A 72,089-nucleotide genomic window follows, 5' to 3' on the forward strand; every position below is an offset into this window, starting at 1 on the left:
TTAAAAGTAGCCATGCTGGAGATCGACATACAACCTTGCCATAAATCTAAAACAGCCATTTCCACTTTGATCACTGATTTCTGAGTTAAGAACTACAGGAGACAGATCGGTTACATTTAAGGACAAGTGACAGAAAACTCACCTGTTTTTAAACCCCAGAATCCCACAAGAGAGGGAACAGGTTCTCACCATGAGAAGTATAAAGGAACTGAGGTGTTTGGAAGGAACAGCAGATTCACTCCTAGTGTGTGTTCATTCCAAGAGGAGAGAGATGCTGTTAGTATTATTTCTTTATTTTTTTTGTTTTATGTTTTTATTTCTCTAGGGTATATACTAGGTGTAGAGTTGCTAGTCACTTGGTAATTCTATATTTAACCTTTCGAAGAACCATTAGACTTTTCCAAAACATTGCACAATTTTACATTTCCACCAACATGGCAGGAGGGTTCCAATTTCTCCACATTCTTGCCAACATTTGTTATTATCTATCCTTTATTATTATAACCACCCTGGTGGTTGTGAAGTGTTTTTTTAAATTAGTTTATTTATTTTAATTGAAGGACAATTACTTTACAATATTGTGGTGGTTTTTGCCACACATCAGCATAAAGCAGGCATGGGTGCACATGTGTCCCTCCATCCTGAAACCCCCTCCCACCTCCCACCCCACCCCATCCCTCTGGGTTGTTCCAGAGCACTGGCTTTGAGTGCCCTGCTTCATGCCTCAAACTTGCACTGGTCGCTCAAATAGTTGAATTTGTATAGGTTTAGATGTAGGATGCAGTTTCACTACATAGTCACAGGCTACAGAACTCACTCCATCTTAACTCCCTGTTGAATACTATTCAGGGTTTTGTTGTGAATAGCAGAGAATAAGACAGAGGGAGTAGATTTGATCTGAAAATGTTCTAAAGCTGTGTTAAGAACCCTCTTCATGGTAATCCTGATTATTGAAAGACATGGTTAAATTTCTAGGCTTCCTGCCTTCTCCCCTAACACCAAATACAAGATTGATGTTCCTCCTTACCCAGGGTTCTTAAAGGCTGTGAGTAGCTTGCATCTCTTATTGGTGTCACATGGATGCCCTCTTACCACTGCCATGGGTCCCAGCTCCCTATGGGAACATGACCTTCCATGCCTAGGGCACAGGGGTGGAGCCTCTTGCGTAAGCACTGCTGGGACCTGTCAGGTGACCACTGCACTATGCCCTTCGTCCTTTACTTATTCACCTGTGGCTACAAGTCACTAAAATCTATAGCTAGTCCCCTACTCTTTCTTCTGTAATTGGATTTATAATGAATCCAATCTTCCTGGGTTTGGGTTTCTTTAAAACACAGGCAAAACAACTGTATAGAATCCCTTTAAACAGTGCTCACCCTGGATATGTTTGTGAGGACAATGTTGTTATTACCACAGTACACTCAAGAACTTTAGAATAGGGATGGTATCTTTTCTATCTAGATCTAGAACTCTACATGATTCTTAGCACAGAACAGGTCACCAAGAAATACTTGTCGAATTTGCATTGTCTGTATCATAGGCTTGGTGCTTGAACTTTTTACATGGGTTCCATGAAGTCTTGAAACTGTATGAAAAGTACATACACATACATTCTTTTCCCTTTAGGAGAATATTCCATCCTAATCTGGGAACCCTTCCCTCATATACTGATCCAGGTGAGGAAGGCAGCAGTGTTGGAGAGAATGGAAGGAGAACCTGAGACAGATGATTAAACAGAAGTTGTTGGAGAGTCAAGCTGAGAGATGTAGGGAGAAAGGGGGCACATTCAGGAATGTGGGGGAAATTCTTGCCAAATATGTCAAAACGTTATCCTGCCACAGCACTAGAGATGGGGTCAACTTTCAGAAGCACTGTAAAGGGTGCTCTCTCACTTCCTTTGAAAGAGTAGAATTGGTGTGTGCTCCTTGCCACTTCAACATACATCTCTTCTCTCCACTGTAAATCAGAATGACTTACACCATTATTGTTTTTCATACTCAAAATGCCTTTATTAAGACCCAATTATAAAACCGCTCAAGGCTTCTGGTTTCTGTTAATAGCAAGCTGGTATACTCAGATAAAAACTCTTGATGAGAAAAGAACAAATACCATATATTAATGCATACATATGGAATCTAGAAAAATGGTACTGATGAACCTATTTGCAGGGCAGGAATAGAGATACAGATGTAGAGAACAGATGTGTGTGCACAGTGGGGGGAAGATAGGATGGGACAAATAGAGAGTAACATTGACGTGTATATAGTACCACAACCATGTGTAAAATAGACAGCTAGTGGGAAGTTAAACACAGGGAAGTCAGCTTGGTGCTCTGTGATGACCTACAGGGGTGGGATGGGGGTGGGCGGTGGGAGGCAGGACCAAGAGAGAGGGGATATATGTATACTTATGGCTGATTCACGTTGTTACATGGCAGAAACCAACGTATCATTGTTAAGCAATTAAAAACAACCTTGGGTCAATATCTGAATGAAAACCTCTATTGGTAGGAAGGAAGACTATGGGATGATCAGAACTCCTAAGATATCTGCCATTACTGCTGTGACCAGTAGGAGCTAGATGGGCACATAGATGGGCTAGATGGCCTGAGACCCATCGAAACTGAAGTCTTATAGGACACTTTCCCCAAATCAATACACACACAGATTGAGGATAAACCAGATGTAAATCTGCCTCCTCCTACCCATCAACCTCAGGGGACTGCAGGAAACCCAACCATGGCTATAAGCAAGGCAAAAGAATTAAAAAGAAAAGGAACAAAATGTCTTCAAGAAGGGGCAGCCACAGAATACCCTGTTGTGGATTTGTACTGTGGGTACACTTGACCTGGGTGGGACAGAGGCATTTAAGTCATGAATTTGGTGTGACTAGATCTCAGTTGCTATCAGGTGTGTGGCAAAACCAAATAAAGCCTTTCTGAAGGGCATGCATGTAAATTAGGCTTCAGATATCCCCCTAAATAATTTAACGATGGGCTTGCCTGGTGGCTCACGAGTTAAGAACCTACCTGCCAATACTGGAGATGAGGTTTCAATCCGTGGGTTGAAAAGATCCTCTAGAGAAGGAAACGGCAACCTGCTCCAACTATTCTGGCCTGGAAAATCACATGGACAGAGGAGCTTGGTGGGCTAGAGTCCATGGGATTGCAAAAGAGTTGAATACAACTTAGCGACTAAACAACAACAATTTAAAGGCAGTGACTAGTTCTCCAATCAAAAGCATTAAGGAAACAAGAACCAGCAAAACAACAGAGAGAAGAAATAAATCCACACATACTTCTTCTATTAAAGCCAGATTTTAAAACCCAGGCTTCCATGTTCATGGAAATAAATAATAACCATGAGAATAACTATTCAGAGACTATGAAAAATTCATACTATATCTGAAAAAAAGAACCAAACTAAAAATAAAGATAATAATTGAAATTTTAAACTCAACGATCACATTTACAACATAGTGACACTATGAGGGAGAAATGAAGAACTGGAAGGTGGGGTCAGAGGACCTTATACAGAACGCAGGACTGAGAGAAGAAAATGGAAAAATACACACTGGCAAAAGAAGTGTGTAGAAGCCATGGAAAATGTGGTACAAGGTTGGTAAAAACATTGGCGTGCTAGGAAGATATAAAAGAGCAAAAAGCAGATGGAGTTGAGAATTTTTCAGGACTGATGAAAGATACCTATTCTCAGATTTAAGAGACTCAATAGATTCCAGAAAAATAAAACCCATTCCTAAACAGCTCATATTAAAACTTCATAAAGTCAAAACATAGAGAAAACCTTAAAACAACCAGAGGGAAAAAAGATTAACTTCAAAGAAGGAACTGACAATGGACTTTTAAGAGCAAGTCAGAAAAGGGAAGACTGCTTTAATGTGCTCAAAGAAAATTAGTGCTAAACCTATAATTCTATACAAAATCACAAATGAATGAATTTGGGAAGAAAAGAAAAAAAATGAATTTGGTCCCTTTCCCTAGAATGTGGACCCCTATAAAATTGTTGACACTCTGAGAGGGACCTGAAAAACCCGTGTTGATTGATTGCACTTTATTATGATGGGCTAGATGATGAGTTTTGTTTGAGAAAGTCATAGAACAAGGCCCTGTAATGGCACACAGAGTTGGTAGGAAAGGGAGGAGAGGATACCTGAGAGGCTGAAGTGGCTGCCAAAGACCAACTAGGCTTACCTTATAATTTAAAGTACCTGCTTTCTCCTTTCATTGATCCCTCAAATAGATGCAGCAAGGACCAGCTCATTATCCTTACCTTATAGGCAGAGTTGATACTCAAAATACTAAGGCATCAGCACTCATCAATCAGAAGAGATGCCTAATACCAGACTAGCTGCTGGCTGTTGCATAAGTTCAGGGGTGCATGTTGTTACTCCTTTAGTGGCTACGATAGGGAAAAACCCAGGGGAGACACTTGATCAGCTTCAGCTAAGATGATGGAGACATTCAAGGTAGCAGCTATCTAATAATTGGTATATTAATACATTTGTTGGCATCCTAATACATACCTGCTAAATATAACCCTTCTAGCCCTTCCACCAGGCTCCCTAGTGGGTCTCATTCTTCCTCTCCTCCCTGATCACTGCCTCACCTTGCCTCACCCCCAACCACAACTTCAAACGTTTCAACAAAGCTGCTTTCCTGTATTCTATGAGGAACACACCTTAGCAAAAAACCTTTCTCAAAACCCTCAGGCAGGTATTGCATATTCTACCTTGGCAACTGCCTGGATATGACTATACCATTTTGTTGCAACTCAAATGGACTTTATAAAATGAAAAGCGAGATTTATGCAGAAAATAAGAGGTATTTATTTGCTTTATAGTCAGATTCAAACTAACCTTCCTTCATATGACAAGCTCCTTTGTTACATTTTATATTTGCATAAAGTAACTTATTTTCTTTATTATACAGTTTACATTCATAAAGGTTAGAAAATATGAATAACCAAAAAGATCTGTAATTTTTTTCTATCTCCCTCAGATATTGACTTTACCTCTATATGTACATACATCTGTATATATAATGGATATATATATATGTGATTCAATTAACATTCACTTTATATGTAAATCTTTTCAGGATATAGTTATATATGTATTCATTGCCAATGTCAGAGGCACCAAAGTATGGCCATATTTAGCAAAGAAAACACTTTCTTCTTCTGTTTGGATTTTAGTGAACGGATCAAGCGCTATCCATGTGAAGTTGCTTTGACATCAACTGCAAAGTCCTGTAACAGTGCAGCTCAATATGATTTGGATTATCATCTTCAGGTACAAAAACATATCATGAGTTCAGAGCCCAAGGACTTCATTTTTAAACCTTGGGGCTTGAACTACATTTGAATTCAAATTAAGTAATGCCCTTAGATCAACTTGAGCTGACAAATTCTTTAGAAGTAAGTGGAATAAGGCAATTTGATGGAAATTATACTGTGCAGTGCCTTGTCACTCCAGATATTTCACCTTTACATTAAATTTTTTTCAATTAACTTAAAGGTAACTGCTATATGCCTGATATTCAGGCTATCTGTCATTATCATTCATTTATTTATAAGCAGAACTATCATTTACAAGGACCTAATTCTTAAGGAAACATAATTGTTCTAAACTGATCAATTTGCTTATATAAAACTTTGTAAAATCTTTCCTCTGGAAAGAAAGTTAAACACTGGTTGTTAAAGCATGTTCTCTGGGGATCCTCAAGTTTATACAGCATTGTTCCAAGCATAATAAAGCTTCAACAAAAATTTGCTGACTTAAGGTGACTTCCTGAAAAAAAAAAAAAAGAGCAATGCATGCTAAAAAATATGTAGAAAGATCTACTTCACTGACACCCGAACGAAGTAAAAAAAAAAGTCTATTAATATATCCTGCACCCACTCCCTTCACCCATTTCATTTGAAAAGAATATAGAATCACAGACTTAAAATTCTAGGGAAACTAAATAGAAAGGGAGTTTAGAGTTCATTTTTCCAAAATAAATGTATTTTGTAGGTAACGAAATTGAGACCCAGAGAGTTCATTACACAAGACCACCCTGAGCCTAAAAGAGTCTCCAGAACCTGCTGGTCATGACTTAACCATGGGTAGTCTTAGCACCCCACATATGAAGAACTGATAGAAAGTCTAATGTGTGGACAGCTGTACAGGTCACTAAATGACAAACTCCCAAAACTCTGCTGCCATATTTTCAATGTCTAGCAATTCCCACCTACGAAATCACCCCCTTTATTCATTCAAAGCTCACTTTAACCTCTGCCTCCTCTAAATATGTTTATTAAAAAGATATGAAAGTGAAAATGGAAAGTGAACTCACTTAGTCATGTCCGACTCTTTGCGACCCTATGGACTGTAGCCTACCAGGCTCCTCCGTCCATGGGATTTTCTAGACAAGAGTACTGTAGTGGATTGCCATTTCCTTCTCCAGGGGATCTTCCCAACCCAAGGATCAAACCCAGGTCTTCCACATTGCAGGCAGACACTTTACCAACTGAGCCACCAGGGAAATCGGAAAGATATGAGGTTAATGCAATTTTTAAGAAGGTAAAGCTATACTTGTATCAAAACATGACTAACGATCTGGATATTTATGCTTTCAGGTAAACAAAAGAAAGCACTCCATCTACCCCAAATCCCACAACAAGCTCGCATGGAGTAAATTTAATAAGTTTTAAAATTTTGGAAGGTAATCATACTAAGTATACAGCACGCTGTAGTCAAACAATGCTTTTGCAATCAGTCAAAACTTTGCCTCTAGTGTCAGGCAACCATAAGTTTCATTCTTAGACGACAACTCAGTGGTTCTCCAACTCAATTTAGTCTCCTGCTGGTTAGTATGTGATTATGTGGTCAAGACTCTCATTCACTTCATGAAGAAATCCACCTGAGAACCTTAACATTTCCTTTAATAGGGAAAGTAACTGACATGCAATGATGAATCAGTAATAGAGCATGAAGATTACCCTACTTGACATTCTTCAATGGTTCCCTAGAGCCTTCAAGGTAAAGTCCTGACTTCTTACACTGGCAGTCAGGGACTTTCAGGATCTGAGCTTCATCTATCTTCCTAGTCCCATTTCTCAATCCTCTCCCTTCTTACTCTTTGGTCTAAGCATGCTTAACTACTTTTAGTTCTCTGGAAAAATCGAACTCTCAAGTCCTTCCACTTAAAATGCCCTACATATACCTTCTTGACATTTGTCTTGCTAGCTCCTACTCGATACCGTAAAGGTTTACTCCATCCGTGCGGAGTTATCACAAGGTAATTAATGTCAACTACACCCCAAATACAGGAACAATCAATCCACTTTCAGTGAGACATCAACATTTGTCTTTTCATGACTAAACTTTTGGTAAAATATTTTATACTCACCACTTTCACTGCTTTATCATCCAATCATTTCTTAATCCTTTGCAAACCTATTCCCCCTAGCATTACTTGACTGAAAAAAAAATTTTAAGGCTACTAGTGTCCTCATAATCATTTAGTTCACTGACAATAGTTTTTCCCCCCAAAACCAAGTTTCCTTAAATTCTCTAAAGCCATCTAGACTATTGTCAATGAACTAAATGATTCTGCTGCTGCTAAGTCACTTCAGTCACGTCCGACTCTGTGCGACCCCATAGACGACAGCCCACCAGGCTCCCCCATCCCTGGGATTCTCCAGGCGAGAATACTGGAGTGGGTTGCCATGTCCTTCTCCAATGCATGAAAGTGAAAAGCGAAAGTGAAGTCATTCAGTCATGTCCGACTCTTAGCGACCCCATGGACTGCAGCCTACCAGGCTCCTCCATGAGTCACCCTATTATATTATATCTCCCTTTCCTTCTGTAGCATACAGTTTTTCTTGCTGTCTTATTCTAATTGTGCCTTTTCTGTGTCATTTTCTGGCTACACTTCTTCCTCTAATTAAAGATATTCCTCTTGGTTCAGTAGATTCAAAATATTAGCATTAGAATATCTCCCAATCCCTTAACTTCAAAACAAAGTCAAATCATTTGTGTATCTTGTTGATTCTAACTTCTTAGTGAAAAAGGAAAAACTCATAGTCCAGTAGAAAGAGCAGTCATTTGGGAAACAAACTTGGGTTCAGATCTCAAGTATGTCACCAGCTCTTGAGCAGTGTGGCACAGAGCTTATTATTGAACCCATTTGGGCTTCATCGTCTCATGTATTGGGGGCTACCCAGGTAGCATTAGTGGTAAAGAACTGCCTGCCAGACATAAGAGAATGGGTTCAATCCCTGGGCCGGGAAGATCCCCTGGAGGGCATGCTAACCCACTTCAATCTCATCTATTGGGGTTCCCTGATGGCTCAGACAGTAAAGAATCTGCCTGTGAAGCTATAAGTTGAAGAAAATAATGACTATATGTTAGTATTACTATATAAATTGTAGCATGCAAAGTGCATATTTCAATTACAAAAGTAAGCACTCAATGAAATCTATTCAATATTACTATTATTTCCATACCCACTTCCTCCAAACTTGTCTCACTGTTCCAATCCATTTCTTCATACACAGCAATGAAAGATAAATCCTACAGAGTGCATACATAAACATGTTTCTTTTCTGGCTTGTTACCAACTGCTTACTGAATCAAAGTCCAATTCCTATTTCAGTAAATTTTCAGATTTTAGCACCATCCTTTCTTTCTAGCCATCTGCTTCATGCAGATGCTATGACCAACCTAGACAGCACATTAAAAAGCAGAGACATTACTTTGCCAACAAAGCTCCATATAGTCAAAGCTATGGTTTTTCTAGTAGTCATGTATGGATGTGAGGGTGGACCATAAAGAAAACTGAGCACCAAAGAACTGATGCTTTTGAACTGTGCTGTTGGAGAAGACTCTTGAGAGTCCCTTGGACTCTAAGATCAAACCAGTCAATCCTAAAAGAAATCAGTCCTGAATATTCATTGGAAGGACTGATGCTGAAGCTGAAACTCCAATACTTTGGCCAACTGATGTGAAGAGTTGACTCATTGGAAAAGACCCTGATGCTGGAAAAGATAGAAGGCAGGAGAAGGGGACGACAGAGGATGAGATGGTTGGACGGCATCACCAACTTGATGCACATGAGTTTGAGCAAGCTCCAGGAGTAGGTGATGGACAGGGAAGCCTGGTGTGCAGCAGTCCATGGGATCACAGAGTCGGAAAGGACAGGGCAACTGAACAGACTGAACTGACTTCCTCATCAGTAACATGGAGATAATTCAGATTTGACGTGAAGAATTAGAGAGGAAAGTATTCTGGCACATAGCCGAAGATTGATATATAATTATAAATGAACGAACAATGCAGTCGATGCTCAACAAAAGGAGATCCTGCAGGCCCTGATGATACTCCTATCTCCTGGGGAGCTCCAAAGCTGAAGACTCTTCGCTGCCCTCCGATCTCAGAAGAATGAAGCTCAGCCCTGAAAGCCGCCCACATCTTTCCAACAGAAATCGGTGCCCCAAGCAGGGCCGGGAAAGGACTACATGGGCCTCATTCTCAGGCCGACCAAGGTACAAGTGGGCTGAGAGCCTCACTTCATCTTCCCTTCTCTCTGCCCTCTCCCGCTGACAGCACTTCTCAGCTCCCGTGACACAACTCCACTGTGGGGGAGTTTCTCCGGCCGTTAGCACTCGAAAGTAGCATTTCGCTTTTTCTTATCGTTTTAAACTCTCGGTTTGTTTCTACTCCACTCTCAGCTGCACCAGGGCACTACAAACGATTCTAGAGGCCACACCTCGCCTTCTCCGGAGGCGCCAGGTCGGCTTGGGGCAGTCTGGAGGCCCTGTTGCCTAGGAAATTGGGGCGGGGCTTAGAAAACCAGCCCAGCGCCGACTTTGCGCAGGCGCTCGCTCTGGTCTTTACTATCGCGAGAACTCCTCCCGGAAGTTCCACGTCAGTCAGTCGCCTGGTCAGCGGATCGGTGGGTTTCTCCAGGACTTCTTGGTCTGTAGCGAGTGAGGGCGCCCGGGCTCGGACCAACGGAGCCATGGTAAGTCCACGCCTTGCAGGAGGCAGTGGGGCCCCATGTGGCCAAGGCCAGTTCTTGGGGCTCCTGGCCTGGGACCCGCAGTTGTCCGCGGCCTGGGTTCCGGCTGCAGCCACCGCCTCGGGCCTTGAGGGGTCCTGGTCCAGTTTGAATTCTGGAAGGGAAGAGGCGGCAGGTCGTTTGGGGAGACAGTGCCTGGAGGGTCCCTAATTTCGGTGCTTACGGCGTTTGCTAGAGTTTTTGCCGTCTGCATTGGGGTCCTTAGTGTAGGGAAACATAGGAAGCCGAAAATGTTGAATTCTGTAGAAGGTTTTGATGAAACTACCTCATTGTGCTTTTAAAACGGTGCCAGCTGATTTTGCACTCTTCTGCTTGTTTTGGTATAGTATGCCGCAAACTACGAACTTAAACAGGCAGGCGCCCCCATCCCCCCGCTTTTCGAAATGTGAATGGATCCTGTAGAGTCAAAAGAGGAATTTCAGATGCTTTGGAATCCCAGCTTAAGTGTCAAGCGAGAAGCGAAGAGTTGGGACGTATTTTATAAAACTGTTTGGCGTGCTTGTCTGCATTTGCAAATATAGTGACTGAAGAATGACCCTGAAAAGATCCTGATGCTGGGAAAGATTGAAGGCAGGAGAAGAGAGCAACAGAGGATGAGATGGTTGGATGGCATCACCGACTCAATGGACATGAGTTTGAGTAAACGGAAGTTGGTGATGAACAGTCCATGGGGTTGCGAAGAGTCGGAGATGACTGAGCGACTGCACTGAAGAATGACAGTCACACAGCATTTTTGACAAATGACAAATCATCACACCATTTTTTTATTATCACCCCCAAATATGCGCTAAAATATTTTTGCACTTAAGTTTTAATAGTAAGAAAAACAGTGCGATAGTGTGAGAATTTCTTCCCAAAAGCATGTAAGAGATTGTGTATTTTGTATTTAAACATTTTCTTGCCTTTTTTTTTTTTAAACTTGTTAAGCAGCACATGTTCAGAGATTTTGGAGCTTGAAGACCTTAGGGATTAATAAGTCCAGGTCCCTCATTTTGCAGTTAAAAGTGGGGTGGGGGGGGGAGTTTAAGGCTAATTGCTACAGTTTTAACTGCAACAGAAGTTGATTCCCTGGGGAAACTTGTGAATGTTATGAATATTTCCATAAAAGTGCATAGAGAAACACAACATTGCATAAAAATTTAATGGGCTCACTCACAGATACTCTCACCCACCAATACTCATTCATGAGCTTTCTTGGGTCCCCAGGTTAAGAACCCCAGAACAAAACTTAAGTCCTACTACCTTGTATTACCAAGGACCTGCTCTGGAGTGTGCTTTGGTTTTCAAAATGGACATTTTTGGAAACAGCCCCTTGCATCTGCCTAATTTAGTTTTCTTTTGAGATTTTTAAGAGTATTTTTATAATTAAATATTTCGTTCTTTAACACATTTAAAATCTTAAAATCTTTTACACAAGATTTTAAATGTAAATTTGTTCACTCATTTACCATAGAGTGTTTACTGTGTGCCGTGGATTTGGCTAAACATTTGCTTCCTAATTCTCATAGCAGGTGGGAGAGTGAGTTATAAATGTTCATGGAGTGGTTAAAATAGGCAAGGCACTGTTCTTACTGCTTAATACTGAATTTAATTCTCATTACACTAAGGGATAGATAATAGTCAATAGTTTTATGTACAGCAAACCTGAGGGAAGTTAAGTAAGCTTGCCCACTGTCATGCATTTGAGATGAGTGATGGAACTGAAGCTTGAGTCCATCATGATTCTTTAGATCTTGATTATCCTCTCTGTTCTTAAACCTCTTTTGTTGTTCTTTAGTCACTCAGTCACGTGACCCCACGGACACACCGAGGCTCCTCTCCATGGGATTTTCCAGGCAAGAATTCTGGAATTAATTGCCATTTCCTTCTCCAGGGGATCTTCTCAGTTCAGGGATTGAACCCATGTCTCCTGTATTGGCAGGCAAATTCTTAAGTGCTGAGCCACCACGGAAGCCTCCCATACCCAGATATATAAAGTGCTGAATATTGTACATGAATGAGCTCTTAAGGAGCATCTACTCTAGAAACCAAAAAGAGACGTGTGCACAAATATTAAACGTTAAATTCTGTAGGATCCTGTAGGAAAGGATACTTCTGGTAGGGTAATCCAAAAGATTATATGATGGCAGTAACATTTAAGCTAAGTGGGGAGATACAAGGAGATGTTTAGAGTTAAGGCTGCAGTATGAGTATCTTCCCTGATAGCTCAGTTGGTAAAGAATCGGCCTGCAATGCAGGAGACCCCAGTTCGATTCCTCGGTTGGGAAGATCCCCTGGAGTAAGGGAAAGGCTACCCACTCCAGTGGAAAACTCCATGGATGGAGAAGCCTGGTGGGCTACAGTCCTTGGGGTTGCAAAGAGTTGGACACAACCGAGTAACTTCACTTTGATTTTCACCCACTCCAGTATTCTTGGGCTTGCCTTGTGGTTCAGCTGGTAAAAAAGCCGCCTGCAATGCTGGAGACCTGGGTTTGATCCCTGGGTTGGAAAAATTCTCTGGAGAAGGGAAAGGCTACCCACTCCAGTATTCTGGCCTGGAGAGTTCCATGGACTGAATAGTCCATGGGGTTGCAAAGAGTCAGACACGACTGAGCCACTCTCACTCACTTTTATGAGTACCTTATTCATCTTGGTATTCCACAGTCCCTAATACGATGTCTCATTCAAAGTAGGCACTAAAATATTGGGAGAAATACAGCAAGAGCCCTTGGCTGTGCTTTTAAAAACTGAGATTGTGCATTAGGGGCATGTTGTTATACTGGTGTTGCTTTGTACCTTGGGCCACCTTCCCTTTTACTCAGTAATCAATCATTTAAGACATTTTTTGATGGTAAAATATGAGTTTAAAAGTGTACAATTTCCTCATTTGCTGGAGAAAAAGTATGAGATATGCTGGCTTATGTTAAACTCCCACCATGATTCCTGGCATATAATAGACACATCATGTCTGCTAACTATGGAGAGACCAGAAAAAAAGTTAATATTTGTGAAGGTAATTAATGGGGCAAGATTCAGAAATAGATGAAGTGAAAAGTCCTGCTTCAGGAAGGAATGTGAAGATAATGGTTTGAAAGTAGAAAGTTTGAGATGGAGAAGATATTTTTGCGGCGATTGTGACGAGCCAGAGAACTTAGATCTTTTAAAGGCAAGTAAGAGGTGGAGGTTGTTGCCAGAAGGGGAGGCATTTATAGAAGTGAGAACCAGGTTCGAAGTAGTCAGTGACCCAGATTTGATAGATGTCCAGAACAATAAATAAGAGCCTTGTGAGGTCTTTTGCTTTGTCTCAGGAAATTACCTCTGCTGAAATCATTGAGCAGGCCTCATTTGTGTAGAAAAGTAATGTTAAATTTCTCTCCCATTCATGAACATCATGGAAGACAGCAAAAATAAAAATTTGATGGTGACTCAAGTTGCCAAGTAAACTCTTAGGTTGTGTTTAAAACCTGCTGAAGGAGAAACATGTTTTAAATCAGTCTTCCTCGTATCTGCTTCTAGGAGAGAACTGAGACTACTGCCATAAGCCATCAGTGTGTATAATGAATTAACTTTTCTCCTAAAAAGCCATCCTTGGAAGAACTGAGAAAATAGTTATTCAGATCATTTTTTTCCCTGTGGTTTGGATGACAAATCCAGGTTGAAAAATGCTGTTTTAAACTATTAGTATTTATGACAAGAGAGAGTATTTTAGCTTTGGTTCAAAATTCTCCTAATTTCCATTTGGTTATTATAACTTAAATCCATTAAAATATTATAAACATTCCCATTTGACTCCAGAGCCCTTCATGAACATGGCCTTTAATGATCCCACATTACTTTGTCTAGCATTTACTATTAATAACACTATTGCCAAAATAAATCTACTGTTCTCTGAAGAACTCAATTTTAAAAAATAGTAAAAGTATAATTGACATTATATTAGTTTTAGGTGTCTAATATAATGATTTGATATTTATATATAATAAAACAATCACCACAGTAAGTCCAGTTAACATTTGTCACCATACATAGTTACAAAATTGTGTGTTTTTGTGTTTTTTTTCTTGTAATGAGAACATTTGAGATCTACTCTCTTAGCAACTGTCAAATATGCAGCACTGTATTAACTGCTTTGCTGTACATTACATCTCCATGATTTACTTTATAACTGGAAGTTTGTACCTTTTGACCCCCCTCTACCTATTTCTCCCTCTTCTACACTCCACCTCTGGAGCTTCCAATCTGTTGTTCTCTGTATCTATGAGCCAGGTTTGTTTCTTTTTTTTTCTCATATGTCAACCAAAACAACATATCAGAACATATTGAGGGCCAAAGTAGATACAAGAAATGAACTGTCTTCTGTTAAGTCAGAATTTAAAGAGTTCTGCAAAACTGTAAACATTGCTACTCTTATCACTAAATTTCTTTCAAAGCTGTAGTTATTTTATTGAAGTTAACGTGAATAGGTTTAGTTTGTTTTTGAAAATGAATTAATACATGAATAAAGTAGTCTCAGTTATAATTTTTAACATGATAAATATTAATAAATATAATCTACATAAATAAGGTGGCTCAAATGGTAAAGAATCTGCCTGCAATACAGGAGACTCGGGTTCGATCCCTGAATTGGGAAGATCTTCTGGAGAAGGGAATGGTAATCGACTCCAGTATTCTTGCCTGGAGAATTCCATGGACAGAGGAGCCTGGCGGGCTACAGTACATGGGGTCGTAAAAGAGTTGGACACAACTGAGCAACTAACCCTTTCACCTTTCACCCTTCACATAAACAGAAGCTTTTTAAGTCCTCAAAAATTAATGCTATAAAAGTGTCTGTAAACCAAAAAGACTGACAAGTGCTGCTGTAAGTTGAAGTTTTTTAAATACTCATATTTTTTATATGTATGAGTGAATAAGTAGGTGCTTTAGACTTTAAACTGTGGCTGCAGTTTCGCAAAGTAAAAACTGAATTGTTTTGTAGGCATGTTAATGCACTGTTTTTACTTAAGATCGCAAACATGTTTCATTTGACGTAGCAATATAACATTTTGTTTGCTTGTTTTTCATGTTGTTTGTCCTTAGCCTCTGCGACTTGATATCAAGAGAAAACTTACTGCTCGATCTGATCGAGTTAAGAGTGTGGATTTGCATCCTACAGAGCCATGGATGCTGGCCAGTCTTTATAATGGTAGCGTGTGCGTTTGGAATCATGAAACACAGGTAGAAATTTTTAAGGACTTTATTAGAAATACTGTCTTAGACTGTTTATAATGAAAGAGGATAAATGGTAGTGTGTGTATGTGTGTGTGTGTGTGTGTGTATATATATATATATATATACATACATACATACATACTGCTTTTCCAAATGGTACGAAGTATTTTTAATAAAGCTAACATTTATGAAGATAGAGCTTGTGGGAGAAACTGTTCTGGGCTCATTGTATCCAATATTGAAGTATTAAGTTCTCATGTAGGTAGTATTAGCTCTTCTTTGAAGAAACTGACCAATATAAGATCACTTGCTCTAGGTAATAGTATTTAATGGTACTTAATTTTCCATTCAGTGAGTATTCTAAAAATCTTCAAAATGAGATTTTTACTTTTACTGATTTTCCCCCACATGCTGGTGCAGATGTGCATGGTGCAGATAACTTTCAGGCAGCCATACAGATTATAGACAATAACAGAGAGATGTTTGCAGTCAGCTTTTCATTACATGTAGAAATATGTCTTTTACAGATTATCTGTCTTAAATGCTTTCTTCTGAGTAAGTAATATATATTTCAACTTAGTTTACCTTTTCCAGTCTTTTTTGGCCATCCTTAATCTTTTTCTTTCAACGTCTAGAACATATAGTCAGCACTATGCTGTACACTTTTGTGTCTATTTATACAGTAATTATCCCCAACATCCAAGGTTAAGTTTTTAAAATCCAGATAAAATTCACATTTGAGGGGTTAAAGATGGCAAAAATAGGCCTTAGGAGGAACCAAGTTCAAAAGTATACTTAAACCACCCTTTCAGTTTATATCATTCTAATGAAACAGTAAGGACTGCACATTCAACCAGGACCCCACCAGTGATATTTTATTCACATTAACATTTTGTTTTCTGCTCTATCCCAGTGCCTGTGACGGTACCTGACACACAATATGTGCTCAGTAACTATGTGTTGAACTACTGAATAATAAACTTTCCATTTATCAGTATATCACTAATTCAGAATTTCTGTCCTCTGCAATTTCAAATCTTATGAATTCCTTTTGGCTTGATGTAGAAAGGATGTTTGCCTACTGCTTTTGGTGGGGTAGAGGATCTATTCTATCCAAATGTTTAAAATCTTTCTGATTTTGTGCTTAACAGATATATTGGTGCCTCCCCCACCCCCACCATGCTTCCTAGAGGTTCCCTCTGTCAGCTCCATTTCACCATCTCTCACTCTCCTTCCTCTCACTATGTGGTGAGAGGTGTGCTCTAAAGCCCAGGTGTACTTCCCTTATTTTTACTGTAATGTAACTGCTTGATTCAGGTCGTCTACTTTGCTTCATCTTTGTTTTTGTACCCTTCTGTGCCCTTCTGCAGGGCCATCTGCTTCCCCCTTCATAATTCATCTCATTGGTAATTTTTAAAATTTCCTTCTTTCCTTCAAGAAAAGAAGGTTCTGAAGGAAACCCTGCAGGTTTCTGAAGAAAATCCCTAGTGATTTTCCTAGTGTTTTTCCTACTGTTACTTCCCATTGTTATTTCAAGTGGGCACCTGACAGTCAGGCTCATAGTAGACATTCAGTAAGTCTTGTTGAATGGTTGATTTGTTTTGGATCTCCCTGCTTTTCTTCCTTTATCACCAACAGAAGTTACTTGGCACTTGTGTATATGGAGAGCAAGATGCTTGAGAGAGCCGAAAAGGTTTTAGGGAGTAATTCAAATGTTCTTGAATTTCAAATGAGGAATTATATACTCTTTGCGGTGATGGGTGCAGCAGTTAAAAAATCAGTATGTTAGAATTTGAAGCCATTCTGCTAATTAAATGATGTGGGCAAGACTTAACCATGTTGAGGCTTGATTTACTTACCTAAATGAAAATGATATGTTGCCTTTCTACTTCACAGGATTGTCAGAATGATTAAATCAAATTAGATAAAATTGTGTATGTAACCTGTCAGGCATGATACAAGTATTTCTTTCTTTACTTACTTCTCTTTGGTGATTTATATGTTGAGTGTGTAGTATTTCATCCTCTTTATCTTGTTTAGCTTCTGGAGTAGGAAGACCATCAGCACTCAATGTAGGCCTGAACCATGACTGTTAGTGCTGTGGCTGCTTCATTTTTTACTGCTCAGCAGATCCCTGAGTTTGTTGCCTCCTTAAGAGGCCTTACAAATAGCTGTGAAAAGAAGAGAAGTGACAGGCAAAAGAGAAAAGGAAAGATATACCAATTTGAATGCAGAGTTCCAAAGAATAGCAAGGAGAGATAAGAAAGCCATCCTCAGCAATCAATGCAAAGAAATAAAGGAAAACAATAGAATGGGAAAGGCTAGTGATCTCTTCAAAAAAATTAGAGATACCAAGGGAACATTTCATGCAAAGTTGGGCTCAGTAAAGCACAGACATTGTATGGACCTAACAGAAGCAGAAGATATTAAGAAGAGGTGGCAAGAATACACAGAAGAACTATACAAAAAAGAACTTCATGACCCAGATAATCACAATGGTGTGATCACTCACCTAGAGCCAGACATCCTGGTATGTGTCAAGTGGGCCTTAGGAAGCATCAATATAACAAAGCTAGTGGAGGTGATGGAATTCCAGTTGAGCTGTTTCAAATCCTGAAAGATGATGCTGTGAAAGTGCTGCACTCAATATGCCAGCAAATTTGGAAAACTCAGCAGTGGCCACAGGACTGGAAAAGGGCAGTTTTTATTCCAATCCCAAAGAAAGGCAATGCCAAAGAATGCTCAAACTACCACACAATTGCACTCATCTCACAGGTTAGTAAAGTAGTGCTTAAAATTCTCCAAGCCAGGTTTCAGCAGTATGTGAACCGTGAACTTCCAGATGTTCAACCTGGTTTTAGAAAAGGCAGAGGAACAGAGAACAAATTGTCGACATCTTCTGGGTCATCGAAAAAGCAAGAGAGTTCCAGAAAAACATCTATTTCTGCTTTATTGACTATGCCAACGCCTTTGACTGTGTGGATCACAATAAACTGTGGAAAATTCTGAAAGAGATGGGAATACCAGACCACCTAACCTGCCTCTTGAGAAACCTGTATGCAGGTCAGAAAGCAACAGTTAGAACTGGACATGAACAACAGACTGGTTCCAAATAGGAAAAGGAGTACGTCAAGGCTGTAGATTGTCACCCTTCTTATTTAACTTATATGCAGAGTACATCATGAGAAATGCTGGGCTGGATGAAGCACAAGACGAAATCAGGATTGCCAGGAGAAATATCAATAACCTCAGATATGCAGATGACACCACCCTTATGGCAGAAAGTGAAGAACTAAAGAGCCTCTTGATGAAAGTGAAAGAGGAGAGTGAAAAAGTTGGCTTAAAGCTCAACATTCAGAAAACGAAGATCATGGCATCTGGTCCCATCACTTCATGGCAAATAGATGGGGAAACAGTGGCTGACTTTATTTTTGGGGGCTCCAAAATCACTGCAGATGGTGACTGCAGCCATGAAATTAAAAGACGCTTACTCCTTGGAAGGGAAGTTATGACCAACCTAGACAGCATATTAGAAAGTAGAGACATTACTTTGTCAACAAAGGTCCATCTAGTCAAGGCTATAGTTTTTCCAGTGGTCATGTATGGATGTGAGGGTGGACCATAAAGAAAACTGAGCACCAAAGAACTGATGCTTTTGAACTGTGCTATTGGAAAAGACTCTTGAGAGTCCCTTGGACTCTAAGATCAAACCAGTCAATCCTAAAAGAAATCAGTCCTGAATATTCATTGGAAGGACTGATGCTGAAGCTGAAACTCCAATACTTTGGCCACCTGATGTGAAGAGTTGGCTCATTTGAAAAGACCCTGATGCTGGGAAGGATTGAGGGCAGGAGGAGAAGGGGACAACAGAGGATGAGATGGTTGGATGGCATCACCAACTCAATGGACATGAGTTTGGGTAAACTCCAGGAATTGGTGATGGACGGAGAGGCCTGGTGTGCTCTGGTTCATGGGGTCACAAAGTGTTGGACACAACTGAGTGACTGAACTGAAGTAAGAGCTTTTGTGCATTACCATGTCATCTTGTAGGTTGCGTGTTCTGCCTGCTCACGTGTGTCTGTATCACAGTCAGCTGGTAATGATTGTGCAGGTTGGAGCTCATGCCCCCACTTATTCAGTCTTTTCTGAAGAATCTTTAAGGTCTTGCTCAGGAAGCCAGATTGGGCTCAACAGTTCTTACGAGCCAATTCCTATTTTTAAATTTGGTACACATGGTTAATCAATCAAAATATGCTCTTTTCACTATTCTCTAGTACAGAAACAGATATAGAAAAGTGATAGTTTGGGGCTTCCCTGGTGGCTCAGTGGTAAAGAATCGACCTGTCAATGCAGGAGACACGGATTCAATCCCCGATCCAGAAGGATCCCACATACCGCAGAGCAGCTAAGCCCGTGCACCACAGCTATTGACTCTGTGCTCCAGAGCCTAGAAGCCGCAACAACTGAGCCCACGTGCCACAACTGCTGAAGCATGTGCACCCTTGAGCCTTTGCTCTGCTTTAAGAAAGGCCACTACAATGAGAGCCCATGCACAACAACTAGAGAAGAGCCCCCACTCTCCACAACTAGAGAAAAACCTGTGCAGCAGTGAAGACCCAGAACAGCCAAAAAATAAATTATATATAAAAAGAATGAAATAATTTTTTTAAAGGGATAGTTTGACTTTCAGAATTTTAAAGAACAAGGTATCAAAGTGGGAGGACAACAAAATGTATTCATTGCTGTTCTTTCTGGCACGGTCTTCTAGTTTTCCACCTTTATCCTGTGTGTATAATTCTTTTCTGAGCAGCTTTCTATCCTGTGTATATAACTATTCTGAGCAGCTTTAAAGGACATCTTAATCACTGAAGAATTAGGAATCACTTAGTTCATCACTAAAAAGAAACAGTTTCTGTATGGAAGTATCTTGCTGAAGTATACAAAAGAATTGTATATTGTTTATAAGTTTATTTTATGAGTTTATGGGTTTAATTTTTAAAAGAAGAAAACTAAGAGCTAATTCATTCAATAAATACTTATTACATGTGGGTGGTTTTTCATCCACTGTTCTTAGGCTCTAGGTATACAGTGGTGAATAAGATTCCCACCCTCGGGGGCTTAGCAGGAAAGACTGACAGTAAGCATATAATTACGAAAGTGCTATGTTGTGAAAGTGGAGTATAAGGTTCTTTGGGTGGGTTTTCAGGTGGAGGGAATGGGAGCAAAGGTAAGGCTGAGAGTAGCTGAGGATGGGGCTAGAGAAGTAGGGAAGGACTGGAGCACAGAGGATGGGGAACTTCATCTTGTGGATATTTGCTTTCCTTTTTTCTTTTATAAGTATTTTAGGTTTGAATCTGTTAAAGAAAAGATGATTGGTCAATGTTTCCCATTCAACTGCTTTTATATTTTAGCTAGAGAATATTTTTAAGATTAGAAGTGATCTAAATAATTGGATGTTTTAAATATAACAGAATAGATTTTTCAGTTGTTTTTTCATAACTCAAAGTGGTATGTTCTTGTTACATTTTTAAGACACTGGTGAAAACATTTGAAGTATGTGATCTTCCTGTCCGAGCTGCAAAGTTTGTTGCAAGGAAGAATTGGGTTGTAACAGGAGCGGTAAGTAAGCATGTGAATTTCTAATCCCATTTATGAATTGGTCAGTGATTACCTAAATGAGTTGCAGAATTTTGATTCTTGCTTTCTTTTGTTAATGAGTGCAGTGTTTTGAACCCTGGACTTTATACCTTGAGCCTGTAGTATATTTTTTTGTGCAATTTACTTCATAAGAGTAATGATGGTTTTTAAATTTTCATTTCTAGGATGACATGCAGATTAGAGTATTCAATTACAACACTCTGGAGAGAGTTCATATGTTTGAGGCACATTCAGACTACATTCGCTGTATTGCTGTTCATCCAACCCAGCCTTTCATTCTAACCAGCAGTGGTAAGAGATGACCCCTTTTGGTCATGTCGGTCTCTTTGAGTAATTCATTTTCATTTAGTGAGACATGCAATTCATTTACTGTTGTTACAAGTAGAGTTCTGATTCCAAGCAGCCTTTAAACTATTTAAATCCATTAACGTGCTATCAGTGCTGCTTGCTTTTGTATTTTAATGACTATCAGCTCTACTTAGGATTTGTGTAGCAGTTGCTCCAATTCCTGTCAGGGAAGACCTGAAGGTCTAGATGCTGGAACATCTGCTGAACAGAAAGCTAATTTATGTGCTGAGTGAGTGAGTTTTTGGCAGATTGCCATATACTCTAGTCAGTTTTATCTTTATATTCAGACTAGTTTGCACCTTGGTATTATGTGTAAAGCAGTGGAGCTTTTTGGAAGGCAGTTAAAACAGGTTGTACTGAATTGGTAATAGCTCTTTGAAACATTTTTAAGTTAGAAATTGAGAAGTAATTCAGAACTTTTTTTAACCAATTGAAGCCTGGCGTGCTGCAGTCCATGGGGTCGAAAAGAGTCAGACATGACTAAGCAACTGAACTGATTAAAAGAGAAATGCTTGTTTCTGAAATAGTCATTGTCATCATTATTCAGTCATACTTAGACTCTAATTAAACTTGTGTTATTCTTTTATCATTCTGTAAAACCCATCGAGTCTGTTTTAAATTTCTTCCATGAAATTTGTATATTTGCTATTAGTAATGTCTTTTATCTCCATTCTTCAGAAAGTTAAAATTATTCTTAGAATGAGCATTTTGAAAAATCTGTTCAATTCTGATTCTGTGTCTGTAAGTCATGGAATATATGATTTGTGTTAGATTTTCTTCCTTAAAAAGGCACAGAGATTCTGCACCTTAGTTCTGAATGAAAGAAATAGATATTGCAACTAAGTGGAGACTTTCTTTTGATCTAGATGACATGCTTATTAAACTCTGGGACTGGGATAAAAAATGGTCTTGCTCACAAGTGTTTGAAGGACACACCCATTATGTAATGCAGATTGTGATCAACCCTAAAGATAACAACCAGTTTGCCAGTGCTTCTTTGGACAGGACAATCAAGGTAAGGTGCCCATTGTTTGTGTCAGTTATGCTTGTTGGTGAGATATAATTGTGTTAGGTATTTTACTGCTGGCTTCCTATCTGAGAAGTTTCTCTCAAAAGCTCATTTTGAAAAAAAAAAAAAAAAGCTCATTTTGAAGCAATATAGGACTTCTTATTTTGATTCAGAAGGGCATATTCTGTTTAGAAAAATGGTGTGGCAACTCAGTGCTCTTAATGGAGGGGTGTTTCTCCATGTGGAAGCAATATATAGTAAGAGTTTTAAACCTCTGCAAACCCAGAATAAGAAAATGCCTGTGTCTTCTCTAGGTCACTGTTTTCCTCTTTGTTAGTGTATTTGCTGTTGCCTTCTGCAGATTATTAATCTATTTCATTTACCTCCATTCTGTTTTTCTTACTCCATTTCTCCATACCACTGCCAGTTATCTTTCTAAAACGTGGGTTCCATCTTGTCAGTTCCCAATCTAAGGGTAAAGTCCAGATGCCTTGGTATGGAATATAAGGGTTTGCAAGACCAACCTTAGCTAATGTTACGAGACATCTCCTGTAAACCTGGTCTCCTCACCATTTTCTCGAGAAGCCGTGAATGTTCACAGAACCTTACCTCATTCAGCGGGGCCCAATGCCTACAGTATCCTTTATTCTCCCTTATTGATTTCTTTTCCTCTGGAGAATTACTCATCTTTCAAGGCTTAGCAGTTATTTACTCTGAGAAGCTCTCTTCAGCCATCCGTTTCACCCCTAGACAGAGCCATTCTCATCCCATTCCTTCCATTTTTGGGGGTCTCTATTATGGCCTTCCTGTTGAATAATAATGGAAAATCTTTATTCCCGACATGTTGATGTTTGGGGCAGGAACCGTATGTTACCCTCCTCCCACAAGCAGACACACATTAGCAAGCAGCACAGTGCCCTGTCTATATTAGATGCTTAATACATGTTGCAATGAGTGAAAATATATTCCTTTTCCCACTGTAGTACTTAAAATATTTCTATATGCATAGATTTAACTTTGGTTACATGAATAGGCTTACATCTATATAACATTTTTATTAGTTTTCCTTTGACTTATATAAAATGTTATCTTCTGTTTGTCTGACAACTTACTATTAAATGGTACATGTTGACTATCTTAGGGCTTTGATTTACTTTATTATTTTTTTTCTTTTACTCAATTATCCTTGTTTTTGACATAATGTTGAAAACTTTGAAATTAGTTTAGAAGTTTCTTCACTAAATTAGATATAGCTTGAGGACAAAATTGTCTTACCTTTGGCTGTAGTAAAGTTTGTTTACATATTTTTATACTCCCCACAGGGCCTCCCATGTAGTAGTCATACAAAATAAATATTTGTAAAGATAAAGCTCAATAGCTGCTGCTGTTAAGTCACTTCAGTCGTGTCCAACTCTGTGCGACCCCACAGACGGCAGCCCTCCAGGCTCCCCCGTCCCTGGGATTCTCCAGGCAAGAACACTGGAGTGGGATGCCATTTCCTTCTCCAAAGCTCAATAGCAGTGCTGTAGTAATATATGACTGCTTTTTCATACTTTAAAGTTTTTGATTAAAGCAGTAATTTTTTTCCTCTTAATACATCTTACTAAGTCCATTTTCATTAGCTTTGTGTTATTAATAACTCTCTCATAACATCATTTCCTACCCATAGAGTAGTGTTTCTCAAAGTCAAGACACGTGGGGTGTCTGTTGAAAATCTAGATTCCTGAACTTCACTGTAGTTCCACTGAATCATAATCTCTAAGGATAAAGCCTGGAATTGGCATTTCAGAGAATGCCATAGTGATTCTGCTCCCTGGAAATTGAAGTAAAGTGAGAAAGAACCCAAACAAGTGGGTGAAAAAATGAGCATTCTTCAGCTTCTCCCCTGGGATTTGGCATTTCTTTGACCTGTCAGGGGTGTGGTAGAGCTGCCTTCTGAAATGAAGGCCCCATGTTGACTGGCAGATGCTGTTGCTCTCTGAAGGTGTGGCAGCTGGGCTCATCGTCACCAAACTTCACTCTGGAGGGACATGAGAAGGGCGTGAATTGCATTGATTACTACAGTGGTGGTGACAAGCCATACCTCATCTCAGGAGCAGATGACCGTCTTGTGAAAATATGGGACTATCAGGTACAGTTTTTACATAGCTTACTTGCCTTATGTTAAATATACTTCTCACTGTTTCTTACAGGACAGTTCAAACTTGGGTTGTTGAACTCTGTTTTGAGCATAATAATAAGTTAAGGCATCAGGAATTGCACCTAAACTGTGGTCTCAGAATTCCCCATGAAAGTAACAACAAATGCTTATTAAGATTTTAAAAATAAAACGCCATCATGTTTATTTTTCATTTACTACTAGAAATGAGAAATTTCAAGGTTTTAATTAAAATGAATTCTTACATCCTTTAGTATCCTCATTGGCAGACTTCATTTGTATTTCAAAACTAGCACACTAGTGACTAATGTCAGACATCACAATAGTGCTATCATTTTGCCACATAGACTCTTGTAAACCTGATTATGAACTCTTGTTACTATACTTTTTATCTCCAAGATTTTAAAATTTTATTTTTTTGTTTCTCACATCAAAATAACCATGAATAGTTAATAAAATGAGGCCTAGAAAACCACTTATAGTGAGATACTCAAATCTGTGTTTAAATGCAGAATAAAAACATTAAAGACATTTTAGGAAATTGGGGCACTGATACTTAGATGAAAACCAGCTCTTTCAGGGGGTGTGTGTTTTCTTCTTTAAATATGATAGTTACTTTTGCCTGTACTAACAAACAGTGAGAAAACATGTGCACAGTAAGATGATTCTCTTTCAAAAATCTCTGTATTGAATATTGTTCAGATTGTTACGACCATTATCATTGATTGTGTATCTGTGCTCTGGGAAAATTAAGGATGAGTAATTGTTTTCCACTAATAAGAGTGTTTTCTGTGTATTGACTATAGAATAAAACTTGTGTACAGACACTGGAGGGGCATGCCCAAAATGTGTCTTGTGCCAGTTTTCATCCTGAGCTGCCAATCATCATCACAGGTTCAGAAGATGGTAAGTTAGAAATGTATATTTATTCCTATGCTTAGCATTCATTGCTGACTGGATATTTAAGCCAGCTTAGTGCCCTGCATTTTCATTGGAAGTTTCAAAAGATTTTGATATTTTTTATTAGAGTAGATTACTTAAGCTATAAAAGAGTACAAGGACATTGTTACTATCATTTTCATCATCATGATTCTGATGTGTTTTGACTCTGTTAGGTACATAAGAGGACGCCTGGAAGTGCTAGGGGAAAACGGAAAAAGCCTGTGCTTTGGAGTCTAAAAGCCCAGGATCAGATTCAGGCTCTGCCACTTCATAAACGTGTGGTTTGGGTACATTATGAAATGGGAATAGATACACCTACCTCATAGGATCGTAGTGAAAGAATGTGGAGAAATAACATAAAAAGCACCTGGCATGTAGTAGGCACTGTACCCAGGAATCCAGTCATTACTTCACACATAAAAATTACGTTTCTTTGTTTAAGCTTGTTATGCACTTTGTATTATATGTTTATGTTGCTTTATAAAGTCACAGACTACAGATCAAAAATGAAGCTTCCAGGAAGTGTGTTGTGTTTGAATATAAAGACTTCCACGTGGCTGGTCCACCTGATAGTTCACTGTTGGGTATTCAAGTCAAACGGCTGATTCACGTTGTTTTTTCAGGAACCGTACGTATTTGGCATTCAAGCACCTATCGCCTTGAGAGTACTTTGAATTATGGAATGGAGAGAGTATGGTGTGTGGCCAGCCTGCGAGGGTCCAATAACGTTGCTTTGGGCTATGATGAAGGGAGCATCATTGTTAAGGTAATCTCTCATTGCAGCATCTCTGAATAGGGTATACAGGGGGAGCAGTTTTCTTCTAAGTCACCAGCTTTGTTAAACTGGCACTCTGTCATTGAGCTATGTACTTAAAAGAGATTAGGTACTGGTGAGGAGAGTTAAGTGGAAGAAAGGAGCCCTTCATTAAATGAAAATAGAAAATGTTTATTTTGTTGTAGTATCATTTGTTTTCCTTTTTGTGGCTAAAAGTCATTTGTCATTCCTTCAGCTTGGTCGGGAGGAACCTGCCATGTCCATGGATGCCAATGGAAAGATAATCTGGGCCAAACATTCAGAAGTCCAGCAGGCCAACCTAAAAGCAATGGGAGATGCTGAAATTAAAGATGGAGAAAGACTGCCACTGGCAGTAAAAGATATGGGCAGTTGTGAAATATACCCTCAGACTATTCAGCACAATCCTAACGGACGGTAAGCCACCACCAGAATCTCCCTCTGGGCCTATGTGTGTTTGCATATCCACAGCTTGTCCCAGCCCTGCCCTGTGACGCGCATTCTTCATTGAGCTTTTGCCCTGGCCTCAACACAGTGGCAGGCAGCCAGGCCCGTTGATCTTGTCTGCATGCACGGTGAAGCATAATTGTCTTCCTGGCCTTTCCCACTACACAGTTTTGAACAGTGGAATAATTTTGTGTTGACTCTATTTCATACATATTGGTATGCGTCCTTATGACATGTCCTATGCTCCTTCAAGAGCAAGAATCCTGTCTTACCCGAGACTTAGTAGGTGCTCTCTAAATATTTGCTGACTCATTGCTCTTAAGAAGAGTTGTGAGGTCTTTGTCTTTTGAAAAAGTTTTGGGAAAGGTAATAATTCTGCTTCTTCTCTGTAATTTGTATCATCAGCTTTGTTTCTCCCTTAAGATTTGTAAAGCGCTAAACATCTTGTGAAAGAACAGTTTCTCATACAATGAGTTTAAACGTTTAAACTTTAAAAATTACTTTATAGTAGATCTGAGCATTTTATAATGTTGTCCTGAGTATTAAAAAAGACCAAGTATATAAACCAAGTATGCTGCCTTGTTCAGTAAATGGTCTCCATAATTACTTGCAATAAAGTTTTCTTATGAAGAGTAAGAACACATTACATATTTTCCCCTTACTATCATAAAACAATTTTTGCTTAAATTTTACATTTCAGCTTTGGCAGTCTAATAACAGCCAATATGTCTGTTGAGAAAGTTTTGACTATGCAACATTCTTTTTTTCTTAACAAATGTTAAAAATACCCTGTTTGTTATAAATATCATAAATTTAACAGTCATTAAAAAGTGGGATAAGATATTTTCATTTATGTGAATGATCAGCTTTAAAATGATGGTAGCCTTGCAAGAAGATCATGCCTTTTTATTGTGTAGATGTAATGAGCAAAATGCCAGGTATCTGAGTACTCAATAAATGCCAGTTGAATTATTGGAGTCCTCTCCTATACGTCACCAGCCTTTCTTATCTTCCTGACCCTTTGTTTGTAAGAGAGGCCATTGCAATAATATTTTCAGCAGTAACCCCATCTTCATAATCTGCTTTTGATTCGTTGGGTGTAATATTTATGTCTAGCTCTGTATTCTAAGAAATATATAACTTTAAAAGATATTAGGTTCATTTGTAACAGTCAACTGAAATAACGTTTGTTATTAGAAATATTTCACCGTATTAGAAACAAGATAAATCATTGTTTTTTAACTTCTGCATGTCATTGGTCCTCTGTACTTCCCCCCACCCTGGCTTTTCTAACTTGTAGGTTTGTTGTGGTGTGTGGTGACGGTGAGTACATCATCTACACAGCAATGGCACTGAGGAACAAGAGTTTTGGGTCTGCCCAGGAGTTCGCGTGGGCCCACGATTCTTCAGAGTAAGTTTTGTCTGTGTCATATCAGCTGCCCCTGATTGCCAGTGGACATTCTGTGTGCAGCTGTATTGAAGAGGTCTGCAAGGCTCAGTAGGCTGTGCTGCTCCATGTTGAAGACCAGTTCTCACCAGACCTGTGTTGGAGGATTCAGTTCAGTTCAGTTCAGTTGCTCAGTTGTGTCCAACTCTTTGTGACCCCATGAACTGCAGCACGCCAGGCCTCCCTGTCCATCACCAACTCCCGGAGTTCACTCAAACTTATGTCCATCGAGTCAGTGATGCCATCCAGCCATCTCATCCTCTGTTGTCCCCTTCTCCTCCTGCCCGCAATCCCTCCCAGCATCAGAGTCTTTTCCAGTGAGTCAGCTCTTCGCATGAGGTGGCCAAAGTATTAGAGTTTCAGCTTTAGCATCATTCCTTCCAAAGAACACCCAGGGCCAGTCTCCTTTAGGATGGACTGGTTGGATCTCCTTGCAGTCCAAGGGACTCTCAAGAGTCTTCTCCAACACCACAGTTCAAAAGCATCAATTCTTCGGCACTCAGCTTTCTTCACAGTCCAGCTCTCACATCCATACGTGACCACTGGAAAAACCTTAGCCTTGGCTAGACCGACCTTTGTTGGAAAAGTAATGTCTCTGCTTTTAAATATGCTATCTAGGTTGGTCATAACTTTCCTTCCAAGGAGTAAGCTTCTTTTAATTTCATGGCTGCACTCACCATCTGCAGTGATTTTGGAGCCCCAAAAAATAAAGTCTGACACTGTTTCCACCGTTTCTCCACCTATTTCCCATGAAGTGATGGGACCAGATGCCATGATCTTCGTTTTCTGAATGTTGAGCTTTAAGCCAACTTTTTCACTCTCCTCTTTCACTTTCATCAAGAGGCTTTTTAGTTCCTCTTCACTTTCTGCCATAAAGGTGGTGTTATCTGCATATCTGAGATTATTGATATTTCTCCCAGCAATCTTGATTCCAGCTTGTGCTTCTTCCAGCCGAGCGTTTCTCATGATGTACTCTGCATAGAAGTTAAATAAGCAGGGTGACAATCTACAGCCTTGACGTACTCTTTTTCCTGTTTGGAACCAGTCTGTTGTTCCATGTCTAGTTCTAACTGTTGCTTCCTGACCTGCATGTAGGTTTCTCAAGAGGCAGGTCAGATGGTCTGGTATTCCCATCTCTTTCAGAATAGTCAGGGGCAAATGTACAGCATGAGCTGCTTTTAACATTTTATACCCAGTTTTGAGCTGGCTCACTCAGTCTGACCCAATAATAAACTGGGGACCCAACACCTGTTTTTCCTTGGTGGAGCCCACGGCAGGGCTGAAGGCAGAGTAGGCCCTCAGATAAAGACCTTGGCAGGTCCCACCCCCACCCCAGAACCTGTATCCTGAGCTGCCGCTGCTGCCCTCATCTGAGCCACTTGGAGAGATGCTAGATTCTAATGTAATCATGATAAAAACTTAACATCATGAAAATGAGTTTTCATGATGTTACTTATCTCCCATTCTTAACAAATTCTGTCTGAATTAAAAATGTTCATAATTGTCTCATTAAAAACAGAAAAAAAATCTACCTCTCAATATTATGCTAGATATTTACTGACTGGTTCCTTTTTGATTCCTGTTTGGAGCATGTAATAAACATGGGGGTTTTGGTTTTTTCCAGACTACACACTGAATTACATCTTCATAGTTTTCTTAGTTTGGTTTTCTCCGTATTTTGTGTTGCCTCTTCTGCCAACAGTGGGGAACTTAGGCCTCAGCATTGCTCAGTAAGATGCATGCTTTTTAGTTTTTAACAAAAAGGTCACTGAGAGGTAAGATCTTTTCATCAATTTCCTAAATAAACTCATTTATGCACAGTTCTATATAGTAAAAAGTACTTTGTTACCTTGAGCACAGTTATAGTTCGTGAATTGCCATACCTCTCTCAGCACACGTCTCCCTCTGTTTTGATAGTTCCCTCTTTCAGGTTTATCCAGCCCAGACCCTCCCTGTTCAGCATCTTTCCTGTTGGAGCAAAGTACTTATTCCATCCCTTTCTCATATACTCTTGAATATCCAGTCATAGACCCCTTTCAAGAGAGAGGCCCGAGTATACACAATTTATTAAGTTGTTGCTAAGCATGACTGACTAGTGAGCCACTTATAAAAGATGTGTTTTTTTAAGTTACTTTTTATTGAGGAATAATTTATACAAAATAAAAGGCACTGTTTTAAGTGTATCAGCGAATTTGGACAAATGGATGTAACCTATAACCACCAGCACAGTCAACATTTCTGTCACCTCAAAACCAATCCCCTTGTTTCTCTTACAGTCAGCATCCCACCCTTGTTCCCCACTAGATTAGATTTGTCTTCTTTAGGATTTCGTCAGTGGAGTTGTGCGGTATGTACTTGTCGTCTGGCTTGTTTTGCTCAGCATAATGTATTTGAGCTGCATCCATGTTGTTACATGGGCTTCCCAGATTGCTCAGTGGTAACGAATCTGCCTGCAGTGCAGGATATGTGCGGGTTTGATCTCTTATCTGGGAAGATCCTCTGGAGAAGGAAATGGCTACCCACTCCAGTATTTTTACCTGTGGAATCCCATGGACAGAGGAGCCTGGCAGGCTACAGTCTGGGGTTGCAAAGGGTCAAACGACTGAGCGACTAAGCAGCAGCTTGTTGCATGGATCTATAACTGGCTCCCTTTTGGGCAGAGTAGTATTCCATTTTATGCGTAGACGACAGTTGGTTTACTCATTCACCTGTTGAAGGACATTTGGATCTTATAAAATGGTTTGTAAGCCCTAGTAATTTGTATAATAGACATTGTGAAGCCTGTTCATTATTTGTCCAACTGTAAGCAGTTCACTGATCTCTTAGGAAAAAAATATATTAGTGAATCTTCAGATATTAATTTTATATTTTTGTGTAATTCACTACTTAAATACATGTGAAGATACTTGTAATATTTGGTGGAATTACAGTTTAGTGTATATGTAATAGGTTATGATTGCTTTCCTTTTCCCCACAGATATGCAATAAGAGAGAGCAACAGTGTTGTAAAGATATTTAAGAACTTTAAGGAAAAAAAATCATTTAAACCAGACTTTGGAGCTGAAAGTAAGTGCTGTTTATATTTGATACAATTTTAGAAACTTTGTAATCACTCAAAAACATCTAAAGATCTGAAAATATTTTGTTGTTCTTTGTAGGTATCTATGGAGGCTTCTTACTGGGAGTCAGGTCTGTAAATGGTTTAGCTTTCTATGACTGGGAAAATACGGAACTCATACGCAGAATTGAAATTCAACCCAAACACGTGAGCTTCCATCTTTGCTATTGTTGGAATGTACCTCTTTGTGACAAACTCTGGGTCCCTGAGGCCAAGAAATACCCTGGTACCCTGCTGTCCCTGTCCCATTGTGCTGGACATGGGGCCATTTACCTCAGGATTGCTTTAAAAAGGAAGATTGGGGTATTTGAATAAGGCAGTAGATGTTGGGCTTTTTGAAAAGTATAAAGAGCTGTACAGATACCAAGTGCTAGTCTTATTTTAAATGGCTTTAATGCTTTGAAGAGGAAAAGTCAGTGAGTTCTTGGCGTGGCAAGACCTGCAAGTCTCCCACTCAGTTCAGAAAGCCTTTGCCTACGTTACCTGATAATGGCTATTTAAACTTTAGGTGGCCTTTCACCAGCGACAGTTTACTACCTTTAGATCTGCCTGCTTCTTTGAGAGCTTTCATTGTCAGGAAGTTATCTCTGGAGACAGGTATCTCCCAGGGTCCTAGTTCTGATTTCTAGAGTCTGCATTCTCAGCAAGGGGGGCATCATCCTTAAGGAGACAGACATCAGTTCCTGAAACCAGTCGATGAGAAAAAGTACTCTGTTCTGTCTGTAAAGCATAGATGTTCATATGTTCATACATGTTACGAGCTTGTGTACTGTGTGTATGTTTATGTATTACATAATGTATAGATGGATAGTGGGCGTCCCTGGTGGCTCAGTCAGTAACGAATCTGCCTGCAATGTAGGACACCTGAGTTTGATCCCTGAGTTGGAAAGATCCCCTGGAGAAGGGAACGGCTACCCACTCCAGTATTCTTGCCTGGAGAATTCCGTGGACAGAGGAACTTGGCAGGATACTCTCCATGGGGCTGCAAAGAGTCGACATGACTGAGCAACTTTCACTTTCAGATGTGTAGTATCTGTGATAATAAAACTTGATAAAGGAAAGCGATTGGGAAACAATGCCTAAAAAAGGTTTGGGGTGGGGGTCATAATGGGGGTGGGAGGGAGGGAGAAACACTGTTGAAGAGCAGCTGGGAATATTCTCGTGCTCCTCTGAATCTCAGTGCACCCGGGACTTACTGCCAGCATTTCTTCCTGCCTCCCTTAGGGCTTTCCATTTCTGTACATAAAATAGCAGCGCCCTGTCCACCCTCCCAAATGTGTGTGTGTGTGTACATATATATGTATCAGATTAAGTGCTTACTTATTATCCTAATGTAAGAAGATAAGTCTTGTAGGAAACAGCATATGCAGTTTGTCACATTCATATAGACTCTAAAATCGTTTATCTGGGTTTTTGTTTGTCATGTCGCAGATTTTCTGGTCTGACTCTGGAGAGCTAGTCTGTATCGCAACTGAGGAGTCATTTTTTATCCTTAAATATCTGTCAGAAAAAGTCTTGGCTGCACAGGAAACACATGAAGGAGTTACTGAAGATGGCATTGAAGACGGTTTTGAGGTAATTGCATCAATAAAACTTCAGCTTTGTTTTTAAATGAATTATGTACTTACAGCTGAACTTCACTCATTGTAACATTTTATTATAAATTAGGTTTGGGAAAACTTAATAAACATTTAAGGGGTTACGGTAAAATGTGAAAATTAAAGTCTTGGCTCAAAGATCAGGGTCTGAAAGTATTTGTTAAAAGAGATTTGTGCTTTGATTATAGGAAATCTTTAGACCAACTTTGACAGTTTTTCAGTAAGGAAGTTAGAAGTTGTTACGGTCCTAAGACAGTTTAGCTAGAGTTATTTAAAATGGGTTTTCAAGCAGAGGGAGCCTAGCCTGGTGCTCTTCGATGACTTAGAGGGGTGGAACTTGGCGGGGAAGGGATGGGAGCTCAAGAGGGAGAAGATATATATATTCATTATGGCTGATTCACTTTGTTGCACCACAAAAACCAATACAATATTGTAAAGCAATTTTCCTCCATTTAAAAAGTAAATTAAAATAAGAGAGTCTATAATTATCTTTAAAAAAATAAATTAAATGAACTTCCAAATATAAAGATAAATCATCCATGGTGGAGGTATCTTAGAAGATTTTATGAAGTACTTATTATGCCAGTCTCATGTATGTTAGGAATTTCGATCAGCACTTTCTTAGATTATAGCTTTGGCTCAACGGTGAGACTTAACATTATAGATGCTCATCCAGGAATCTGTTCTTAAATGAATAAAGAAGATAGACATTCCAAGAAAGATTTTCTTTCTTGAAGTAGGATTCTTTCTTTGCATCTCTTTTTCTATCCGTCACCCCTAATTATATTCAGTTTTTTATTATTGACAGTTTGTTATTTGTTGTTGAATAAGATAATAACAGGCTTCATTTTCTTTCTGTAGGTTCTTGGTGAGATTCAGGAAATTGTGAAAACAGGGCTGTGGGTAGGCGATTGCTTCATTTACACAAGTTCTGTGAACAGATTAAATTATTATGTCGGAGGAGAAATAGTCACCATTGCCCACTTGGACAGGTAGCTGACTATCATTTTGCTTTTGTTTTTAACATCCTAAATTTAAAAGTATACTTTAAAAATAAAACCAGTTGCTGGCTTGTTACAATGATAGGCCTGGTTTTTTAGTTTTATGGTTTTAATAGGTGGCAATTGCTAACTAAAACTGTATCAATCAAATGAAAAGATTATGAGCAAGAGGCAGAGGGAGGGAGGGCGGGAGAGAGTATATACTGATTTGGGCTTAATTCTAAATTAGTTTCCATTTCTCTTACAGGACGATGTATCTCCTGGGCTATATTCCTAAAGACAACAGGCTTTATCTGGGGGATAAGGAACTGAACATTGTTAGCTACTCCCTGCTGGTTTCAGTGCTGGAGTACCAGACAGCCGTCATGCGGAGGGACTTCAGCATGGCTGATAAGGTCCTCCCGACCATCCCGAAAGAGCAGAGGACCAGAGTTGCACACTTCTTGGAAAAGCAGGTAAGGGGGGTTGTTTGTTTATTTGTGTGTGTTTTTAAAGCCAGCAATTTGAAAGAATGTTTGTATGAGTTTGAAGAACTTTATTTCTTAATTGTCACTGATTTCCTTATGGCAGTGGGCTTTCTCTTATAAATTTAAGTCACTTGTTAATATGCTTCCCTCTCCTTTCTCATAGTTCTTCATATCCCCTTTATATGTTGAAGGTGATTAATTAGTCTTCCCTTTCTGTAGACTTCTTTTCCATTCTATCAGTATTTTCATTTCTATGCTGTATTTTTCTCTCTCCTAGCTAGCTTCTCTCTTTCTGTAAAATACACATCAAATTTATCATTAAGTGATGAGTGTTTTCCTTAAAGTAGCATTTTCATAATCAAAGTTGGTTTATTCTTGAAACATAGTTGATTTACAGTGTTGAGCCTGTCTGCTGTATATGACTCAGTTATACACAAATATACATTCTTTTTTTATAATCTTTTCCATTGTGGCTTATTGCAGAATATTGAATATAGTTCTCTGTGCTATACAGTAGGGTGTTGTCTATCCATTCTATACAAAATGGTTTGCACCTACCAACCCCAAACTCCTAGTCCATCTCTCTCTCTCTCTCCCCTCCTAGGCAACCACAAATCTGTTCTCTACGTCTATGAATCTGTTTCTGTTTCTTAAATAGATTCATTTGTGCCATATTTTAAATTCCACGTATAAGTGATACTACGTGATATTTGTCTTTGTCTTTCTGACTTACTTCACTTAGTATGATAACCTCTAGACCCATTGGCATTATTTCATCCTGTTTATGGCTGTGTAGTATACCATTGTATCTATGTATCACATCTTTATCTAGTCCTCTGTCAGTGGACATTTTGGTTGTTTCTGACTTTTGTGGAAAGTGCTGCTTTAAAATCCAAGTTATATGCACAAAAGCTTTGCAAGGCTTAGGAAAACACAGCCCTCTCCCTTCTCTCATTTATGCTCCCTGGTGGTAATCACTTTTAATTCTTTTAGCTGACTATGGGCATTTATTTCCACATGTTTAACATGCTTGTTATATTGCTGTTTCTCAGTTTTAGGTATTTCTTGGGACTTCACACTCTGTAGAAAATGAAGAATTTATCTTTCTTTCACTCCCCCTGCTTCAACAACCTACATGCCACTTAAATCGTTACATCATAATTTTTATTAGATCAGTATCCATTGTTTATATTATTATGACTATTTAAACGCTGTTCACAGCTGAGCCATATCTTGGGCTTCCCTGGTGGCTCAGAGGTTAAAGCGTCCGCCTGCAATGCGGGAGACCTGGGTTCGATCCCTGGGTCGGGAAGATCCCCTGGAGAAGGAAATGGCAACCCACTCCAGTACTCTTGCCTGGAGAATCCCATGGAGGGAGGAGCCTGATAGGCTACAGTCCGTGGGGTCGCAAAGAGTCGGACACGACTGAGCGACAAACTACTAACTACTACTTCCCTGAGTTAATAACTGATTCTTTTATTAACTTTGCTTATTCTGTGTGTTGAGGGTTTTTCCTCTTACTCTGCTGCTTCTCCAGATTTCCTTGCTATCTCCTTTCAGTGTGTTCAGTCTGCTTCAGGCTCAACTGACTTTTTCCCTCATCATGGGTATCCCCTCCCCATCATGTTGGGGCCTCCCTTTGGCTTGAGCCATTGTTTCCTGTATCCCCTGTCTTCTTTGCTGGTTTACTCCCTCATTTTGCTGGAGTATGTCCTTCAATAGTTTTCTGAGAAAAGGGTTTTTTATTGATAGGAAGTAAATATTTTTGTGACCTTGCATATCTGAAAGTGCCATTGTTCTACCCTAGAACCCTTGGCCACTTAACTGGATATAGAATTCTAAGTTGGAGATAGTTTTCTCTCAGAATTTTGAGGAAAAAATTCTATTTTGTCTTCTAGTTTCTAGTTATTGTTGAAGTCTAAACCATTTGTATTCCTGATTCTTGGTACCTGATCTGTTTTTTCTCTTTGGAAGTTTTTTGGATCTTGTTCCTCTTGTTCTGTAATGCTATCATGATGGTGGGCCCTGGTTTAGGGGTCAGTTATCATTCATTCTGCTGGGTATTAGATAAGCTCTCTTAATTGGAAGCTCATTCCTTCATTTTTGAGAGATTTTGTTGAATCATGTTTCTATTGATTTCCTCCCTGTATTTTCCATATTCTCTCCGTGGAACTGTTATTCAGATGTTGGGCTTCTTGCACTGGTTTTCTCATTTTGTTATTCTTGAACTTTTAAAATCTTGCTTATGGATCAGAGTTTCTCTTCATACCCTCTGTTAGGGTATAAGTGATAGCTGAAGTTTTCTTTTTCCCTTATTGGTATGCTTTCTTCAGTACTGTTACTGGTTCTGCTATTATTGGTTTGATTTCTGTCTTTCCTTTTAAAGATTTTCCTCAGGTATCTGATGGTCTTTGCGCACTCGTTTAAGAGTGGAGGTCTAAGAAACAGGTCAAAAGATCTGAGTTTATGGGTGAACTTACTGAGTATGAACTTAAAATATGTGATGTAGCTGGGCCGTTTGATTGGGAAACCTCAATGTCAGTATCTTCATGTAATGAATTTGTTCATTTAGTAAATTTAATGGCACTTAATATTGTACCAACCACTGCTCAGGCTGGCATATAATTCTCATTGACATTTTAGTATTTTTAAGTCTAGCCCCTTTGACTGGTTAGTTTACAGAGAAGCTCCCCAATCACCATCATTCTGGTGGGGAGTAGAGTACAGCTTGGTGTCTCAGTATTTAGTATTTCACACATTTAGTTAAGTATGCATTCTTATAATCTCCTGTTTTCCTTTTGCCACTTAGTATTCCTTCGGGTTTATAGGTATCCCTCAGGCTGGAGACCCTCTAGTTTACCTTCTCTAGAAAACAGGCCTTGTCTTCCATGTGTGTTGAGAGGATGTGGGGAGGCGTGAGGAACTGGGGTGTCTGACTGCTTCTTATATAGACCTAGGCAGTTTGATTTCTTTGCTGGCTTTAATACTGCCCTTCACAAGACATTGCTGAGGTGTGAATTGAGTTATTTCTATCCTGTCTTGACTCCAGATTTAGGGATTAGTCTTCTTTAGTGTTTTAACTCGGAAAAGGCAATGGCACCCCACTCCAGTACTCCTGCCTGGAAAATCCCATGGATGGAGGAGCCTGGTAGGCTGCAGTCCATGGGGTCACTAAGAGTCGGACATGACTGAGCGACTTCACTTTGACTTTTCACTTTCATGCATTGGAGAAGGAAATGGCAACCCACTCCAGTGTTCTTGCCTGGAAAATCCCAGGGACGGGGGAGCCTGGTGGGCTGCCGTCTATGGGATCGCACAAAGTTGGACACGACTGAAGCGACTTAGCAGCAGTGTTTTAACTGAATGTTTATTTCAGTGAGTTTAACTCCTTCACCAGCTTTCAAGCTTCACAAAGTGTTGTTATTAATACTGATTTCTCCTCTGCCTTTTTCTGTGTCCTTGGGAGTTTATGCTTTAAATTGTCATTTCAGTGGGGATTTGGAGGAAAACAAAAGTAAACATATATAGTCACCTCATTTCTTTGCTTCGCCCTCACCTACATCTGACTAGTTCTATAGATTTTCTATCGTCCACTCTTGGATTGTATATTGTCTACATTAGTGCTAGGGGAGAAAAGGAGTAATGCAGATTATTCAGAATTCCTTGTTACATTGTACTCAGGAGTGAGTGGAGGGAGGATCAGCTTGTATAGTCTGGGAACTTATTTTGAGCACAGTAATACAGCCATGCTGACTATCTAGTGAGACAAAACTGTCCAATTTCTGCATCCTGACCTAACAGAGCATTCACCCTCAGTCTGAGGAAGTCTTCTGCAGCTTGAACTTTTTGTCTCATTATATCAGTCCCCTGGAGCTGAAGAACTTGCCCATAGGGCAGACCCCATCAGCACTGTCTTGAGGGAGAAGCTAATATAGTGATTATAGTGGTTGGCTTAAAAGCTTGTTTCTGATGACTGACTGGAGCATAGGAAGGAGGTTTTAGACTTCTGCCCTCTGCAATACTTGCTGATGAGTAAACTGGACATGAGACCAACAGTAAAGGCATAGGTAATGACACCTAATCAGTGTCTGGACCTGAAAGCAAAATGTTTGCTAAATGACCTGCGGATTATTGAAAATTGTCAAGTTTTACATTTAACTTTCCTTTCTCTGAGCACTTCCCTGGTGGCTCAGACGGTAAAGCGTCTGTCTACAATGCGGGAGACTGGGTTCGATCCCTGGGTCGGGAAGATTCCCTGGAGAAGGAAATGGCAACCCACTCCAGTACTCTTGCCTAGAAAATCCCATGGACAGAGGAGCCTGGTGCAGGTTCCACTGTCCATGGTGTTGCAAAGAGTCGGACATGACTGAGCGACTTCACTTTCACTTTCTTTCTCTGAGGCCCAGGTCTAGATCTCTAAGGCCCAGCTTGGGCAATTACAGACAGCTAGGTATATACTACTGTGCCTTTTTTTAAAAAATGGTTCTTATTCAGTCAACCTTCCAGAATCATTTTTCATGTTTACTTTTATACTTCTAAATTTTACTAGTTGTTTAACTTGTGTTTATCAAGCATTGGTTGGCTTCCATGCTTAGAAAACAGGCGTGCAACTGAATTTTGTCTGCCCTGTATGTTCTTACCAGTTGATTTAACGGCTCCTTAATTTTTCTGTCTTCTTATTGAAGAGTAGTTATTGTTGTTACTTTTGTTTAAGTAACGGGGCTTCCAGTGTCAGCAGCGTATTGAGTTTTGAGGGGAAAATGGATTATTTGCCGTGTGTATGCACTGAATATGTAGACTACACACACAGGTTTTGCTGTACATAAACACACACATATATCTTATCTGTTCAGGGCTTCAAGCAGCAAGCTCTTACAGTATCCACAGACCCTGAGCATCGCTTTGAACTTGCTCTTCAGCTTGGAGAACTAAAAATTGCATACCAGTTAGCAGTGGAAGCAGAGGTATGTACTAATTTATGATTGATTGTAACTGATGGAAAAGTCAGTAGGTACGTGTTTATTGTAAGTTGTGTTACTAAAGTTTTCTGAAATGCAAATTAGTAACTCATTTTGGTGAGGTTATTGCCTTTCTTTGGTCTTTTTAAAAATGATTAGTTATTTCTATATTCTTATTAATACATTCTTAGCATTCTAATTAAAGCTAAAGTTTGTTTTTTTATCTTACATGGGATCTATTTTGGAAGAGAAGAAACGCTGGAAGATAGTAGATAAAGGAATCTGGAACTTTCAAAGAATGCAGACACAGCAGTAATTTGTCAGTAATCCAAGCTAGTGAGGAAGATGTTGGTTTTAAAGAAGGGTTCTGACATTTTGAGACAGTTTAATGACATTTTTATGGGTTGTATATTGAGGGCTTCCGTTATGGTTTCAATCTAGCTTTTACAGGTAAATTCATTTCAGATGTACTAAAGAAATTTTAGCTATGTTAAGATTATCCAAATGAGCAGCATTTTATTTGATTTCTGAGAAGCTACCAATGACAAAAATAATATGTATTACTAAATATTTAAGGACATAAAATCTTTTTTCTGTTTTAAAAAATAGTTGTAAATCATTCCTTAAATTACAATCTAATTACCTTAAAACGTATTAGTTTTAGTTTCACTGTATAAGTACAAAATAAAAATATACTGGGCTAATGATTATTCATACAGCATTAAAATTGATTTGTGTTTGAATTAATTTTGTATCTGAATAGTTTCCATTTCCTGATTATATATTTTGTTATTCCAATGGCACCCCACTCCAGTACTCTTGCCTGGAAAATCCCATGGACGGAGGAGCCTGGTAGGCTGCAGTCCATGGGGTCGCGAAGAGTCAGACACGACTGAGCGACTTCACTTCACTATTCTTATTTTGACTGACAGAACCAACTTAATAAGCACAGCTCAGTATACATAAAACATATCTTTTATAATTATAGAAAATATAAAATTGTCAGCACAGTAATGCTCAGATTAACAGAATAATGTTGGTATTGGAAATTCAGATGTTTATTTGAAAGCTATTTTAATGTGAAAACTCTTTCTTACAGTCAGAACAGAAGTGGAAGCAGCTTGCTGAGCTCGCCGTTAGTAAGTGCCAGTTTGGCCTGGCCCAGGAGTGCCTGCATCATGCACAGGACTATGGGGGTCTGCTGCTTCTGGCCACTGCCTCTGGTAACGCTAGTATGGTGAGCAAGCTAGCAGAGGGAGCAGAGAGAGACGGCAAGAATAATGTGGCTTTCATGAGCTACTTTTTACAGGGCAAGTAAGTATGAACCCAAGGTCTAAAGGTGGGCAGAGTAATGAGAAGCACTGTCTGCACTGACTTTTGAGGGTGGTCTTTTGAGAAGAATGTGAGAGAAGAATGTGAAGAGGAAACCCTGGAGAGTGCACTGATGCCTGGCTAGGGGCTATTGCTGGTAGGAGCAGGCAGGGGGACAGGGCTGCTTCAGCAAAGGATGCTTTTACCACAGTTGGTCTAAATGTTTGAGCAGAGTTGAGCTACAGGGAAGGTCAACTGGGAGAAATGTTAAACCCCTTTCTCAATAGCCCTGCCACTTCCTGGCTAAGGTATTTTATTTAATGACAGCAAGAGGCTGTCATTTGGTACCTGAATGTTGCAGGTGATTTTGCCCAAATTGAATGATCTGTTTACAACAAAAATTAAGGGGGATCAGGATGCCAGTTACTAGTTACTAACTGGTAACTAGATTTGCATTTAAAGCATTAAAATGTCATATATTTTCAAAAGTGTAGCAGTTAGTACATATCAGATCTTTTCATTAGTTGACCATTATGGAATAAAATGCAGAAGTGTTCATTAATTTTGCCTTACAGACTTTCTGAACCTCACAGTTAATCATAAAAACTTTGAATGTATATGTATTTTATAACATATGTATGCATACATTTATATACCTGTGAGAAAAGGTCTGGGCTTCCCTGGTGGCTCAGTAGTAAAGAATCTGCTTGCCAATGCTGGAGACATGGGTTAGATCCCCGGGTTGGGAAGATCCCCTGGAGAAGGAAATGGCAACCCACTCCAGTATTTTTGCCTGGTAAATCCCACGGCCAGAGGAACCTGATGGGCTTCAGCCCATGGGGTTGCAAAAGAGTTGGACACGACTGAGCAACTTACAAGAATAGGTCCACTATTTGCTTTTTGGCTGCGCCGGTCTGTCGCTGAGCAGGGGCTTTCTCCAGCTGCAGTAAGCAAGGGCCTCTATAGGTGTGGGGCACTAGCTTCTCACTGTGATGGCTTCTCTCACTGGGGAGCAGGGACTCTAGAGCATGGGGGCTTCCATAGTTGTGGCACATGGGCTCAGCTGCCCTGCAACGTCTCCCCCCTGCATTGGCAGGCAGATTCTTAACCATTGGACCACCAGGGAAGTCTGGTCTATTTCTTATCAATCATTCAAAAACCCAGAAAATTCTGAAGCGAGTATTTGGTGGCATAATCAGACCTAAACTCTTAAGTTATTAGTTGTTCTTATGTTTTTATGCCACTTGGTGTGTTTTTATTGTATTTAGTAGTCACATGTTTTTTGCAGAATATTAACATTTGTGACTTTGGTGCTGAGGATGTTATGCAATGTATGGCATATTACTTTGTAAAATCGAAGTATTACCTTTTTAAAATCAAAAAAATTCTTAATTCTAAAACACATTATCCACTTTATCGAACTTACACAGGAAAAAACGGAAATAAAATGGACATTTGGATATTTTCCTACTGGGCACCACTGCATTGTCCAGCACTGTTCATCTTAGAGATGCTGCCCTCAATAATATACTTGTGAAACAGAGTTTCTCCTTTGTGTCTCCTGAAGCCCTTAAATGTGTTCGTATCAGCTACCTTGTCTTAAAAAGCCCCTTTAGAGTCTGCCTAGGACAGTTAAGGAGATTGAAAATGGTCACAAAAGCTGTCTTATTTCTCACACTGCTGGAGTCTATTTTGTAGCTCACTGGTGATAAGTTAATGGCTCAGTGACAGAAAAGAGGTATACATGTGGGAGCTGGAGAGGGAATGCTGACTTTGCAGCACTAAATTCACATTTCTCTAATGTGCTAAGTGCCATCATTACAGCGTTTATTCGTGGTAACAGTGCCTGTCTTTAATCTGTAGGCTTGATGCTTGCCTGGAGCTTTTGATTAGAACTGGACGACTGCCAGAAGCTGCCTTCCTGGCACGGACTTACCTACCCAGTCAGGTTTCAAGGTACAGACTTTTCATTTTGGGAGGAAATATTTCAGATAAAAACAGAGTCCTTACCAATCTCCCTCTGGTTCCATATCTGTAACAGGGTGGTGAAACTCTGGAGAGAAAACCTCTCAAAAGTCAATCAGAAAGCAGCAGAATCTCTTGCTGATCCAACAGAATATGAAAACCTTTTCCCTGGATTAAAGGAAGCCTTTGTTGTAGAAGAATGGGTGAAGGAAACGCATGCCGACCTCTGGCCAGCCAAACAATACCCTCTTGTCACGGTGAGTGCCTGGGGCGCCTAATTTTGTGTAACTACAAGTAGAAGGGCATTCACAACTTAAGGTTTTAAACTGTACCATCACTTCATGGGAAATAGATGGGGAAACAGTGGAAACAGTGTCAGACTTTTTATTTTTTTAGGCTCTAAAATCACTGCAGATGGTGACTGCAGCCATGAAATTAAAAGACCCTTACTCCTTGGAATAAAAGTTATGACCAACCTAGACAGCATATTCAAAAGCAGAGACATTACTTTACTGACTAAGGTCCGTCTAGTCAAGGCTATGGTTTTTCCTGTGGTCATGTATGGATGTGAGAGTTAGACTGTGAAGAAGGCTGAGCACCAAAGAATTGATGCTTTTGAACTGTGGTGTTGGAGAAGACTCTTGAGAGTCCCTTGGACTGCAAGGAGATCCAACCAGTCCATTCTGAAGGAGATCAACACTGGGATTCCTAAACTCCAGTACTTTGGCCACCTCATTAGAAGAGTTGACTCATTGGAAAAGACTCTGACACTGGGAGGAATTGGGGGCAGGAGGAGGAGGGGATGACAGAGGATGAGATGGCTAGATGGACATGAGTTTGAGTGAACTCCAGGTGTTGGTGATGGACAGGGAGGCCTGGCTTGCTGTGATTCATGGGGTTGCAAAGAGTCGGACACGACTGAGTGACTGAACTGAACATACGTTTTGGTTTAATTGAGAGCTAGTATTTGGGATTTGGGCTAAGTTCACAGATGAATTATACTTTCAGAATATTTCATTTCATCATTGCTTCATTCCCTGATAGCCAAATGAAGAAAGAAATGTTATGGAAGAGGCAAAAGGCTTTCAGCCCTCAAGATCTGCAGCTCAGCAGGTCAGTAGACTACTACACAAGATAGTCTGGTTGAGATTTGTTGATTTTAAGTACCATCTCCCACTTCCTAATCCCGATTAGTTTTCCCTTTGGGAAAAACTTCAAATTCCTGAACAAATTCCTTTGTTTTGTGGATTTTCAGGAACTTGACGGGAAAGCTGCTTCTCCTACTCCTGTTATCGTGACCTCCCAGCCAGCCAACAAAGAAGAAAAGGTATTGATATACCCAGCTTCCCGGTGGATGCCAGCCTCACCCTCTCGCCACGTGAACGTGTGCTAGCTGTGCAGGCCTGTGTTTTAAGTGATGTAATCAGTTTCAGAGCAGGAGCTTTGAAATGGAAAGATACACTTTTCTGACTGTTGGTTTAGTTCTCTTTGGATCATGAATCACAGGTAACTTTTCTTTAACACAGTACTATAGAACTCACCCTCTTCCTTTTGTTTGCAGAGTTTACTTGAGCTGGAAGTAGATTTGGATAATTTGGAATTAGACGATATTGACACAACAGATATCAACCTGGATGAAGATATTTTGGACGACTAAATAATGTTTCCTGTTTACTCAGCTAAACAGATCATTATTATGGACAGGTATTGATCGTCACCCTGACCACCATGCTTTGGACTCTGAGAAACTCCTTACATTTTTTATATATAGACGTCGTTGCCCACTAGGAGCACAATCCCCTCATCTTCGGAGGAGTTTATGTGCAGCATCTAAATCACTGTTCCCTTATTAACTAAAACAGCTGTGGGCTTTGATTTTTTTCATACTGTCATTGGACCATATCTCATAAAATCCTTTGAATTAATGAAGATACTTCAGAGTTTCCTTTCTGCAAAATGAAAACAGGATTCGAGTTTGGCTGAGCCAAAACTACACCTTTTCTAGGTATCAGCCCATGTTCTCTTCTCTTTGAATAACTATTTTCAAATAGCATCACTCTTATTTTTCTTAGAATTGAGTATCTGTGCTATAATTTTCTAAACTTTCCCTTGACCTCACTGCATTATTCTCCTCATTCTATGTAGCTTTCTTATGCCTTCCTCTGACTTTGTCTGGTAGTACCTATTTCTAGAGTCAGCTCCCCTGACCTCATTAAGCTGGGCTGTTTAAATTACCAACTGACCCATTTGGTAACACAGAGACATAGTACTTTTTTTTCTTTCTTTTTATGCTGTACTCATCTGACATGATTAGAGAAATTCATAACCAGGCATTTAAATATACTTCTTGGTTATCCTCTCATAGCCTCGGAAAGTGAGTAAACAGTTTTTTCTTTGTATTTCTGATAGAGGCACTATTTGGAGTCTAAAAAACAATTTTGTAAGGAACTCTCAGTCTTGACATTTTTTTCAGTATCAATAGAAAACCAGCTAGAATTTAGTAAAATGAAGTTTATTTTAAAAATATTTTTAGGAAGCTGCAGAACTACTAATGAATGCTTCTTGGTAAGCTTGCAGTGTTAATTCTATATATGCTCCCTTCTGTGCTTCTGTTTTTGCAAAGACCTGTTTAAAAAAAAAAAAGTTTTAAAATAGAGAATATACTATTGATAAAGTTCCTAGTGAAGTCCCAGTTTAAAAAACCCTCCACATGTCACAATATTTTTCTGATTACCAAACAATAAGCATACTACATGGACAGAAAAACAGTATCACAGTTAAAGCAACCTAATTCCAAACACCAGAAGTTTCCAAACGTGACTGTCATTTTTCAGAAAAAAATTAAGAAAACCTGACACTGCTGGATCAAAATGAGAAGCATTAGGTTCAAGAGAAATCCAGAGGATGGAAGTTAGCAGTATGGTTTTTCACTTTAAAGAATGGGCTTTTCCTACTCTACCTATAATGTCACCACTGGTTGTTTTTATCCTCAGTAAGCTTTCTAACTGCTTTGCAGTAGCATAAAGTAATATGGGGACAGAGGCCAGATCCACAAATACATGTCTATTCTGAGCATTAGAAAAGATGAAAATCGTACGATGGTTTCCCCACATTCTGAAAAAAATTTCGACATTTACAGAGAAATCTGTGTAAGCCCATAGTTTTTGAGAGCTATACAGTTCCAAAATGAGAACGCACTATCCTCCCCACTTCTGGACAGGAATGTGACCAAACTGGCCGACATGTGCTCCAAAGAGCACAGGACCTGCCACCCACTATCTGAACTTCGTGGACTCCAGTGGCAGCTGTTTCTATTGTCCAGGCTGAAGAAGTAGGGGCTCTAATCACTCTGGTTTAAGACCACGAATCTGTGTGTGTTAGTCACTCAGGTGTGTGCTACTCTTTGCAACCCCCACGGGGTGTAGCCCTCTAGTCTCCTCTGTCCATGGGATTCTCCAAGTAAGAATACTGGAGCAGGTTACCATTCCCTTCTCCAGGGTATCTTCCTGACCCAGAGAGTGAACCCTATGATTTCTTCACTCAATCACTACATGATAATGAATGTGAAAGAAGTCCCTTTACCTTAATTAACTGTAATCCCTCAGCAGCCTGCTCTTTGGCCTCTTGAGCTGACTGGCCATCAGGATGGAGGATGTGATAGAGCTGGACCAAGCTGGTGGCATCATCAACTCTGGAGGAAAAGGGTTTACTGTTAGAAAGGGTTTGTTGTTTTCATTTTCTTTTTACATATTTAACTTTAGTTTATAGTTTTCTTCTTTGGCTTCACAATCCTATAAAAGTATATGCTGAACTTTATAAATTACATTTCAAACTTCCTTTGGGCCAGAAAAACAACTTTTTTACAGCCTTCAGTTTCATATTTCCAAAGCATTTTCAGGAATACTGGCTAGTTTAGGTTTCACAGGGCAAGAGTCAATACAGGTGGGTACCCAGTTTATGAAAGTGAATATATTCAAAATGTGGCTGTATTCTTTCTGAAAGTGGAGCATCATTTCTCATAGAAACAGTGTTCTAACAGTGGATGATTTCCAGGCTGGCCCACATCACCAGCAGATAGTAATACAACTCAGAGGGTGGGTCTGTACCCTCATCCCACATAAGCCAGAGGCTGGTGGGCATGGGGATGCTCAGTCCACTTGCCTTCAGGTGCACTAGCAGTGACATCTGCTGAGAAATTTTCATTGAGACTCTGAATTAGTGGATAAATGCCTCTGAGAGGCATCTAGAAGTCCAAGGAAAGACTCCCAAGTCACCTGTCAATTCATAGGATCCCATTAGTTAAAAACCAGCATCCTAGGGAAGCAAATGTGAAATTATGCACTCTAGACAGAAGAGAATTCAGGTTCTCCCTCAGCAATCTGTCTCATGTCTTGTTCACACAGCTACCCATAATGAAGCCAGAACAAGAGCTCAGTTCTTACAGTTTGTACTTAACCTTTTGAGAAACCTATAGACAATTTTTATCAACATTGAAAGTTAGCCTTCCCCAAACTAAATAACCTTTATCCTCTCACACAGTCAACACCTTCCATTTGTCACCTCAAAGCCCTTCTAGAGTGGAGTGGGAGTGGGGTAAAGAATTTCTTAAGCCATGGTAACCTTAGAGAAATGTTCTGGGCTCATCCCAAAGCCTGTCACCCTAAAGGTCATCTCTTGGTAAAACTGAGAAAACCAGAGCTGAGAAACCAAACTTTGCAGAGGAAAAATATTTGTTTAATGTTCATTATCAATCTGTTGTGTTTGTTGTACTCTAATAGTTCAACAAACATGGCAACAAAAGATAACAGTCATTCTCTTAAGAGCTAAGCATGTGAGTCCATAAAGAGCTTAACTGGGTTTCTATATCTTGGTCACAGCAGGGCTTCTTTACGTTCATGCTACTGTATAATACCTGTTTCACGGAACGATTTAGCTTCACACCCAGCCTGTATTTGAAATTAAAAGCAGGTAAATCCGCATGTAAAAAAGATTTTAAAGCACCTCAATTCAAGACCAACAGCGGAACTTGAGTGTGAAATAAATCTGTGCAGAATCCTGGCATGGGCTCCATTTGCCAAGGATATGCACCCTCTGCTGTTTAACCTGGGATTTGCAGCAAACTGTCCTGCTGAGAATTCTCACAGGAAGTTTAAATTTACGCAGAGCAGGAAAGGTTAAGTACTAAAAATTCCCTCCCATTATGCAAATGAATTGCTTCAGAGGTAAAGCTTACATGTGATAAGCATTACTATAATAACTTATGAGTACACCTTAATAAATAACTTTCAGTGAAATACATTCTGTGTTGCTCTAATTTCTTGCAAAAAATGTTAAATAATTTCAGAACATTTACAGCTGAGCAGCTTTAAATTCATTCACGGCTGATGCACCTAAAGGCAAGTCATTTTTGAACATGCTCATCATCACCAGCAGCCTCCTACTTACGTGGGATGAAGGCATATTTCTGCCCTCTGAATTGGATTACACGATTATACCACACATGCTGGTGAAGAGGGCTGGCCTGGAAATCATTTCCCATTATCAATGTTTCTACAAGAAATGATGCTATTTCCATGTGGACTTTCTTAAGACAATATGGAACTTTCTAGTTCCAAAGCCTTTGTGTGAATGGGTCAGATTACATGGAGGATAGATAGACTGAGTTAAAACTCCTTACATTCAAGCTGACAGTAATCACTAACCCTTCCTGTGACCTTCTTACTACAGCCATGCTTGTTTCTTTTCCTTGCCATTTTGATCTTTAACTTAACCAATGGAAAGATACTCAAAAGACAATTTTCTCTTCAGTGTCACCACAAATCGTAAAGTATTATCTCAGCTAGAAGGCAGGGCACACAGCAGTTGTGTACTAAAATACAATAGACATTCTTTGTTTTATTCAACTTTGAAAAAAACCTGTAACCTTTTTAACACCTTAAAAATCTTGCAAAAACAAGGAGGATCAAAAGCAGGAGTATTTTCATAAATGATGACTTTTACTGAAAAGCACCCAGCAGACCTTATGTCTATTTCTTTGCATTTCCTGTCTAATCCCCTTGTTCACTGGCAAGTTCACTGGTACCTAGAAGCATGAGCAAGGCTAGGGATAAGTCAACATCCAGGGTACACAACACAGGTCCAGAGTCATTTACTTTTTCAAAGAATCTAGCCATGTTTACATGACACAGAAGCGAAGACTGAGAAAACTGGGTTATACTGGAAAAACAAATCCATAAATAAACTGAACTAAGTGAAAGCTATCACTGGGCGTGCACGTGTGCTCAGTCGCTTCAGTTGTGTCAACTCTGAGACCCCATGGACCGCAGCCCGCCAAGCTCTATCCATGGTACTCTCCAGACAAGAATACTGGAGTGAGTTGCCATGCCCTCCTCTAGGGGATTTTCCCACTCCTGGAATTGAACTCATCATGTCTCCTGTGTCTCCTACATTTTAGACAGATTCTTTACCACTGAGCTACAAGGGAAGCCCTTATCACTGGGCAGTACACTGTTATCACTGGAAAAATAACATAGATTAAATACAGGTTTGCCAACAACAAAGGTCCGTCTAGTCAAGGCTATGGTTTTTCCAGTGGTCATGCATGGATGTGAGAGTTGGACTATAAAGAAAGCTGAGCACTGAAGAATTGATGCTTCTGAACTGTGGTGTTGGAGAAGACTCTTGAGAGTCCCTTGGACTGCAAGGAGATCCAACCAGTCCATCCTAAAGGAGATCAGTCCTGGGTGTTCACTGGAAGGACTGATGTTGAAGCTGAAACTCCAATACTTTGGCCACCTGATGCGAAGAGCTGACTCATTGGAAAAGACCCTGATGCTGGGAAAGATTGAAGGCAGGAGGAGAAGGAGATGACAGAGGATGAGATGGTTGGATGGCATCACCTACTGGACGGACGTGGGTTTGGGTGGACTCCAGGAGTTGGTGATGGACAGGGAGGCCTGGCATCCTGCAGTTCATGGGGTCGCAAAGAGTGGGACGCGACTGAATAACTGAACTGAAGTACAGGTTTACTGTAATGATAATGAGAATTTCTTTACTTACTAAGATCATACTTACAAATCTCTCTGAATCTGGTCAATCAATAAACCATCAATCTTTTTCTTATTTACAAAATACCAAGCCATTCCACCGAAGTGTCTTGTTGAACGCAACAGGTCATACTTTCCATATTTATCTATATCTTCATAGGTCTGATGATGAATCTATCCATACAAAATGCAATTTTTCAGAAATACAAAAATAAAAGTGAGCCAACATTACTGGATATACATCCACTAGCGTGCGAGGTGTCCAAGAAAGTATTAGTAAACCAGGTCTCCTGATCCTGCATCCACTATCAATCATTAACTAGCAGGTATGATTAAGGACAGCTCACCACTGCAGAAGTGTGTGGAACCTGGAACAAGTCTGCCAGACATTTATAGCCAGATCAACTACTCTTCAGCAGCCATGCACTATATATGAAGCACCTATTATATATATGGACCACTGGAAATAATGGACTTCCACTTTCCCCTATCCAATCAACTATCCCATTCCATCTTACTAATTAATATTCCTTCAGTTCTTCCGGACTGATTTAAATGAGGACTCTGATGAGGGCATTCCTATATTAAAAAGGCTGCTGACTGAAGTCCAGACTCGTCAGCCTAGCGTCAGGTCACCTGTGATAGGGCCCCATCTACCTTTCTAGCTTAATCTTGAACCACTTCCCTAGGTATTCACCGCATGTACAAGCAAAACAGATGACTGGCCATTTCTCAAGTCTACTTTTGTGTCCTGCCTACTGTTCGTACTTTCCTCTCTACCTGAAATACTTCTCCATCCGCTTGCCACAATGTTCCCTATCCTCCTAGAGCCCTCCTAGGCCTTCCCTGAGAGCATGTTGCAGCATTCTCTTAGCACCTAACATCTTAGACCTGGTGATTATACTTCCCCACGATCTCTCCTGGACTGCAAGCTTCGACAAGGCTCCCTATCCTAGTTCATGTCGTCATCACCTGTACCTCCACAGTAACACCTTACACACAGAAGGTACTATATGATTATTAAATTGCAACATAAGACACATGCACTGCATTTTGGCAAACTTTAGTAAACAACTTTCCTGTACAGTAAACTGAAGAAAAATCTTCTGCCATCAGGTTTGGGTACTATATCACTTAGCTGTGCAACTTTCAACGAGTTACTTAACTCTCTAAGCTTAAGTTCTCTCATCCTTAAGGGTTGTTGAAAGGATGAAAATATCTATTTGGTGTACATCCAGCACTGGACAGGTGTTCAGGAATTTCCCTTTTCCTCCCCCGTATTGAAGCTTATAACCTAACTCATTGTGTTGGACTAAAAAATCTTATAACCATACTTAAACCCATACTTTAGAAACTATATACTCACTTTGATATAGTCAGCAGAATCTGGCTCAAACTGGGCAATGCAGAGATTGAGGACATCAACATGCCGGTCCTGACTGTACATGGTCTAAACCCACATAGCAGAGTTGGAATTAGATGAGAAGAAAAGAAAGTGCCGGACACCTGTCCAGACACCATGACAGCCCTGCCCATCCACACACAGGCCACATCTGTGCCCAGCATGAGGGAGGCAGAAACCACACACAAACCACATGTCACACCTGGATTCAAATCCCAGCTAACCCAATTACAAGACAAATGACCCTACCTATCATTAGAAATGCCTGTGTTTATCAAAGCAAAATACCCAGCAGCACCAGAGTCAACTGGTTCAACAAAGAAATCATCACCACTGCCTCTATGACCCCAAAGTCATCTTACCTGAAGATTTTCTTCCCTGAAAATTACTGGTGTTAAAACTCTACGGCCTTCTTTTGGGAAATAAATTTGAATCATGCGGTCCCGTTCTTCCCAAGAGGCTTTGCGCAGTGTGCCACTTGGTTCTCTGACAACAATAAAACGCTCCTGAAATAGAAAACACAAGGATGAGTTTGTGAGGGCTGATTTTTAGTTCCAGTGTCCCACTATGCATCATTACAAGAATAATTTGCAATCAACAACATAAAATGCAATGGGCAAACAAAATGCAATCGTGTGTATGATTTCAATAGTAATTTTAAACCTCAGATTTGGCGAGATTTGATAATCATTGCAGTGCCTCTGACAATCAAAAATCTAATGGAAGTATTTATTAAATATGAACTACAGTCCTAAAGTGAGTTGAATACATAAAATGATTCAACTAAAAAAAGCTGAGATTCACCTAAATCCATTTCAGAAAAAAGAAGTGCTATAAACCTTTTTAAATTGTTTTCTTATCCTAAAGTCTCACCCAGATAAGACTTCACTGTTTTATGGTCCATGTCACACCTCTACGATTCCTCATTCTGGCAAGAGACAAATGTGTCAGAGAGACTGACTGGTGCACCTGCCTCTGGTCTCTTCACTCTCTTAACTGCCAAATCCCAGGCCAAAGGATGCTGCTTTCACCCACTGGGTGAATTCCACCCACTGTCTGTACCACTCAGCTGGCAATCTAATTTAACACAGGCAGCATTCTTGACACCTCTTAGATACTGTTAATTGTTTCAGAACTAGAAAAGGTCAGGAACTGGATATTAATTCTTTACAAAACCCAGAATGACTTACACAGAGTTTTGCAAACAGCTGATAAATGCTACACATCTGATTAATGTTTAAATTAACCAGATGGTAGTGACTCAACTCCTCAGAACTTTAATAAGAGTCTCTGAATGTGTTTTGAGCATAATATAATTAAAACTTTCATCAAGCACTGCAAACAGAAAAAAAAGATGGTAAAGTAACACAATTGTTCCTCAAACGGATTTTGGCAATTTGAATTCCAAGTTCCTTTCTCCCTTTCAGGTTATAGAATGCTCCCATAACCAGCCTTCACAGCACTGCAAACGTATATTAAAATACTTCAAAAATTCTAATAAAATGAAACTCTGATCCCATTCATTATGTCAGATATACAGGTGACTGGCACAGACACGGACACTGCTCACATTGTGTCTTCTAACCGTAATCAATACGATAAAAAGAGTATGGGGTGGTCCTTTTTTCAACCCTATCACTATTCAATACTCTACTGCAGTTTGTGGGCTGAAATGTAAATTACTCTTTTCACTCATTACTTGAAAAGGTTCAAACACAAAACTAATGTATTTTATTTTATAAGTGCTAGAATGTTCTTTTGGAACTGCCAATCAAGGGAAAAGAAGCTAGACAATAAAAACTACAGCAGATGAAGTGGTGCCTAAAAATTATCTGGGCAAGTGTGATATTCTTACTGCAAATTCTGAAAAGTGAAAATCCTTTGGGAAGTCTGAGATTTTGGGGCATCAGCAAGCATTTCCATCTTCTCAAAAAGACTGAGCTTTTTGATGTCAATCTAACTTGGGCAGAATCATTTTGCAATTAGACATAAACTTACCCGATGTGGTATGCTGTATGATATATCAGTAAACACATATTTGGCTGTTTCGGTTCCTTCCAAAATCTTATCTTCGGCTAACACATCATTTATTGGTGTTCGCTCTTCCAGAACTGGTGGCATTTTTAATCGGACTTTAGCTGCCTCAATCGCCTGTCTTGTGGCCTAATAATGAAATAAAATATATCTTAGGGAAAGCCACAGGTTACAGACCAAAAGGATCATCTGACAAAAGCAGATACTAATAAAAAAAAGTGCTAAAGACTGCAGACAGAAGCTGAAGGCACAAATAAGTGAGTGAAAAGCCAAATTTGAGCTCCTGGGCCCTGGCCTTTGTCTCTGTATGAAAGCACTAGTCACAGGCTCAACCACTCTCAAAACAGCAAAGGGAGGCTCTGAGACAGAGCCAGGCCACAAGAGCCACCCAAAACAGGACAGAGGACTTCACTTACTGGATGCTTACTATGTTCCAAATATTGCTCAAATACTCTGAGTGCATCTGGCTCCTTTAATGCCACAACTACCCATATGAGCTAAGTGTTACTGTTTAGAGGTCATTTTATGAGAGAGAAAATAGAGGCACACAAATGTTATGTAAACTGCTAAGAAGCTGCAGCACTACAATTTGACCCTGGCAGTTTAACTCCAGAGCCCATGCCCTTAACCACTGAGCACAGTGCTCCATGCCATACCGCTGACAGTGGTTACCTCTGAGAGATGAGAGAGGCCTTTCACTCTTCATGTGCTATATACTTTTCGGTATTTGAACTCTGCTATAGCTCTCAATGATTTTTGAGTTGAAAGAAAAGCAACAATATCTCACATATTCATACATGAAAGGGTTTTCCACAAAGCACTCAATACCCATGACTGCAGGAGGGCACCTGCCTGGAACAGAATACTGTTCAGAAGGATCTCACAATCTCACCAAGCCTCAGCCTTAAAGCAGCTCACAACAACCGTTTCTGCAGGAAGGAGGCTGGAGCAGGGAGGACAGAGGAAGGATGCTAGGCTGGTTTTGGAGCAGAGGTGGTTCCGCCTGATAGCCAGACCTGAACCATACGTGCAGTCTGTCTAATTCTGGCAATCTTCCCTACTCCTCTCTGCCAGACTGCACAAGTTTCTTTTCTCAGTTCTGTGCCTGGAACTCCTCCTCATTAGTACCTGTAGAAAAGCAACTATCAATCTGGAGGGACCCTGAAATTTTTGTTTAATCTTTTAAAGAAAGATATTCTACCAATATTCCTGCATTCACATACCTCTTCCAACTGTGCCTGGGTCATTAGCTTGTAAGTTGGTGGCTTTGTTTCTTGTATTGCTGGCTTAAAAATCTTCAGTAAATCCAAGCCTGTCATCTTGATGAGTATGCTTTGGACTTCCTCATCCATAAAAGTAGGTTTCTTGGTCTTTGGGCTACCAGATTCTGTTAAATAAATTTTAGTAAATAAGATGGCAAAAATGACAAGACAACAAGACATCTAAATGGAAAAAGTCAATGATAAAAATGATTAACACCATGTCTACCTCAGGATGCATAATGCTAATACCTACAAGATTCACTCATTCATTCATTCATTTAAAATTTACTGGGCATTCACGATGATCAAGATACAGTTTCTGCCAAAAAGGCACTCAAAATCTAGTGAAGGAAGCAACAGGAAAAGAGTAGTTAATGCAATATTAATGACAATAACGGTTACTGCCAACCAAAGAATTGTTTCCTATCTGACAGGAGTTACACACATTTTCAGGAATGCTTACAACAAGCCACAAAGTATGTACTGATATCCCAGTTTTGTATATGAGGATACTGGAGCCTTGCTAAAGACAATTAGCTATTAAATGGTATACCTAGGATTTAAACCAAAATTTATCTGATTCTAGAACCTAGATCAATTTCAATTTACCATCATGTTCCTCAGAGTTAAGTGCTACATACAAGGGAGGTACAGGGGGTTGTGTGATAACAGAGACTGAAACTAAACTTAGCCTGGGAGCAGAGAAAGGCATGGTAGAGCCAAAGAATGCTTCCCAGGGGCCCTGAATAGGGCAGAGAAAAAAAGGGAAGGAAATTCTAGGCTGAGGGGTTCCAGTTAGGAAAGAGAGGCCTGGATCACTGGACACGATACTGAAAAGGCCATGTGATGCTATGGAAGAAAGCTGGACAGGAGCGGAGATGCAGATCTCAGCTCTGCCCGTCCTATTATGCCTATCCCTTTGCCCAACCTCCATTTCCATTGTGGGTGGGGGAAGCCATTCCTTCCCAACCACCTCTTCCTCTGCTGGTCCTATAAATGCTGGGGTCCCCACAGGATTCTGAACTACATTCTTCTTCTCTCCTTTCTCACATTCTTGATGGATTATCTCCTAACCTTCTGTAACTATTAATTACCTAGAAACTCTAAAAGCTGAATCTCCAGCCAGATCATCTTCCATCCAACTACCCAACAAGCATCTCACAGGTACTTCAATACTGCCAAAGCAGAACTCGTAACTTCTCTTCCGTCACAAACCTGCCTCCCCTCCTATCCTTAGCACCATCCAGTAGGTCACGTGGGCCAGAAACCTACAGTCATTCTTGACTTCCCCACTACCCTCCACATCTAGCCAATAGCATCAGTAATAAAAATGGTCATGTTAACAGCTAACATCTGTTAGATATTTACTATGTGCCAGTACTGACTAATACTTTTACATACTTGGTACATTTAATCCTCGTAACAACCCTATAAATACTATGATTAGTCCCATTTTTACAAAAGGACACTGACACAAATCAATTGCCTGTTACATCTTATAAATTAGTCTTTAATTCTCTATTTCCCACTCCCACTACCCTAGTCAAGGCCATCCTATCTCTTGCCTCAGCCTTCGTTAGCCTGTCTCCTTGCCTCCATTCTGACCATTCTCCACAGATCAATCACAGTCATCTATTAAATATGTAATCCAAACAACAGAAAAGATTAACAAAATAAAGAGGTGGTTCTTTGAAAACATAAACAAAACTGACAAACCTTTAGCTAGACCAAGGGAAAAAGTGGACCCAAACTAACAAAATTATAACTAAAAAAGACATTACAACTGATACTACAGAATTACAAAGGATCATAAAGGGCTACTATGAGTAACAATATGCCAGCAAATTGGACAACCTCGAAGAAATGGAAAAATTCTTAGAAACATACAATCTACCAAGACTAAATCAGGAAGTAATAGAAAATCAAAGCAGACCAATTACTACTAAGAAGACTGAATCAATAATTGAAAATCCTCCAGTGAAAACAGGCTCAGGACCAAATGGTTTCACAGGAGACTTATCAAATGTTTAAAGACAAATTATGCCCATCCTTCTCAAACTCTTCCAAAAAACTGAAGAGCAGGAAGCACTCCCAAACTCTTAAGGCCAGCATTATCCTGATACTGAAATCAATAAAGGATACTAACAGAAATCTACAGGCCAATATCCCTGATGAATACAGATGCAAAAATTCTCAGTAATTACTAGCAAACTGATTCAGCAGAACGTTAAAAAGGTTGTTCACCATGATCAAATAAGATTTGGGATGCAAATACGGCTCAATATACTAAACCAATCAACATGAAACATATTCATAGAAAGAAGGAAGAAGATTTCTTTGATAGATGCAAAAAAGCATGTAACAAAATTAATGATTTTAAACTTCTAACAAATTAGGTATAAATGGAACACACCTCAACACAATAAAGACCATAAATGACAAACACACTGCTAACATACTCAGTGAGGAAAGGTTGACAGTCTTTTCTCCAAGAACAGAAACAAGACAGGGCTGCCCACTCTCACCACTCCTATACAACCCAGTACTGGAAGTTCTCGTCTGAGTACTCAGCCAAGAAAAAGAAATAAAAGGCATCAGAACTGAAAAGGAGTAAAATCGTCTCTCTGCAGCAGACAACATGATGTTATCTATAAAAATCCTAGACTCCCTCAGTAAACTATTAGATCAACAAATTCAGCAAAGTTGCAAGATACAAAATCAATATCCCAAAACCAATACCATTTCTATACACTAACAACAAATTACCTGAAAAAGTAATAAAGTACCAAATACGTAATAATATTTAGTACTAAATTTAACCAAGGAGGTGAAAGATTGCTTTGCTGAAAACCACAAAACGTTGATGAAAGAAATCAAACATATAATAAGTGGGCAGGTACTGTGTTCATGGATTAGAGAATTAATATCATTAAAATGTCCATACTACCCAAAGCTATCTACAGATTCAATGCAACCCCTATCGAGAGTTCAACAGCATTTTTTACAGAAGTGGAAAAAAAACAATCGACAAATCTGTATGGAATCAAAATCACAAGAGATCCTGTGATTGCCAAACCAATCCTAAGAGGAACAAAGCAGGAGGCGTCACACTTCTGACTTCAAGCCATTAACATTTAATCAAAACAGTATGGTCCTGGCATAAAAAAAGACACACAGACCAAGAGAACAGACAGTGCAGAAATAAACTCATGTATATACAGCCAGCTAATAATTGAAACTGTGTCCCGAGTAGACTTTGTGCTCTCCCAAGGCGACAACCCTGTCTTGTACTGGTCTCTGGCACCGAAGGTCTCTTACAGTGCCTAATACACAATAGCGCTCAGCACTACATCTCACCTCAGACAACCTCACCCATTCCCCCCAGCTTCTGTTAACATTTTTACTCCAATGTTTCTCGCCTTATATGTAATTGCATATCTGACACCTCCACTTGAATTTCACAGGCATTTCAAATTTAATGCATCCAAAACAGATGTTTAATTCCACTCCCTTTCCCATCTCCTTACCTCATCCACTACTGCCGTTTCCCTCACTTCTCCTCCTCTCATTCCCTTCTAAAACACTCTTATAATTAATTTTTTCTCTCCAGGTACAAATAGGACTTACTCTCCACTCAACTGCTCAGGCCAGAAACCTGAGAAATATTAATAATAGTGATTTCTCCTTTTATATCCAGATTCACAGTTATAACCAACCTCATCAATCCTACCTCCAAAATGGGTTCCCAAACTACCTGGGTTCAGTCTCATTTCTGGACTTTTGCTTATGCTGTTTCCTGCACTTGAAATGTTTCTCGTTTTCTCAACACGATTAATCAAGTTTCAACTGTGATCACATTTTCGAGCTCCCCTGCCCTTCCAGCCTAGTTTGAGTGCCACTCTTCTCTCCATTGGAGAAGGAAATGGCAACCCACTCCAGCATCCTTGCCTGGATAATTCCACGCACATAGGAGCCTGGCAGACTACCGTCCATTCGGGCGGATATAGTCGGACACGACTGAGCGACTATCATTCACTCACTCCTCTATCCCCAATCACAGTCCAGGTCACACTGCACTGCCTCTTCCCACTGGACCACGACTTCCCTCAAGCAAAAACCCGCGTCAGTCTTAACCCCTAAAGTTAGCTTGGTGCTTTACGAAGAGCGGAGCTCAAGCAGTGCTTGAAACATTCCAAGTTCAGGAAAAATCACCGTCCGAGCCGGTGCGTACAGGAGAGAGCCGCCCGGGTCTAAGGGCGCGCCACGGGAAGAACCGGGGCCCCCGCGTGGGTCTCGTCATCAGAAGGGCTCTAGATCTCCCAGAACGCCCCAGGGGACGCCTAGCAGGTCACTCACCGGGCTCGGAACAGAGCCCACGGCATGGCGTTCCCGCCCCGCAGACCCCGGGCAGAGGCTGGAACAGGTCGCCGGGCCGGGGCCGAGAGCGGGCCCGGAAACAGACTCGCCCAGCACCCCGAGAACCTGCATGGAGATTCCACAACGATAAAGACACTCTGAGAGTCGCCATGATTATCCGGGCCACTTACGCCGGAAACGGCTGAGAAAGATGCTGGGTCTCACGCGGTTCGCATGGCACCCTGGGAAATGTAGTCTGGATGAAGGAGGAGGAGGAAGCGACGCAATTCCTATTTATGAAACAGTAAACTTGTTTAAAAATAGATTGTTTCTTGTAAACAGCTTGTTCACACGTAAAAGGTGTTTATATGCTCTTTTTTCTGGACCTTTCCTTTCTTTCCATGGCTCTAAATAACAAATTCCCACTTCCAGCCCAAACCTTTTCTCCCAGCCCCAGGTTTAAATTCAACTGCCTAAGCATCCTACTTCTCCATTCAAACTTCTCACGCCCCCAACCCCGCCCCCACCCTGCCCCACTACTCCGGACAAATAACACCTGATTGTAGACCCCGATTGCCGTGGCACCTATCAGTTCAGTTCAGTTCAGTTCGGTGGCTCAGTCGTGTCCGACTCTTTGCGACCCCATGAATTGCAGCACGCCAGGCCTCCCTGTCCATCAACTCCCGGAGTTCACTCAGACTCACGTCCAACGAGTCCGTGATGCCATTCAACCATCTCATCCTCTGTCGTCCCCTTCTCCTGCCCCCAATTCCTCCCAGCATCATAGTCTTGTCCAATGAGTCAACTCTTCGCATGAGGTGCCCAAAGTACTGGAGTTTCAGCTTTAGCATCACTCCTTCCAAAGAAATCCCAGGGTTGATCTCCTTCAGAACGGACTGGTTGGATCTCCTTGCAGTCCAAGGGACTCTCAAGAGTCTTCTCCAACACCACAGTTCAAAAGCATCAGTTCTTCGGCGCTCAGCTTTCTTCACAGTCCAACTCTCACATCCATACATGACCACTGGAAAAACCATAGCCTTGACTAGACGGACCTTTGTTGGCAAAGTAATGTCTCTGCTTTTCAATATGGCACCTATCATTCCCCTTCAACTCACACACCTTTTTCTGTCTCAGAATCTTAAGTCTCTTTTGCAGCCCTTTTCTCAATTTGTGCTCAATTATTTTGCTCATTTATCTGCTTGCTTATTTTTCTCATGCCATGAAATCAATGACATTATATATTGTGTTATAAGATCACCTAGCCTGGTACATATGCACACAGCAAACATTGGTTGAATAAATGACTAAATGAAGGATTAGAGGATCCTGTTATGTTCTTCTCAGTCGTCCAGGATGTGCAGGTTTTATCCTCCCCTAGACTGGTTCCTGTGCTAACTTACTCCCAACATCTGACTAAAAAGAGGTGTTAAGTAAATGACTATTTGAATTTTGCTAGACAGATAAACTCATCTTATAACCTCACCTCACCATTGCGCAGTTAAAAGCTCTGTTTATGAACTCATACCCTATTTGGGCAGGGAAAGAGAGAGCCCTAGGCTTGGTGCTGTATTCAGGCATGACTGCTGCCCAATACGTCTCAACACTTCCTCTCACACCTACAAGATAAAAGGTGTCAGGGTGTGCTAGTGGGATGCATGCAAGTGTCTCCCAGTCATGTCCTTTCTCTGAGAATATTCCACCTACTTTCCCAGAGGATAGGCTTCTGTGGTTGTGTTTGTCTTATTAACATCCTCCTAGATAAAACTGATTGGACAATGAGTAGACACCTAATGCAGGAGAAATGACTCATTGGATGTTGCATTAGTTCCCTATAGCTTCTGTAGCAAATTATGACAAATTTGGTTACTTAAAACAACAGAAATCATCTCACAGTTCTGGATACAAGTCATCTAAAATCAGTATCACTCAGCTAGGTCAAAGTATTAGCAGAGCTGTGCCCCTTTCAGAGGCTCCAGGGGAAAACCTGTCTCCCAGATTCTTGTGACTGCAAACCCTCCTTGGTTTATGGCTGCATCACTATAATCTCTGCTTCACTGCACCTTCTGTTCTGTCTGTGTCCAACTGCATTTTACCTCACTCTGTAAGGTTATACATATGATTGTATTTAGGGCCCACCCAGATAATCCAGGATAATCTCTCCATCTTCAGATGCTTAATCATTTTTGCAAAGATCCTGTTTCCATATAACATTCATAGGTTACAGGAACTAGGAAATAAATATCCATTCAGGAGGAAGAACATTTTCAGCTGACTCCAGCTGTCCAGGCACCAAGCAGATTTTATCTCGATATTTCAAACTCAGAAAAATAGTTGATAGCAGAAGCTTAAAATGGGTAACTGTTTAGAAAGGTCTGGAGCAGACTTTTCCAGCATTATGCTCACTAATCAACAAGCAGAGAGAATGCCAGTCTCAGAGAAAGGCAGGAAAGGGATCAGAAACATAAATGGAAAACTAGGGTGCTTGAGAAAGAGAGGCAGGGAGAGGTGTGCTATCTTGCCCAGAGATGCTCCCACCTTCCTGTATTATCCTCCTTTTCTTGGGCTACACTAAATTACTGATGAGATTACCAAGATTCTTAATTTCAGCTGTAACCTTGGGCAAATGCCCACATCTTTCAGAGCCTCAGTCTCTCACCTGAAAACTGGGTATGATGATAGTACTTATCTTGCAGACTCTGAGGACAAAGTACTTTCAGGATCTAATGCCTGGTGTTTCCAAAGGGGGTGCAAGAAGCTCATGTGGCAGCAAGTTGGTGGCTTTCTGAAGATCTTCACAAGGAAAGCTTTACAGCATTATATGGTTATCAGTTAAGATTCTCTGGTTGCAAATGACAGAAATCTTTCTTACAAAACAGAGACAGAAGTGATGGGAAGGATGCTTAATATCTCACACAGTTAAAGAGAAAGCTGAAAGACTTGAAGGATGGAAGCTCCAGCATCCTCAAAGGCAAGAACTTAAGAGAAATTGCTTCAGGATGTCAGAATGACTTGATTCCAACTCAGTAGGCCCTCTGAATCCACGGATTACAAATCCACAGGTTCAACCAACTGTATATAGAAAATATTAAAATAAACAATATTTTTAAAAGTTCCATAAAGCAAAGCTTGAATCTGCCACATGTCAGCAAATATTTACATATCATTTACATTGTATTTACAACTATTTATATAGCTTTGGACAGCAAGGAGATCCAACCAGTTAATCCTAAAGGAAATCAACCCTGAATATTCATTGGAAGGACCGATGAATGAAGCTGAAACTCCAATACTTTGGCCACCTGATGCAAAGAGTCAACTCACTGGAAAAGACCCTGATGATGGGAAAGATTGAGGGCAGAAGGAGAAGGGGGTGACAGAGGATGAGACGGTTGGATGGCACCGTCAATTCAGTGGATATGAATTTGAGCAAACTCTGGAAGATAGTGAAGGACAGGGAAGCCTGGTGTGCTGCAGTCTATGGGGTCACAAAGAGTTGGACACAACTTAACACAATACACAACAACAACAATATAGGATTTACAGTGTGTCAGGTATTGTAAGTAATCTAGAGATGATTTAAACGGTAAGTGAGAGTGTGTGTATATTATAAGCAAACAGCATGCCATTTTATGCAAGAGACTGGAGCATCCTTATATTTTGGTGTCTGAGAGAGTCCTAGAACCAGCCCTCTGTGGATCTTGAGGGATGACTCTACATGCTTCCCACTAAATTCAAGTTCCTGGTGAGAAAAGCAGATTGCCCTGGTGGGGCTCTGTTTACTTGGAAACAGGAAGTTGATCCTCTGACAGTTCCAAGACAATGTGGCTGCATCTAGTAGTAGGATTCATCAGGTAAAATACGGGAGAGGGATCACCAGCTCTGTGGAGCAAGAATGAGTCCTATTATTTGCAAAGCAAAAGTATAGTGATGTTTCAATTACTCAATTGTGATTTTACAAGGTCTGAACTTTTCATTATTTCTCTAAAGGGACTAGGATTTTGCCCTGGTCTTTTAGAATACTTCAAGATAAGGGTGTGAGGATAGATGTCAGGGAGAGGGATGACAGAGACTGAAAGAGAAGGGTAACAGTTTGGACAATCCAAGAACCCTTTCAATCTTCAGCAGCACCCTTGCAACTTCCACATAATCTTCAAAACCCTATCTTTGAAGCTGTCCCTAAGGGGCACATGTGCCCCCATTTTTATCCTCACCCAGAATGTTTTCCCCTGCTCCTGTTCAAGGTCCAAATCTCCAAAAGGTTCCCACACACAAAAATTCCAAGGCCAAAGCCCCTCTGTGCACTGAGAAGGAACCATCAGCAAGGAAAAGAGTAAAGTGAGAAGAGGTACATGATGATGGGAGGTTCCCAAAGAAGCTGCAGCAAATAAGGTCTAAGTAGGGACAATGGCCATTGATGGGATGGGGCCTTTGTACCAGGAGGCAGGGAGGTAAAGATGGTGGCGTGTGGATAGGTTTTGAGTGGAGAATCAGAGGGCTTTCCTGACTCTCGGCCTCTCTTCTCTGAGCAGTGGAAAGCAAAGTCATTGGCTGAGAAAAGGCAGGGTTGTATCGGGAGCTGCAGGAGTTAAAAGTCTGAAGGAGTTGGTGGGGGCTGTGCACAAGGCTCTGATGCTAGAACTTGAATCCACACAGTCCACCAAGTAGTGGGAGGGTCTGAAGCAGGGCTAGAAAGGAATCAAGATCTGGAACCCAGGAAACTATTCCTCCTAGTTCCGGAGGAAAATGGAAAACATTTGAAGATGTGCCTGGAAGCCTGTGCAAGGCTGTATCTGAGAATAAGAACCGCGAGCAATGGTGAGGATGTTATCAGACATGGCAAAGCACCTTCCCACTCACTCAGAGCACGCACTCAGACAAACTTCCCACTCACTCAGAGCACAGACTTCTCATTAATCCAGTGTGTCCTCATGGCAGACTGATGAAGTAGACAAGGCAGATACTGATATTCCCATCTTCTATACACAAGCTGAGATTCTGCAGAGTTAAGGGTCTTGCCTGGGGCCACCCAATTTAGAGACAAGCCTATAAACTTTGCGGTCCCTGGCAGCTGTTACAATGGAAAAGCTCTGTTTCACGTGTGTTTAGTAGGGTGAGGGAAAAATACTGAGAGTTGCAGAAATAATAGAGACTGAACATAGCCCAAAAGAGAGCAGGCGGGAAGACTGTCCTCCCCCACAGATGATGGGGTGGATGAGTCAGTTCTTCCAACCATGGAATTATCTGTTTATCCTCAATTTTCCACACGACACTCTGTCTCTTTTCTTCCGACAGCACCTACTGAACTACAATTATACCCCAAACTGAACACTCAAAACAGAAAATGATTGCCCAAAGCCAAGGCTACATCTGTCTGTGATGACAGGCAGACTCTCTGTCCTATAGCACAAGGACATGGATATCAAAGGCACTTAGGCCAGCTCCTTACTGCCATTCTGGGGCCCCCACCATGATGCAGGCCCAGAGCATCACCGCCTATCACAGCCACAGTGGATATGATCTATGATAGCAGACACTTGGCTCCCCTACTCGTAAGAGCTGGCTGCTGTCAGGTTTGGTATGTGGAACATTTTGTCTGAGGGATATGCTGGCCTGGGTTGAAAGTAATTCCCATCAGCTCAGAACCGGGTGGTCTGTCACAAGGTTATTTTTCAGTTCAATCTGGACTCAGGAAGTCTTTCGGACTGAGAGCTGATATTTTCAAAGGTTAATAAGCCCATCAGAGATTTCTTTCATGGGAAAATGTGATGCATCTGATTGCCCTGACTTGCATGCAGTTCCCAGATCAGGACCTGAACATTATTTCACTTCAGACTCAGGACTGCAGTGTCCTCAAGATGCTTGGGGCCCAGAATGGGAGAAGCATTGAAGCTACTAATGGAAAGCCAGATAGGGCAGAATGTATGGTCTTAGGATGCCCTAAGTGTGTGCCTGTGTGTATGTGCACATGCAGTCTGTGTGTGTTTGGCTATATGTGTCACACAAATGTTTATGTGCATGTTTGTTTGTCTTCAGGGAACATGTATTTGTGTATATGTGTATGTCAGGGTAGCCAATTGGTGTGAAAGTGTGTGTTCAGATGTGTGTGTACATGCATCTATGTATATGTTATTTTGAATGTGTGTGCATTTGGGTGGTCTTGTGTATGCACTGACGCACATTCGGTTCAGTTCAGTTCAGTTGCTCAGCCCTGTCCAACTTTTTCTGAGCCCATGGGCTGTAGCACACCAGGCTTCCCTGTCTATCACCAACTCCTGGACCTTACTCAAACTCATGTCCATCGAGTTGGTGATGCCATCCAACCACCTCATCGTCTGTCATCCCCTTCTCCTGCCTTCAGTCTTTCCCAGCATCAGGGTCTTTTCCAGTGAATCAGTTCTTCACATCAGGTGGCCAAAGTAGTGGAGTTTCAGCCTCAGCATCAGTCCTTCCAATGAATATTCATGACTGATTTCCTTTAGGATTGACTGGTTGGATCTCCTTGCAGTCCAAGGGACTCTCAAGAGTCTTCTCCAACACCACAGTTCAAAAACATACATCAATTTTTTGGCACTCAGATTTCTTTATAGTCCAACTTTCACATCCATACACGACTACTGGAAAAACCATAGCTTTGACTAGATGGACTTTGTTGGCAAAGTAATGTCTCTGCTTTTTAATATGCTATCTAGGTTGGTCATAGCTTTTCTTCCAAGGAGCAAGTGTCTTTTACTTTCATGGCTGCAGTCATCATCTGCAGTGATTTTGGAGCCCCCCCCCCACTGCCCCCCCCCCCGCAACAAATGAAGTCTGTCACTGTTTCCATTGTTTTTCCATCTATTTGCCATGAAGTGATGGAGCCAGATGCCATAATCTTCGTTTTCTGAATGTTGAGTTTTAAGCCAACTCTTTCACGATCCTCTTTCTCTTTCATCAAGAGGATCTTTAGTTCCTCTTCACTTTTTGCTATAAGGATGGTGTCATCTGTGTATCTGAAGTTATTGATATTTCTCCTGGAAATTTTGATTCCAGCTTGTGCTTCATCCAGCCCAGCATTTCTCATGATGTACTCTGCATATAAGTCAAATAAGCAGGGTGACAATATACAGCCTTGACGTACTCCTTTCCCAATTTGGAACCAGCCTGTTGTTCCATGTCTGGTTGTAACTGTTGCTTCTTGACCTCCATACAGATTTCTCAGGAGTCAGGTCAGTTGGTTTGGTATGCCCATCTCTTTCAGAATTTTCCATAGTTTGTTGTGATCCACATAGTCAAAGGCTTTGGCATAGTCAATAAAGCAAAAGTAGATTTTTTTTTCTGGAACTCTCTTGCTTTTTCGATGATCCAAATGATGTTGGCAATTTATTCTCTGGTTCCTCTGCCTTTTCTAAACCCAGCTTGAACATCTGAAAGTTCATAGTTCATGTACTGTTGAAGCCTGGCTTGGAGAATTTTGAGCATTACCTTGCTAGCATGTGAGATGACTGCAAGGTGTGGTAGTTTGAGCATTCTTTGGCATTGCCTTTCTTTGAGACTGGAATGAAAATTGACCTTTTCCAGTCCTGTGGCCACTGCTGAGTTTTCCAAACTTGCTGGCATATTGAGTGCAGCACTTTCACAGCATCATCTTTTAGGGTTTTAAATAGCTCAACTGGAATTTGTACATGTGTTCAAACATCTATGCTGGCCTGGAAATGGGGCGGTTTAATGATTAGAGATTTGGAATCAGACAGATATGGGTTCAAATTCTAACTCTACAATTTACTAGCTACATGAGCCCTTGCTATTCACCACCTTGGCTTCCTCCTCTCCAAGTTGGGATGAGAACAGCTTGCTCACAGGCCCAGGGAGAGGGTTAACAGCCATGGAACAATACAGCCCTGGCGCATAGTCAGTGCCCAGCAATTGGTAGATAATATCACTGCTATCACTATCATCACCTCCACCAATATCATCATTCTTGCCCCTTGCCATTTTGTTCCCTGGCTGTGTAGCATGCGTTTTGTCTCTTTAAAACCCACCCAGGGCTGCAAATATTTCAGATGTAAATGAACTGACTTGAACTAGAAGCCCAGAGAAATGAGTGACCACACCAATTCCCCTCACGCATTGTGACTCTGGCTACATCAGTAAATCACAATTTCCCTATCAGTCAAGTGGCACAAGTAACAACCCCCACTCAATGAGGTTTTTTCCTATGCTGGTACATCTTGCAGAGATGAAGGTAATTAAATGGTTTTCAACTGCTTTCTGCACACCCAGGCCTGGCATAGGGCTCCATAGAACCTTATGAGAAAAGAATACACATATCCCTGACCTTAACAATTTCCAGAGGAGTCGCCCTGTTGTTTTTAAAATATAAACAATTAAACAGGCTTATTCAGGAATATGTGTACAATAAACTACACATGTTGAGCTATTTCAAATCCTGAAAAATGATGCTGTGAAAGTGCTGCACTCAATATACCAGCAAATTTGGAAAACTCAGCAGTGGCCACAGGACTGGAAAAGGTCAGTTTTCATTCCAATCCCAAAGAAAGGCAATGCCAAAGAACGTTCAAACTACCACACGATTGCACTCATCTCACATGCTAGCAAAGGAATACTCAAAATTCTGTAAGCCAGACTTCAGCAATACGTGATCCATGAACTTCCAGATGTTCAAGCTGGTTTTAGAAAAGGCAGAGGAACCAGAGATCAAATTGCCAACATCCGCTGGATCATGGAAAAAGCAAGAGAGTTCCAGAAAAACATCTATTTCTGCTTTATTGACTATGCCAAAGCCTTCGATTGTGTGGATCACAATAAACTGTGGAAAATTCTGAAAGAGATGGGAATACCAGACCACCTGACCTGCCTCTTGAGAAACCTATATGCAGGTCAGGAAGCAAAAGTTACAACCAGGCATGGAACAACAACAACAACAATTTAAAAAATTGCAAATAGAACTACCTTATGACCCAGCAATCCCACTTCTGGGCATACACACCGAGGAAACCAGAATTGAAAGAGACACATGTACCCCAATGTTCATCGCAGCACTGTTTATAATAGCCAGGACATGGAAACAACCTAGATGTCCATCAGCAGATGAATGGATAAGAAAGCTGTGGTACATATACACAATGGAGTATTACTCAGCCGTTAAAAAGAATTCATTTGAATCAGTTCTGATGAGATGGATGAAACTGGAGCCAATTATACAGAGTGAAGTAAGCCAGAAAGAAAAACACCAATACAGTATACTAACACATATATATGGAATTTAGGAAGATGGCAATGACGACCCTGTATGCAAGACAGGAAAAAAGACACAGATGTGTATAACGGACTTTTGGACTCAGAGGGAGAGGGAGAGGGTGGGATGATTTGGGAGAATGGGAATTCTAACATGTATACTATCATGTAAGAATTGAATCGCCAGTCCATGTCTGACGTAGGGTGCAGCATGCTTGGGGCTGGTGCATGGGGATGACCCAGAGAGATGTTGTGGGGAGGGAGGTGGGAGGGGGGGTCATGTTTGGGAACGCATGTAAGAATTAAAGATTTTAAAATTAAAAAAAAATAAACTGCTATATAAAAAAATAAAAAAAAACTTATATGCAGAGTACATCATGAGAAATGCTGGGCTGGAAGAAGCACAAGCTGGAATCAGGATTGCCGGGAGATATATCAATAACCTCAGATATGCAGGTGACACCACCCTTATGGCAGAGAGTGAAGAGGAACTAAAAAGCCTCTTGATGAAAGTGAAAGAGAAGAGTGAAAAAGTTGGCTTAAAGCTCAACGTTCAGAAAATGAAGATCATGGCATCTGGTCCCATCACTTCATGGGAAATAAATGGGGAACCAGTGTCAGACTTTATTTTTTTGGGCTCCAAAATCACTGCAGATGGTGAGTGCAGCCATGAAATTAAAAGACGCTTACTCCTTGGAAGGAAAGTTATGACCAACCTAGATAGCATATTGAAGAGCAGAGACATTACTTTGCCAACAAAGGTCTGTCTAGTCAAAGCTATAGTTTTTCCAGTGGTCATGTATGATGTGAGAGTTGGATTGTGAAGCAAGCTGAGTGCTGAAGAATTGATGCTTTTGAACTGTGATGTTGGAGAAGACTCTTGAGAGTCCCTTGGACTGCAAGGAGATCCAACCAGTCCATTCTGAAGGAGATCAGCCCTGGGTGTTCATTGGAAGGACTGATGCTAAAGCTGAAACTCCAATACTTTGGCCACCTGATGCAAAGAATTGACTCATTGGAAAAGACCCTGATGCTGGGAGGGATTGGGGGCAGGAGGAGAAGGGGACAACAGAGGATGAGATGGCTGGATGGCATCACCGACTCGATGGACATGAGTTTGAGTGAACTCCGGGAGTTGATGATGGACAGGGAGGCCTGGTGTGCTGCAGTTCATGGGGTTACAGAGTCGGACACGACTGAGCGACTGAACTGAACTGAAACTACACGCAAATAAGCTTATGATCTGATAAATTTTAACCTATGTATGTACATAGGTTATGTACACATCACCACAATCAAGATAATGAACATGTCCATCAGCCCATTTCTCCCTCCCACTCTTCCTGTACAACACCTTCCCTCAGGCAACCATGCTTTCTTTCTCTACAGACTTGTTTGCATTTTTTAGAGTTCTATAAGCTCCAGACTATAATCATAAGCATGAATTCTCTTTTTAGATTTTTGCATTCAGCATAATTATTTTAAACTTCATACATGTTATCATGTCAGCTTATTCCTTTTTATTATTGAATAATATTCTATTATATGGATGTAGCACAATTTGCTATCCATTCACCTGCTGAGGAACTTTGGGGTTGTTTTTCTCTATTACAAATAAAATGCCTATGAACATTTACGTACAAGTCTTTGGACATATGTTAATATTTCTCTTGGTAAAGTATCTAGGAGTGGGATGGTTGAATCATGATAGGTGTATATTTAACTTTTTAAGAAATATTCAAACTGTTTTCTAGGTAATTGTACCATTTTACATCTCCATGAGCAGTGTATGAGAGTTCTGACTCCTCAACATCCTCACCAACACTTGATATGATCAGTCTTCTCATTTTAGCCATTTTCATACGTGTGTTGTGGTATCTCATTGTGGTTTTTAATTTGTGTGACTTATTGACTAATGTTGTTGAATATGTTTTCTTTCTTTCTAAAAATATTTTTTTGGAGTATAGTTGATTTACAATATTGTGCTAGTTTCACATGTACAGCAAAGTGACTCAGTTATACATATTCATATATTCATTCTTTTTCAGATTCTTTTCTCATATAGATTATTGCAGAATATTGGATAGAGTTTACTGTGCTATGCAGTAGTACCTTGTTGATTATCTTATATATAGTAGTAGTTGTTGTTTAGTTGCTAAGTCGTGTCTGACTCTTTGTGACCCCATGGACTGTAACCAGCCAGACTCCTTTGTCCATGGGATTTCCCAGGCAAGAATACTGGAGTGGGTTGCCATTTCCTTTTCCAGGGGATCTTCCCAACCCAGGGATCAAACCTGCATCTCCTGTATTAGCAGGTGGATTCTTCTTCTTCTTTTTTACTTTATTTTACTTTATAATACTGTATTGGCTTTGCCATACATTGACATGAATCCGCCACGGGTGTACATGAGTTCCCAATCCTGAACCCCCCTCCCACCTCCCACCCCATATCATCTCTCTGGATCATCCTAGTGCACCAGCCCCAAGCATCCTGTATCCTGCATCGAACCTAGACTGGCGATTCATTTCTTACATGATAGTATACATGTTTCAGTGCCATTCTCCCAAATCATCCCACCCTCTCCCTCTCACACAGAGTCCAAAAGTCCGTTCTATACATCTGTGTCTCTTTTGCTGTCTTGCATACAGGGTTATCATTACCATCTTTCTAAATTCCATATCTATATGTTAGTATACTGTATTGGTGTTTTTCCTTCTGGCTTACTTCACTCTGTATAATCGGCTCCAGTTTCATCCATCTCATTAGAATTGATTCAAATGTATTCTTTTTAATGTAATATTCCATTGTGTATATGTACCACAGCTCGCTTATCCATTCATCTGCTGATGGACATCTAGGTTGCTCCCATGTCCTGGCTATTATAAACAGTGCTGCGATGAACATTGGGGTACATGTGTCTCTTTCAATTCTGGTTTCCTTGGTGTGTATGCCCAGCAGCAGGATTGCTGGGTCATAAGGCAGTTCTATTTGCAATTTTTTAAGGAATCTCCACACTGTTCTTCATAGTGGCTGTACTAGTTTACATTCCCACCAACAGCGTAACAGGGTTCCTTTTTCTCCACACCCTCTCCAGCATTTATTGCTTGCAGATTTTTGGATCGCAGCCATTCTGACTGGTGTGATATGGTACCTCATTGTGGTTTTGATTTGCATTTCTCTGATAATGAATGATGTTGAGCATCTTTTCATGTGTTTGTTAGCCATCTGTATGTCTTCTTTGGAGAAATGTCTATTTAGTTCTTTTGCCCACTTTTTGATTGGGTCGTTTATTTTTTCTGGAATTGAGCTGCATAAGTTGCTTGTATATTTTTGAGATTAGTTGTTTGTCAGTTGCTTCATTTGCTATTATTTTCTCCCATTCAGAAGGCTGTCTTTTCACCTTGCTTACAGTTTCCTTTGTTGTGCAGAAGCTTTTAATTTTAATTAGATCCGATTTGTTTATTTTTGCTTTTATTTCCAGTATTCTGGGAGGTGGATCATAGAGGATCCTGCTGTGATTTATGTCGGAGAGTGTTTTGCCTATGTTTTCCTCTAGGAGTTTTATAGTTTCTGGTCTTACGTTTAGATCTTTAATCCATTTTGAGTTTATTTTTGTGTGTGGTGTTAGAAAGTGATCTAGTTTTACTCTTTTACAAGTGGTTGACCAGTTTTCCCAGCACCACTTGTTAAAGAGATTGTCTTTACTCCATTGTATATTCTTGCCTCCTTTGTCGAAGATAAGGTGTCCATAGGTGTGTGGATTTATCTCTGGGCTTTCTATTTTGTTCCATTGATCTATATTTCTGTCTTTGTGCCAGTACCATACTGTCTTGATGACTGTGGCTTTGTAGTAGAGCCTGAAGTCAGGCAAGTTGATTCCTCCAATTCCATTCTTCTTTCTCAAGATTGCTTTGGCTATTCGAGGTTTTTTTTTTGTATTTTCATACAAATCTTGAAATTATTTGTTCTAGTTCTGTGAAAAATACCGCTGGTAGCTTGATAGGGATTGCATTGAATCTGTAGATTGCTTTGGGTAGTGTACTCATTTTCACTATATTGATTCTTCCAATCCATGAACGTGGTATATTTCTCCATCTATTGGTGTCCTCTTTGATTTCTTTCATCAGTGTTTTATAGTTTTCTATATATAGGTCTTTAGTTTCTTTAGGTAGATATATTCCTAAGTATTTTATTCTTTTCGTTGCAATGGTGAATGGAATTGTTTCCTTAATTTCTTTTTCTACTTTCTCATTATTAGTGTAT

General features: G+C 40.3%; 2 protein-coding genes across 3 annotated transcripts; one reads left to right on the top strand and one right to left on the bottom strand.

Annotated features, from left to right (window-relative positions):
• The first annotated feature begins 9,916 nt into the window (after nucleotides 1-9,916).
• Nucleotides 9,917-44,416, top strand: COPB2 (COPI coat complex subunit beta 2). Its single transcript, XM_069580955.1, has 22 exons — nucleotides 9,917-10,027; nucleotides 15,140-15,277; nucleotides 20,804-20,890; nucleotides 21,094-21,220; nucleotides 22,144-22,292; nucleotides 24,271-24,417; nucleotides 25,251-25,350; nucleotides 26,010-26,152; nucleotides 26,397-26,596; nucleotides 27,927-28,037; nucleotides 31,051-31,139; nucleotides 31,232-31,338; nucleotides 32,623-32,766; nucleotides 33,651-33,781; nucleotides 34,038-34,245; nucleotides 39,111-39,221; nucleotides 40,315-40,529; nucleotides 42,390-42,482; nucleotides 42,568-42,748; nucleotides 43,536-43,604; nucleotides 43,747-43,818; nucleotides 44,053-44,416. Exons 1-22 carry the CDS (start codon nucleotides 10,025-10,027, stop codon nucleotides 44,146-44,148), a joined length of 2,721 nt encoding a protein of 906 aa, XP_069437056.1. The 5' UTR covers nucleotides 9,917-10,024; the 3' UTR covers nucleotides 44,149-44,416.
• A 571-nt stretch (nucleotides 44,417-44,987) lies between these two features.
• On the bottom strand, nucleotides 44,988-58,818 carry MRPS22 (mitochondrial ribosomal protein S22). 2 transcript variants are annotated; one of them, XR_011255278.1, is made up of 8 exons: nucleotides 58,592-58,788; nucleotides 54,197-54,360; nucleotides 52,938-53,102; nucleotides 51,302-51,445; nucleotides 50,904-50,987; nucleotides 49,395-49,711; nucleotides 46,074-46,182; nucleotides 44,988-45,116 (listed from the first exon to the last, which is right to left on the bottom strand). XR_011255278.1 is itself a non-coding variant. In XM_069580964.1 (8 exons), the coding sequence occupies exons 1-8, from the start codon at nucleotides 58,761-58,763 to the stop codon at nucleotides 45,021-45,023; spliced, it is 1,080 nt and encodes a 359-aa protein (XP_069437065.1). In that variant the 5' UTR covers nucleotides 58,764-58,818; the 3' UTR covers nucleotides 44,988-45,020. The 2 variants fall into 2 exon arrangements, 1 of the variants encoding a protein (XP_069437065.1); XM_069580964.1 differs by having other exon boundaries at nucleotides 49,566-49,711; nucleotides 58,592-58,818.
• Between the last annotated feature and the right edge of the window lie 13,271 nt (nucleotides 58,819-72,089).

Source organism: Ovis canadensis, chromosome 1 (assembly GCF_042477335.2).
Source record: "Ovis canadensis isolate MfBH-ARS-UI-01 breed Bighorn chromosome 1, ARS-UI_OviCan_v2, whole genome shotgun sequence".
Taxonomy (NCBI): Eukaryota; Metazoa; Chordata; class Mammalia; order Artiodactyla; family Bovidae; genus Ovis; species Ovis canadensis.

Excerpts from the sequence above, each read along its gene's own strand:
- MRPS22 (XM_069580964.1), bottom strand. The coding sequence starts at position 58,763 with ATGGCGACTCTCAGAGTGTCTTTATCGTTGTGGAATCTCCATGCAGGT. Across the intron at positions 51,446-52,937 it reads CATACAGCATACCACATCGG|GAGCGTTTTATTGTTGTCAG; the intron begins GTAAGTTTATGT and ends TTTCTATTTCAG. Across the intron at positions 45,117-46,073 it reads AGGGATTACAGTTAATTAAG|GTCTTTGCAAAAACAGAAGC; the intron begins GTAAAGGGACTT and ends TTTTTTAAACAG.
- COPB2 (XM_069580955.1), top strand. Across the intron at positions 26,153-26,396 it reads AAGGGAGCATCATTGTTAAG|CTTGGTCGGGAGGAACCTGC; the intron begins GTAATCTCTCAT and ends TCATTCCTTCAG. Across the intron at positions 31,339-32,622 it reads TTGAAATTCAACCCAAACAC|ATTTTCTGGTCTGACTCTGG; the intron begins GTGAGCTTCCAT and ends GTCATGTCGCAG.